This window comes from Lagenorhynchus albirostris, chromosome 4 (assembly GCF_949774975.1).
Source record: "Lagenorhynchus albirostris chromosome 4, mLagAlb1.1, whole genome shotgun sequence".
Taxonomy (NCBI): Eukaryota; Metazoa; Chordata; class Mammalia; order Artiodactyla; family Delphinidae; genus Lagenorhynchus; species Lagenorhynchus albirostris.
In genome coordinates, this window is record NC_083098.1 from 34,378,795 (window position 1) to 34,450,883 (window position 72,089).

Sequence of the window (72,089 nt, forward strand, 5' to 3'; positions counted from 1 at the left end):
TGCTACAGAAAACTACTAGAACTCATCAACAAATTCAGTAAATTTGCAGAATACAAAATTAATACTGAGAAATCTGTTGCATTCCTATACACTAACAATGAAGTATCAAAAAGAGAAATTAAGGAAACAATCTCATTTACCATCATAACAAAAATAATAAAATAACTAGGAATAAACTACTTAAGGAGGCAAAAAAGCTGTACTCTGAAAACTGTAAGACACTGATGGAAGAAGTCAAAGATGACACAAACAGATAGAAGTGTTCTTGGACTGGAAAAATCAATATTGTCAAAATGACTATACTACCCAAGGCAATTTACAGATTTAATGCAATCCTTATCAAATTACTAATGGCATTTTTCACAGAACCAGAACAAAAACTTTTAAAGTTTGTATTGAAACACAAAAGAATAGCCAAAACAATCTTGAGAAAGATGAACAGAGCTGGAGGAATCAGGTTCCCTGACTTCAGATGATATTACAAAGCTATAGTAATCAAAACAGTATGGTACTAACACAAAAACATACATATAGATCAGTGGAACAGGATAGAGAGCCCAGAGATAAACCCACGTACCCATGGTCAATTAATCTATGGCAAAGGAGGCAAGAATATACAATAGAAAAGACAGCCTCTTCAATAAGTGCTGGGAAAACTGGACAGTTACATGTAAAAGAATGAAATTAGAACATTCTCTAACACCATACACAAAAATAAACTAAAAATGGATTAAAGACCTAAATATAAGACTGGAAACTATAAAACTCCTAGAGGACAACATAGGCAGAACACTCTTTGACATAAATTTCAGCAATATCTTTTTGGATCCATCTCCTAGAGTAATGGAAATAAAAATAAAAATAAACAAGTGGGACCTAGTTAAACTTAAAAGCTTTTATATAGCAAAGAAAACCATCAACAAAATGAAAATGCCACCTACCAAATGGGAGAAAATATTTGCAAATCATATGTTTGATAAGGGGTTAATATCCAAAATATGTAAAGAACTCACACAATTCAGTAGTATAAACAAAACAAAACAAAACAGGCTGATTAAAAAATGGGCAGAGGGCTTCCCTGGTGGCGCAGTGGTTGAGAGTCTGCCTGTCGATACAGGGGACATGGGTTCGTGCCCCGGTCTGGAAAGATCCCACATGCTGTGGAGCGGCTGGGCCCATGAGCCATGGCCGCTGAGCCCGGGCGTCCAGAGCCTGTGCTCCGCAACGGGAGAGGCCACAACAGTGAGAGGCCCGCGTACTGCCAAAAAAAAAAAAAAAAAGGGCAGAGCATCTGAATAGACATTTTTCCAAAGAAGACATACAAATGGCCAACAGGTGCATGAAAAGGTATTTAACATCACTAATGATCAGGGAAATGAAAATCGAAACCATAATAAGGTGTCACCTCTCACCTGTTAGAATGGCTATCATGAAAAGACAAGAGGTAAAAAATGTTGGTGAGGATGTGGAGAAAAGATAACCATTGTGAACTATTGGTGGGAATGTAAATTGGTGCAGCCACTATGGAAAACAGCATGGAGGCTCCTCAAAAAATTAAAAATAGAACTACTATATGATCCAGCCGTTCCACTGCTGGATATTTATCTGAAGGAAGTAAAATCACTATCTGCATACCCATGTTCATTGCAGCATTATTTAAAAAGCCAAGTCATGGAAATAACTTGTGTCCAATAAAGGATGAATGGATGAATAAAATATGTATAAACAATTGAATATTATTTAGCATTAAAAAAGGAGGAAATCTTGCCATTTATGATAACATGGATGGACCTTGAGGGCATTATGCTAAGTGAAATAAGTCAGATGAGAAAGACAAGTACTGTATGATTTTGCTTATATGTTAAATCTAAACTAAAAAACAATGCAAAAAACAAACCAAACTAATCAAAAAAGAACAGATGATTAGTTGTTGCTGGAGGTGGGGATTGGGGTTGGGTAGGTGGGTGAAAGTGGTCAAATGGTACAAACTTCCAGTTATAAGAAAAATAAGTCTTAGAGATGTAATGTACAGCATGGTGACTATAGTTCATAACACTGTACTGAGTATTTTAAAGTTGCTAGGAGATAGATCTTAAAAGTTTTCATCACAGGGAAAAAATTTGTAACTATGAGTGTTGATGGATGTTAGGTAAAATTACTATGGAAAACATTTCACAAAATATATGTAAATTAAATCATTTTGTTGTACATCTAAAACTAATACAATATTATATGTCAATTTAAAAAATTAAAGTTGCCTTTGTGTAGTTGCACATATATAACTTTTGTGATGAAAAAAGCGGATATAAGAACCAAAGGCATGCATATCAGTAGATATTGATGATAATTATTTGCATTTCCCTAATAACATATTATGTGGAGCATCATTTCATATGCTTATTTGTTATTTGTATATCTTCTTTGGTGAGGTGTCTATTAAGGTCTTTTATCCATTTTTAATTGAAATTTTTGTTTTCTTATTGTTGAGTTTTAAGAGTTCTTTGTATAGTTTGGATAATTTCTTTTACAGATGTTTATTTTGCAAATATTTTTGCCCAGCCTGTAACTTGTCTTCTAAGTCTCTTGCAAAGCAAAAGTTTTACATTTTAATAAAGTCTAGCTTATTAATTATTTTTTTCATGAATTTTGCTTTTGGTGTCATTATTGTATTTTAAATGACAGACTATATATTTGCACTATGCTTTATTATGGTTTTTTGCATATCTTCTACTATAAATTTAAAAAAACACAGAATAAAGATTTTCTAATATTCCATTTACCCTTAAGAAAAAGGATATTGATTTTGACTTATTTTTCTGAAAAAAAGTATTCTTGTGGTTTGACAACATGGTCATTTTATTTCATGCATCATTCTAATAAAAACAGAAAAAAAATTGAAAGAGTGCTGAAGTTGTTATGCATTATTTAACTATATTAAAAAATACAGTACAAAAATTATGCTAAAAGTATACAAATAACTCTGGTGATATTCTAGGTTTATGATAATCACCTATATAGAGTCTTTTAAAAAATATAAGTAACCATAAAGATAAAGATATTTGTCATATGTCATATAATCATATAAATCATATAGCTTGTTTTCTAGTGTGCTTTCTTGAAATAGGCAAAAACCTTAATTGAATTGCTTCACACAGTTTTAAAATGTCATTCTGACAAGTCTTTCTGAAAAATTATCTTGTAGTTTAAATATTTATTTCTCTTCTCATTCTCATGGTTGAGATAATACTTTTTGGTAATAAATTAGGAGACAATAGGAAAATAAAATTTGACTGTGCTTTGTAAATTTTTAGCATCTTGTGAGAAGAATTATTACAGAATTCTGGCAACTTGAAACTGGTTACTGGCTGTGATCAAGGCTTGTCTTGTGGAATTTAAATTTTATTTGAAGGCTTTGCCTCCTAAATAAACATTAAATTATATAGTTTAGAATATATCATACTAAACATTACAATTCTCTATAGAGTTTTGGAATTGCAACCAAAGCAAAGATGAGAGTAATACTTGGGACAAAAACACATATTCTGTACCACTCCAGTGAACTGCTTTTGTTAAGATAACTGATGACCTTCACACTGGTAGACCCAGCAGTTAGTCTATAGTCTTCACCTCTCTAGAGAGCTTCACAGTGTTTATATCCTTTATTCTTGAAACACTCTCTTCATGGGAAGCATACTATTCTCCTGGTTTATCTCTGTCACAATCTCCAGATCTTTTCAGTATTTTCATTTTTTTTCTCTTTTACTCTACATCTATCACCTATCTATCTATCATCTATCTATCTATCATCTGCTTTCTTCAAAACCTACTGATTTAAATTTAACCTCATCTGAAAAATACCTTCACAGTGACATTTAGACTGATGTTTGACAAAAATCTGGGTTATTTGGTCTAGCCAAGTTGACATATATGTCACTCTATACCCATGTACCTACCTCAGAATCCCTGTCTCTGTCCCTGATAAGGCTTTCGTTTCATAAATATTGGAGTCTTTCTTGAATCCTCTATTTCTCTCACACTCAACATCCAGATAGTACTTTGACTCTACTTTTACAATATATCCTGCACAAAATGTTATATATGTTGCCATGAGTAGCATCTGGACCACCATCGTCTCTTGCCTGGAGACTGTTAATAGCCTCTTAATTAGTCTCCTTGTTGCCTCTAAAACCTGTTTTGCAAACAGCAGCCACTGTGATTCTAAAGAAATGAAAAGCTTCATCTTCTTTTCAATCCTCTAAAATAAAATTGAAAATTTTGCTATAAGTATATCCTTACTAGTCTGATCTCTAATAGCCACTCTAACTTTTCAAATTCTCCATCCCTGCGGGCCCCATCAATATTCTCTGTAAACACAAAGATATTTCTTGAAGGTGCAAAGGTGCACCCACCAGGGCCTTTGTACCTGTTGCTGCCGGAGACTTGAATTCTTCTCCCCAGATTCTCACATGATCTGCCCCCTCATCCCACTCAGGTCTTTGATGAACTGACCACACCAACTATTTATTTATTTTCTTTTTTAGGGGGTCTGCCTTGGGTCTTATCTGTGGCATGCAGGGGCTCTGTTGAGGCGTGTGGGGTCTTTCATTGTGGCAGGTGCTCTTTGTTGTGGCGCATGGGCTCCAGAGCATGTGGGCTCTGTAGTTTGCAGCACGTGGGCTTTCTTGGTTGTGGTGTGCAAGCTCAGTAGTTGTGGTGCACAGGCTTAGTTGCTCTGCATCATGTGGGATCCCAGTTCCCAGACCAGGGATCAAACCCATGTGCCCTGCATTGGAAGGCGGATTCTTTACCGCTGGACCACCAGGAAACTCCCTGACCAACCCATTTAAAGCAGTTCTCCCTGATGGTCACTATCTCTTGACCTTCCTCACCTTTTTTATTTTTGCATCCCGTCCTTTCATGCCTTTTCCTTAGAGGAATTCTCCTGCTATCACGGACCTGACTGATCTCTCCAGCCTCTGAAATGCCTTTTAAAGTGAATGTTATACATAATGAAGTAGTGTTAATCCTAAAACCATATAAGATTTTAATTTTTTAGCCCCCCGACTCTTATTTCTATCTGATGTTATTTGATGTAATTCTGTATTTATTTATCGTTGTCTTTCTTCCTCACTAGAATGCAAGCTCAGTGAAGTCAGACTTAATCTGCCTTTACTTCCCAGAGCCTAGAATAGTGTCTGCGCATTGTAGGTGTTCAATAGTGAATCAGAGCCATGTCCCAAGTCATGTCTTGTGGCAGTAAATATACATTGATCAGCTGCTGATCAGTCCACAGAGTAATACCATCCTTCAAAAAATCAAAACCAGGCTTCCCTGGTGGCGCAGTGATTGAGAGTCCGCCTGCCGATGCAGGGGACACAGGTTCGTGCCCCGGTCCGGGAAGATCCCACACGCCGCAGAGCAGCTAGGCCCGTGAGCCATGGCCACTGAGCCTGCGCGTGCAGAGCCTGTACTCTGCAACGGGAGAGGCCACAACAGTGAGAGGCCCACGTATAGCAAAAAAAAAAAAAAAAATTATAAAACCAAAACCAAATTTCCCAAGGGAAAGAGACACTCCAAGGGGAAAAAACATCTGTAAATAGTCCTGTTTATTCATTTGTGGAGCACATCTGTTCTGTACACTCCTTATTTGCAAAGCCCTATTGTGGATGTTGCATAAAGAAGGGAGAACAGAGTTAAATAAGGAATTTATTGTAAATAAAATGTCTATGTATATAATTTTGGATAATGGCAAAATTTATAATCCAAAATAGTCTTAAGACTTTTATTTTTGTCTTTACTAAGGCTTTAAACCAAGGATGTTTTCTTTTCTAGCCAAATATACTCTTTCCACAAACTCCAGTTAATATGGTGTCCATCAGCTTATAATTATGGTGGAGGCTCTATTTCATACAGTTTGCTGTCATGGGGAGCTGAGAAAAGTGTCAGTAGATAGAGGAAGATATAGGGTCAAGGCATTAAAAAAATTAGTTTTAGCATATTTAATGCTGGTGGGAATGATAGAGAGGAAGTCTACCTTCCGAGCACCCCAAGCTGTCATTTCCTGTTTTGGGGATATGTCCTGGACTATAAGATAGCCTTCTCCAATCACAGCATCTCCTTTTGTGTCTGCTCTTAAGCTGAAAGGGTCCTTAGGGATTGTTCTGTCCCACTCCCAGTGTTTTACAGATAAGAAAGGCAAGATGCAACGATGCCTATACCGTCATCTCTTTCCTTAGACTGACACTGTCGCTTCCTAGCTGGGCTCCACATCTCTGCCCCTCCAAGTCATCCTCCACACTGAAGCCAGCAATCTTCACAAACCACAGATCTTGTACTGTTCTACTCCTACCACTATGTAGGGGCCCAGGATTTTAGACTCCAAGTTCCAATGACCATATATTCCATTACACTTAATTAACATGTGATTTGTGGGATTTTTGCTTATAAAAATAAAGTTATAGATTAAGTTGATACATGCTAACTTGGTTGAAAAGAAAAAAAGTATGGTCTAATATGGTATGGCTCTCACTGGTTCTAGAAATGTGCTGTGCATTAGAATAACCCAGGAATCTCTTAAAAGTCCCAATGTCTGGGCTTCCCTGGTGGTGCAGTGATTGAGAATCTGCCTGCTAATGCAAGGGACACGGGTTCGAGCCCTGGTCTGGGAAGATCCCACATGCCGCAGAGCAACTAGGCCTGTGAGCCACAACTACTGAGCCTGCGCGTCTGGAGCCTGTGCTCCACAACGAGAGGCCACGGCAGTGAGAGGCCCATGCACCGCGATGAAGGGTGGCCCCCGCTTGCCACAACTAGAGAAAGCCCTTGCACAGAAACGAAGACCCAACACAGCAAAAAATAAAAATAAATTAATTAAAAGAAGGCTCAACATTTAAAAAAAAAAAAAAAGTCCCAATGCCTGATCAAAGTTCCCATCTAATCTGGCCTCTGCCTAATCTCTTCCTGGCTCCCTGCTCTGGAGCACGCCAGGTTTCCTCCTGCCTCAGGGCCTTTGCATTGGCTGCTTACCTCTGCCAGGATTTTTTCACTCCTGGATTGTATACTTAGACCTGAGTTTCTCTTCAAAGAGATCTCATCACTCTTTAGTTATCTTTCTTTGACCCAAGAGATTACATAAGGATGGTTTGTTATATGCTGTCCTAGGACTGTCTTACCGACTTTCACTGCAGTTACGTCAGTGTGTAATTATGTGCTCACTCTTTTGGGTGATTAATGTTCCTCCTCCTTACCAGACTGAGAGGTGCATGAGTGTCATTGTTTGCACTTGTAACCTCAGTACTTACTTAACAGAATTGCTTTTTAGGCACTCCATAAATTTTTGTCAGGTCAATGAATGAATAATGAATTGCCATGAAGAGGTCTGAGTAGTTTCTGTGAGACAGATTAGACATAAGGGAAATAATGCATTTACCTGATGATTATTTCCCAGTGTACCCTTTATTTTTCTGTACCCTCCTATAAGTTTCACCAGTTCCCTACAAGATTCACAAGGAATTGACTATTTATTATTAGGCAGAAATGTTTAATGATGTTGGTAGTTACTTAAAATGAGATTCAGCATGAAAAGTATATCTAGTTTTTACTTTGCTTTGTTAAAAACCTTTTATACTCAGATCTTAGACCAAATATTTTGGTTTGTGTTTCCTTTGAGAAAAATGATCTATCCAATATGTATAATGAAAATATTACAACTGTTTATTATGATGCTCAGATAATTCCCATGGTCTTCTATTTTCTAGTCATCTTTCTAATATATTTTTCTTATATTAATTAAATATAATTAATTAATTATAATTAATTAGGTTCTTTTATATTAATTAAATTTCTCTAAGAGAATTTTTTCTCTTATATTAATTAGTTTTATATCAGTATTTCAGAAAATATAAAATTACAAAATTTTCATTGAAGATAAGTTTTGCACATTAGTGGATCTCACTAGCTTTTTATCTTAGGCATCTTTCAGGATTGTTATCTCTTCTTATTTCTTTTGACCTGGATTTTGTTATTATTTGTTTGGTGGCTTTTCTTGCTGAGTCACATTGTGCAGTTGGGTTTCATGCATTTTTTAAGCCCTTGGGAGAGGTTAAATCCCGTTAAGAAGAAGAATTTTTTTGGTAGTGTTTAACACTTGGTAGTGTTTAACACTTATCCTTCTTGAAAAACAATAAAATGCGCCACTGCTTTCTATCCTTTACCCCAGTATGATACATTCCTTGAGCAACTGGTAGTGTTGATCATATTTGTAGCTGATAGTCCTACAGAATTTTAAGGCTCTTGGGGCCTCTTGAGAGCATCAAGTTGTTAGTGGGATGAATCTGACTGTCCCACCTGGGGGCAGCAAGGCCAGGTTTCAAGCCCTCATTTTCACACTTAGTAGTTATGTGAGCTGGAATATTCTGAGTTTGTCTTCTCATCTGTAATAAACAGTAAACAGTCACAAAACTGAGTGTAGTTTAAATGAGACAATACTTCACAGTGTTAGGAGGACAAATCTGTTGGTCGTGAATCTTCTTTTCATATTATAGCTGATGAAGCCCAGATCCAGACAAATCTGGGAGCTTTAAGCCTGTGTAAATACACTGGCAGAGCTGCGGGCCCAGGTCTTCTACACTGCATGTTCCCATTCCACTATATTTAATTGATACGTGATTGTAATTTTTGCTTTTAATGAAAATATAATTATAGAATAGGTTGGTAAATGCTATATTGGTTGAATAGAAACAAAACCCTGTATGGTCTAAAGAATGATTTCCACTGGTGCTTGAACCTTAGTGCACATTAGAATCATTTGGGAAACTTTTTAAAAATCCTAATGTCCAGGCTATACCCCATTCCAATTACATCACAGTATCTGAGGGTGGGACCCAAGAATGATTTTTTTTTAATGACTTCCTATGCAATTTTGTACACATAATTTGCCAAAACACAGCTGAGAATACTCCAAACCATCTCTAGGACAGTTTTTAAAGGTCTGTTCTTCGTTAACAGATCATATATCTTGGGGACTGTGTTAAGTGCCTCTTTATGGGTTTGTTTTCTGATATATTTTCCCTTCTTCCTATTGAAATACACCACAGACCTCACATCTTTTGGTCACTTCATCCGTGTCACTAACCTGAATGCTGCTGCATCCCAAAGAGGTCAATGCCTTATTTGCGAGCATCTCCAGATGTCTCTTAACAATGCATCCTGCAAAGATAACAGAGAAGGGCTCTTCTTTCAATAGCACCTGGTGTCCACATTTAATTCAGCAGGCATTAATGACTTTTATTTTAATCCTTTAATTAAAATTTTCCCTCTGGTATAAATCTAGGCTTTCTGGAACGAGGGGTGGGAGTCTTTGAGGAGACGGTACTGCCCCTTGCAGATTTAGCCAGAGATTTGTGTGGGGACACGCCTGGGTAGTTTATATATGATAGGGTGATGACATGGAAGAGTCTACTTCAGCCTTCTTCGTTATTTAAAATATGAACTGGACCATTGATTTTTCAGTTGTTTTCTTTCCATACCTCAGAATTTCCTATAAGGGACTGAAAGATGCCAGGGTTGCTTATGTGTTACTGTTTCATTTCTGACAGTTTCTATTTCTCACAGAGGATCAGAGCAGGGCTGGAAACAGCTAATTTTATTATCTACTGTAAAATGAGAATGTGATGTAAATGTGCAGACAGTGTTTACCAGTTGAGGTCCTGAGGGAATGATCCATATATTTTCTTTTTTTTTTTTTTAACACCTTTATTGGAGTATAACACCTTTATTGGAGTATAATTGCTTTACAATAATGGTGTGTTAGTTTCTGCTTTATAACAAAGTGAATCAGTTATACATATACATATGTCACCATATCTCTTCCCTCTTGCATCTCCCTCCCTCCCACCCTCCTTATCCCACCCCTCTAGGTGGTCACAGAGCACCAAGCTGATCTCCCTGTGCTATGCGGCTGCTTTCCACTAGCCATTTTACATTTGGTAGTGTATGTATGTCAATGGCAGTCTGTCACTTCGTCCCAGCTTACCCTTCCCCCTTCCCCATGTTCTCAAGTCCACTCTCTATGTCTACGTCTTTATTCCTGCCCTGCCACTAGGTTCACCAATACCATTTTTTTAATATTCCATATATATGTGTTAGCATGCAGTATTTGTTTTTCTCTTTCTGACTTACTTCACTTTGTATGACAGACTCTAGGTCCATCCATCTCACTACAAATAACTTACTTTTGTTTGTTTTTTATGGCTGAGTAATATTCCATTGTATATATGTGCCACATCTTCTTTATCCATTCATCTGTCGATGGACACTTAGGTTGCTTCCATGTCCTGTCTATTATAAATAGTGCTGCAATGAACATTGTGGTACATGACTCTTTTTGAATTATGGTTTTCTCAGGGTATATGCCCAGTAGTGGGATTGCTGGGTAGTTCTATTTTTAGTTTTTTAAGGAACCTCCATACTGTTCTCCATAGTGATTGTATCAATTTACATTCCCACAATTTATTTTTAATGAATGGAAAAGCTTTCCATATAGAAAAGCAAAGTAGATACATGTGATTTTATGTAAGTTTTGTATCATCTGACTCTGGGAAAATCTTTTGCCTGACTGAAAGACTGATGGCTCCAGGTGGTACTGGGTGACCATGTCTATAATCCTCGTGGCAGACAAGAGAGAGCAAGGAGAAAGGAGGTCAGGGAATGAGGAAAGGAAGCCTTGCGAGGCAGAAACTATGAGAGTGAGAGTGCAAGCTCCCACCTGCACCTAAACAGGCAGAGTGCCTAGGGCCAAGGGCAGAATTCTTTTTTTCTTCTTTTTTTTTTTTTTTTTGCGGTACGCGGGCCTCTCACTGTTGTGGCCTCTCCCGTTGCGGAGCACAGGCTCCGGACGCGCAGGCTCAGCGGCCATGGCTCACGGGCCCAGCCGCTCCACGGCATGTGGGATCTTCCCGGACCGGGGCACGAACCCGTGTCCCCTGTATCGGCAGGCGGACTCTCAACCACTGCGTCACCAGGGAAGCCCCAGAGGCAGAATTCTTTAACAGCAGAAACTCTCCCACCCACCCTACAAACATACTCAATAACATTCTGTGTGTTACTTCTTCCCTTCCTTGAAATCCCTTCAATGGAATGTCTGTTTGCATTCTCATGCAGGGGGTTGCAGATGGACAGACAAGCAGGCCGTGGAGAGTAAGCACATAAAAGAGGAGCCACCTTAGATTATCTTTTTTACCAGTTTCTTGGTTTCATTTTAAAACTGCTTTCTCTGGTAAAAGAAACAAAAAAAACTTACATGCTATCTAATATATATGTATATATATATTCAGATCAGCCAAATCACCCCTGGCCATTAAAGGAGAGACAGCTGTTGTGGTCAGATCGCCCTCACATCCTCAGTGCCTGTTTTCTGTAGGAATCTTCCATGAATTCTCTGCTCTTCATTTATGACCATGTTTTCCAAATGTATAGTGTCTACAAAAGGTATGAAAAGTTTAGGACTTATGATAATAATACTCAGTATTGACAGTACCCACACTGAGCCCTTCATTGCTCATTGCTTTTCTCACTGACCGTGGAGTTTGAGGGTGACAGGGGAGGACCTTCAAGAGACAGAGGAGGGCTTCCCTGGTGGCATAGTGGTTGAGAGTCCGCCTGCTGATGCAGGGGACGCGGGTTCATGCCCCGGTCCGGGAGGATCCCACATGCCGCGAAGTGGCTAGGCCTGTGAGCCAAGACCGCTGAGCCTGCGCGTCTGGAGCCTGTGCTCTGCAATGGGAGAGGCCACAACAGTGAGAGGCCCGCGTACCACAAAAAAAAAAAAAAAAAAGATGACAGAGGAGTGAGACATGGAGATCACCTTTCTCCCCAAAAATACATCAAAGATACATCTACATGTGGAACAACTCCTACAGAACACTGACTTAACACTTGTAGAAGACCTCAGACTTCCCAAAAGGCAAGAAACTCCCTATGTCCGTGGCCATGTGGCTGACAGGGTCTTGGTGCTCCGGCCGGGTGTCAGGCCTGAACTTCTGAGGTGGGAGAGCCAAATTCAGGACATTAAGCCACCAGAGCCAACCTGGCCCTATGTAATTTCAATTGGCGAGAGGTCTCCCAGAGATCTCCGTCTCAATGCTAAGACCCAGCTCCACTCAATGACCAGCAAGCTCCCATGCTGGACACCCCATGCCAAACAACTAGCAAGACAGGAACACATTCTCGCCCATTAGCAGAGTGGCTGCCTAAAATCATAAGGTCACAGACATCCCAAAATACACCACCGGACATGGTCCTGCCCACCAGAAAGACAAGATCCAGCCTCATCCACCAAAACACAGGCACCAGTCCCCTCCACCAGGAAGCCTACACAACCCATTGAACCAACCTTACCCACTGGGGGGCAGACACCAAAAACAATGGGAACTACGAACCTGCAGCCAGCAAAAAGGAGACCCCAAACACAGTAAGTTAAGCAAAATGAGAAGACGGGTGTCCGAGTGCCAGTGGAAGCTGAAGGGGCTGGAGGTGACCAAGGGCGAGGGCAGCTGTAACGGTTGCAGGCTAAGGCACAGCAGCTGCACAAGAAGGAGCAGAGCTGGGAGCAGAAGCTAGAGAAGATGTGCAAGAAGGAGAAGAGCATGCCCTGGAATGTGGACACGCTCAGCAAGGATGGCTTCAGCAAGAGCATGGTCAATACCAAGCCTGAGCAGGCGGAGGTGGAGTTGGAGGAGGTGAGGGAGCAGAAACACAAAACCTTCATGGAAAAGTATGAGAAACAGATCAGGCACTTCAACATGCTCCACTGCTGGGATGACAGCCAGAAGTACCTGTTGGACAACGTCCACCTGGTGTGCGAGGAGACCGCCAGCTACCTGGTTATTTGGTGCTTTGACCTAAAGATGGAGGAGAAATGTGCACTGATGGAGCAGGTGGCCCACCAGACCATTGTCATGCAGTTCATCCTGGAGCTGGCCAAGAGCCTGAAGGTGGACCCTCGTGCCTGCTTCTGGCAGTTCTTCACCAAGATCAAGACTGCCGACTGTCAGTACATGGAGGGCTTCAATGACGAGCTGGAGGCCTTCAAAGACTGCGTGCAGGGCCGGGCCAAGCTGCACATCAAGAAGGTCATGAAGGAGTACAAAGAGGAGGAGTGCAAGCAGCAGCTTGGCCGAGCAGCCTGGACCCCATCGAGGTATACGTGTCCCTCCCTGAGGAACTCCAGAAATGCTTTGAGGTGAATGATGTGCAGATTCTACAAGATGCTGTCAGCAAGATGGATCCCACCAACATGAAGTACCACATGCATCATTGCATCAACTCCAGCCTCTGGGTCCCCGACTCCAAGTCCAACGAGGCCAAGGAGGAAGAGGAGACGAGTCCCAGGGACCCTTTGCTGGAAGCCTCCAAGCCAGGTGATGAGAAAATATCAGTGCATGACCCACTTCAGCTGCTGCCTGACTGCCTGCAGGTCCCTGTGTGCCCCTTTTCAGAAAACAAAAATAGACACCATCTCCCTAGCTCCTGGCTTCCTCCACTTTTGCTGCTCCTCCACCTAGCCTGTAGGGGCCTGCCCAACCTCTCCACCGCCGCCATACCCCCAGTGCTCACCCAAGTCTTTACTTTGAGTCAAGGGACTTCACTGCCTGCAGCTCGCCCCACTTCAGCATTATGCAAAAGTCTCGGGGATTCAGGGACGGGTAGAGGTTGCCAGCCTGGTCCACAGGGTAGGGATGGGGTCCCCAGCAGAGGGGCTTGCTCCAGTCACTGTGGGCTGTGTTTTCACTGTTCATCCACACTGAGTATTCTATATAGTAAACAGCAATTATCTTCGAATATACAACAGATGAAGGAGCAAAGTAAAAACTCACAAGACCAAAAAAATGAAGAGGAAATAGGCAGTCTACCTGAAAAAGAACTCAAAGTACTGTTATTAAAGATATGCAAAATCATGGAAATGGAATGGAGAAAATACAATAAACATTTAACAAGGACCTAGAAGAAGTAAAGAGCAAACAATAAAGAACAACAGAAATATGAAATTAAAAATTCTCTAGAAGGAATCAATAGAAGAATAACTGAAGCAGAAGAACAGATAAGTGACCTGGAAGATAAAATAGTGGAAATAATTCCCACAGAGCAGAATAAAGAAAAAAGAATGAAAAGAATTGAGGACAGTCTCAGAGACCTCTGTGACAGCATTAAACACACCAACATTCAAATTATAGGGGGCCCAGAATAAGAAGAGAAAAAGAAAGGGACTGAAAAAATATTTGAAGAGATTATAGTTGAAAATTTCTCTAATATGGGAAAGGAAATAGTCAATCAAGTCCAGGAAGTGCAGAGAGTCCCATACAGGATAAATCCAAGGAGAAACACACCAAGACACATACTAATCAAACTAACAAAAATTAAATTCAAAGAAAAAAATTAAAATCAGTAAGGGAAAAACAACAAATAACACACAAGGGAATCCCAATAAGGTTACAGCTGATCTTTCAGCAGAAACTCTGCAAGCCAGAAGGGAGTGGCAGGACATATTTAAAGTGATGAAAGGGAAATACCTACAACTAAAGTTACTCTACCCAGCAAGGATCTCATTCAGATTCGAGGGAGAAATTAAAACCTTTACAGACAAGCAAAAGCTAAGAGAATTCAGCACCACCAAACCAACTTTACAACAAATGTAAAGGAACTTCTCTGGGCAGGAAACACAAGAGAAGGAAAAGACCTACAATAAAAAACCCAAAACAATTAAGAAAATGGTAATAGGAACATACATATCGATAATTACCTTAAATGTAAATGGGTTAAATGCTCCAACCAAAAGACATAGACTGGCTGAATGGATACAAAAACAAGACCCATATATATGCTGCATATAAGAGACTCACTTCAGACCCAGGGACACATACAGACTGAAAGTGAGGGAATAGAACAAGATAGTCCATGCAACTGGAAATCAAAAGAAAGCTAGAGTAGCAATTCTCATATCAGACAAAATAGACTTAAAAATAAAGACTCTTACAAGAGGCAAAGAAGGACACTACATAAAATGATCAAGGGATCAGTCCAAGAAGAAGATACAACAATTGTAAATATTTATGCACCCAACATAGGTGCACCTCAATACATAAGGCAAATGCTAGCAGGCATAAAAGGGGAAATTGACAGTAACATAATCATAGGGGACTTTAACACCCCACTTTAACCTATGGACAGATCATCCAAAATGAATATAAATAAGGAAACACAAGCTTTAAATGATACATTTAACAAGATGGACTTAATTGATATTTATAGGAAATTCCATCCAAAAACAACAGAATACATATTTTTCTCAAGTGCTCATGGAACATTCTCCAGGATAGATCATATCTTGGGTCACAAATCAAGCCTTGGTAAATTTAAGAAAAATAAAATCATATCAAGTATCTTTTCTGACCACAGCACTATGAGACTAGATATCAATTACAGGAAAAAATCTGTAAAAAATATAAACACATGGAGGTTAAACAATACACTACATAATAACCAAGGGAACATGGAAGAAATCAAAGAGGAAATCAAAAAATACCTAGAAACAAATGACAATGAAAACATGATGAACTAAAACTTATGGGATGCAGCAAAAGCAGTTTTAAGAGGGAAATTTATAGCAATACAATCCTACGTCATGAAACAAGAAACATCTCAAATAAACAATCTAAGCTTACACCTAAAGCAATTAGATAAAGAAAAACAAAAAATACCACAATGTTAGCAGAAGGAAAGAAATCATAAAGCTCAGATCAGAAATAAATGAAAAAGAAATGAAGTGAACAATAGCAAAGATCAATAAAACTAAAAGCTAGTTCTTTGAGAAGATAAACAAAATTGATAAACCATTAGCCAGACTCATCAAGAAAAAAAGAGAGAAGATTCAAATCAATAGAATTGGAAATGAAAAAGAAGAAGCAACAACTGACACCGCAGAATTACAAAGGATCATGACAAACTACTACAAGCAACAACATGCCAATAAAATGGACAATCTGGAAGAAATGGACAAATTCTTAGAAAAGCACAACCTTCCACAACTGAACCAGGAAGAAACAGAAAATATAAACATACCAATCACAAGCACTGAACCTGAGACTGTGATTAAATATCTTCTAACAAATGAAAGCCCAGGACCAAATGGCTTCACAGGCGAATTCTATCAAACATTTAGAGAAGAGCTAACACCTATCCTTCTCAAACTCTTCCAAAATATAGTAGAGGGAGGAACACTCTGAAACTCATTCTACGAGGCCACCATCACCCTGATACCAAAACCAGACAAAGATGTCGCAAAAAAAGAAAACTACAGGCCAATATCACTGATGAACATAGATGCAAAAGTCCTCAGCAAAATACTAGCAAACAGAATCCAACAGCACATTAAAAGGATCATACACCATGATCAAGTGGGGTTTTCCCCAGGAATGCAAGGATTCTTCAATACATGCAAATCAATCAATGTGATACACCATATTAACAAACTGAAGGATAAAAACCATATGATCATCTCAATAGATGCAGAGAAAGCTTTCGACAATATTCAACACAGATTTATGATAAAAACCGTCCAGAAAGTAGGCATAGAGTGAACTTACCTCAACATAATAAAGGCCATATATGACAAACTCACAGCCAACCTCATGCTTAATTGTGAAAAATTGAAAGCCTTTCCACTAAGATCAGGAAGAAGACAAGGTTGTCTACTCTCACCACTATTATTCAACATAGCCTTGGAGGTTTTAGCCACAGCTAAATCAGAGAAGAAAAAGAAATAAAAGGAATCCAAATCAGAAAATAAGAAGTAAAGGTGTCACTGTTGGCAGATGACATGATACTATACATAGGGAATCCTAAAGACTGTATGAGAAACCAGAGCTAATCAATGAATTTGGTAAAGTTGCAGGATACAAAGTTAATGCACAGAAATCTCTTGAATTCCTATACACTAATGATGAAAAATCTGACAGAGAAATTAAGGAAACACTCCCATTTACCATTGCAACAAAAAGAATAAAATATCTAGGAATAAACCTACCTAAGGAGACAAAAGACCTGTATGCAGCAAACTATAAGATACTTATGAAAGAAATTAAAGATGATACAAACAGAAGGAGAGATATACCATGTTCTTGGATAGGAAGAATCAACATTGTGAAAATGACTGTACTACCCAAAGCCATCTACAGATTCAATGCAATCCCTCTCAAACATCCACTGGCATTTTTCACAGAACTAGAACAAAACATTTCACAATTTGTATGGGAACACAAAAGACCCTGAATAGCAAAAGCAATGTTGAGAAAGAAAAATGGAGTCAGAGGAATCAAGCTTCCAGACTTCAGACTCTATGATAAAGCAACAGTAATCAAGACAGTATGGTACTGGCACAAAAACAGAAATATAGATCAATGGAACAGGATAGAAAGCCCAGAGATAAACCCACACACATATGGTCACCTTATTTTTCATAAAGGAGGCAAGAATATACAATGGAGAAAAGACAGCCTCTTCAATAAGTGGTGCTAGGAAAACTGTACATTTACAAGTAAAAGAATGAAGTTAGAACACTCCCTAACACCATAAACAAAAATAAACTCAAAATGGATTAAAGACCTAAATGTAAGGCCAGACACTATCAAACTCTTAAAGGAAAATGTAGAACACTCTATGACATAATCACAGCAAGATCCTTTTTGACACACCTCCTAGAGAAATGGAAATAAAAACAAAAATAAACAAATGGGACCTAATGAAGCTTAAAAGCTTTTGCACTGCAAAGGAAACCATAAACAATACAAAAAGACAACCATCGGAATGGGAGAATATATTTGCTAATGAAGCAACTGACAAAGTATTAATCTCCAAAATATACAAGCAGCTCATGCAGCTCAATATCAAAAAAACAAACAACCCAATCCAAAAATGGGCCACAGATCTAAATAGAGATTTCTCCAAAGAAGATATACAGATTGCCAACAAACACATGAAAGGTTGCTCAACATCATTAATCATTAGAGAAATGCAAATCAAAACTACAATGAGGTATCACCTCACACTGGTCAGAATGACCATGATCAAAAAATCTACAAACTATAAATGTGGGAGAGGGTGTGGAGAAAAGGGAACCTTCTTGCACTGTTGGTGGGAATGTTAGTTGATACAGCCACTATAGAGAACAGTATGGAGATTCCTTAAAAATCTAAAAATAGAACTACCGTATGACCCAGCAATCGCACTGCTGAGCATATACCCTGAGAAAACCATAATTTAAAAAGAGTCATGTACCACAATGTTCATTGCAGCTGTATTTACAATAGCCAGGACATGGAAACAACCTAAGTGTTCATCAACAGATGAATTGATAAAGAAGATGTGGCACATATATACAATAGAATATTACTCAGCCATGAAAAGGAATGAAACTTAGTTTTTTGTAGTGAAGTGGATGCACCTAGCGTTTGTCATACAGAGTGAAGTAAGTCAGAAAGAGAAAAACAAACACTGTATGCTAACAGACATATATGGAATCTAAAAAAAAAATAGGTTCTGAAAAACCTAGGGGCAGGAGAGGAATAAAGAAACAGACGTAGAGAATGGACTTGAGGACACGGGGAAGGGGAAGGGTAAGCTGAGACAAAGTGAGCGAGTGGCATGGACATATGTACACTACCAAATATAAAACAGATAGCTAGTGGGAAGCAGCCGCGTAGCACAGGGAGATCAGCTCGGTGCTTTGTGTCCACCTAGAGCTGTGGGATAGGGAGGGTGGGAGGGAGACCCAAGAGGGAGGGGATATGGGGATATATGTGTGTGTATATATATATATATATACACACATATATATATATATGTGAATCACTTTGTTATACAGCAATGTAAAGCAATTATACTCCACTAAAGATGTTTTAAAAAAATACTCAGTATTTATTGATCAGTGTAATCAACCCAAGTCCTGACAGGAAACAGATGGCACGCTTAGCTAGGATTTTTGAAGGCATTTTTTATTAAAGAATTATTTACAGATGGGTGGGCAGGATAAAGGGAACCAAGAAGGATGAATCTTGTGGGTTCATCCTGGGACTAGCACCGTAGAAAGTCATCAGCCCCTGACATAAAGGGGCACAGAAGGCACAGTATTCCTGGGTGACCCAGAGCCAGAGGAAGGTTGTTCAGCCTGAGCTGTAGTCAGGGAAGTTCCCTGCAAAGTCAGGGGGCAGGAGGGAGACTTCCCCTGAATTCTCACTCCTCCTTCCTTCCCATCTCCTGACAGTGCTTCTCCTTGTCCAGAATACAGGCCTGGGAGCCAAGCTGATGTGGTCTTTACAGGTCAGCAGAGAAATGGGACACAGAAGTACAGAGAAAGAGTTGAGGCCAATGGAAAGTATGTCAGACATTCTGTGAAGTAGGTATTATCACAAATTTACAGAGGAGGAAAGTGAGACACAGAGAAGTGAGACACATACAGATGGTAGGTCACTGACATGGGTCTATAAGCCCCTAAAGGCCAAGCTCTTCCAGCTCAGTCAGCTGCTTCATGTGGCACATAGCCCCTGCTCTTAACCAGACTGTGTTTTCCTGAGGGTGGCACTTACTGACAAACATGACCAATACAGATTTTATGATTTGATTTTATGTCATAATTCCACAGAACAGTCTTCTTATTTTTAGTGCTTAAGTTATTATCTTAAAAAATTTATTGAGGTATAATTGACATAAAACATAATATTAATTTCAGGTATACAAAACAATGATATAATATCTGTATATATTTCAAAATGATTGCCATAATAAGTCTAGTCAATATCTGTCACCACACAGTTACAATTTTTTTCTTGAGATGAGAAATATTAAGGTGTACTCTCTTAGCAGCCTTCAAATATGCTACACAGGATTATTATTATTTTTCTATATTGTAGGGATCTGTGGTCTTTTATAACATTATGGTTTATTTAATTTTGTTTTTTTAATTGAAGTATATTTGATTTACAATGTTGTGTTAGTTTCAGATGTACAGCACAAGTGATTCAGTCATATATATATACTCTTTTTCAGATTATTTTCGATTATATGTTGTTACAAGATATTGTATATCATTCTCTGTGCTATATAGTAGGTCCTTGTTGTTTATTTCATATATAGTAGTGTGTATATGCTATCCCAAATCCTAATTTGTCTCCCCACCCACCCCACCACTAACTGCTTTGGTAACCTTAAGTCTGTTTTCTATGTCTGTGAGTCTATTTCTGTTTTTTAATTTGTATCATTGGTCAGTAATCAAGACAGTTTTTTGTTTGTTTGTTTGTTTTTTTATTAAAGATGGTAGACTGGACACATATTTATAGGCATCTTCTACTGAAAGCTCATTAAAATATCAAAAAGCAGTACTTTTATTTTGTTTTGGTAAATATATAAGGACAAGGAGAGCAGGAGAGGATTATAGAAAGAACATTTTGGAATCTGGAAAGTGAAAAGAAGCATGTGTGGTATAACTTTCTGGATTAGATTTAGCTCAAAAGGCAGAACACCCAACTCAATAATGATTTAAACACATGAGGTCCATTTCTTCCACATAAGTATGGAATTTGGGGAGTAAAGAGTAAACATGAGAGTTCCATAAAGTTGGCAGGGACCTAGCCTCTTTGTAGCTTTGTTTTTCACTTCCCTGAGCATGACCCTTGTCTCATGGTCCAATGAGGCTGCTTGAGCTCCATGCATCACGTCATTTTTCCAGCTGGCAGTAAGGAGGAAAGGTGGGTGGAACAGTTATGTGCCTCAATTTAAAGATACTTCTTTTAGGTTGTTATCATGTCTTTCACTCAATACCAATACTGTTTTTTTAGGTTTTTTTACTGTTTTTTTAGGTTTTTTAGGTTGTTATCATGTCTTTCACTCAATACCAATACCACTCAATACCAATCTCTGTTAGAGATATATTTTATCTAGGTTTAGAAAGCTATTTTAATATCTATCATTATGATTAACCAAAGTCTAATGAACTGACATTTATTAAACAAATACTGTGATTGAGTACAACTTTGGAGTATGAAACACCCTGTGCTGAGGAGTTGTTAGGAATGAAGGATCCAGGAGTAGCTGTGGGCAGAACCAAGTGATTTTATTTCCTTAGTCTTGGTCACTAATTTTATGCTCCTTAATCAGCATAATAGAGGAGGGAGAGCCTTCGCTTCTCAGTGGCTTCTGGTCGTCAATCTCTTTTCATTCTATCACCCTCTGAAGGGGTCCCTAGGAGTACAGCATGTTGGTCTGTGTCATTTGTATCATTTTTTAAGATTCCACGTATAAGTATTATCAGGTGACATTTGTCTTTCCATCTGACTTACTTCACTTAATATGACAGTCTCTAGGTCCATTCATGGTGCTGCACACGACACTATATCATTCTTTTTGATAGCTGAGTAATATTCCACTATATATATCTATATATCTATATATATATCTCACATCTTATTTATCCATTCATCTTTCTATGAGCATTTAAGTTGCTTCCATGTCTTGGCTATTGTAAGTACTGTGGCTATGAACATTGGAGTGCATCTATCTTTTCAAGTTAGAGTTTTCTCCAGATATATGCCCAGGAGTGGGATTGCTGGATCATACAGCAATGTTAAAAAAAAATACTCAGTATTTATTGATCAGTGTAATCAATCCAAGTCCTGACAGGAAACAGATAGCACGCTTAGCTAGAATTTTTGAAGACATTTTTTATGAAGGAAATATTTACAGAGGGGCGGGCAGGATAAAGGAAACCAAGAAGGATGAATCTTGTGGAACCTCCATACTGTTCTCCATAGTGGCTGTACCAATCTACATTCCCATTAACAGTGTAGGAGGGTACCTTTTCCTCCACATCCTCTCCAATATTTATTATTTGTAGACTTTTTGATGATGACCATTCTGATCGGAGTGAGGAGATACCTCATTGTGGTTTTGATTTGCATTTCTCTAAAAATTAGCAATGTTGAACAATTTTTCATGTGCCTGTTGGCCATCTGCATGCTTTTTTGGTATACAGTATTATTATTTTTTTAATAAATTTATTTATTCATTTATTTATTTATTTTTGGCTGTGTTGGGTCTTTGTTGCTGCTTGCAGGCTGTCTCTAGTTGTGGCAAACAAGGGCTACTCTTCATTGAGGTGTGCGGGTTTCTCATTGTGGCTCGTGGGCTCCAGAGCACAGGCCCAGCAGCCGTGGCACACAGGCTTAGTTGCTCCGTGGCACATGGGATCTTCCCAGACCAGGGCTCGAACCCATGTCCCCTGCATTGGCAGGTGGATTCCAAACCACTGCACCACCAGAGAAGTCCCAGGATTATTAACCATAGTCACTATGCTGTACATTACATCCCCAGGACTTATTTATTTTATAAGTGGAAATTTGTAACTTTTGACCTCCTTCACCCAAAGAAGAGTCTTTAATCCAAATCTTTCTAAATCTAAAAAAAAATGTTTAATTTTCAGTTTCAACATTTTCCGTCACATTTTGTTGCTGTATTCCTATAATCATTTGCTGTTGGATTTTGGAACAAGATAGAACAAAGCCTTCCTTTAAAGGAGAGTACAGAGTTATTTTCTGCAGGTATATACAAGTGTAATGTTTAAGGAAAATAATAATGACTATTTACAATGATGATGAATACCTAACCACTTAATGGGATAAAGCTCTAGCTTTCTAGAAAATTCGTTTAGCTAAATAACAAATTCCTTAGTAGGCGTCAGTTAGTGGAGTGACAGCATGATATTTTAGAAGAAGCACTGAGCTGTGATTTGGAGGTCAGGTCCCACTTTTTAACTCTGAGATCTAGAAAAGTATGTAAAAGTCTCTGGGCTCAGTCTCAACCATAAAGAGGGAGTAACACTTGGATATATACTTCATAGAATTGCTGTGAGAATCAGAGGAAATTATGGGATTGTTTTAGTAATTTTAAGATTCCCTTCTAGCTCTCAGAGTACATAACATGGATCTAAAGGTGCTTTATAATCTGTAAAGAACTATTCAAATGTAAAGGTTTATGGGATAAAATGAGACGCTGCAGTATTTAAACCATTACAATGTTCTGTGTGGGATTTTAATGAACAAAACTTTATTTTAATTTTAAGATAGGGAGATTAATTGTATGAGAACAAGTATTTAGATGGGTGTTAGAATTTATTCAACAGGAATTTTTGTCATAGCATGTTTTCCATCTCTCCTATATTAACTTAATATGAAGTTATTCTTTCGATTTTGTACACTTGACACATTGAAGAATCTGAGAAAGGCAGGAAGGATGCCTTGTACCTTTCAGGCAGGCAATGACAAACTAGCACACGATGTCCTGGGGAAGACAATCATAATGCTGCAGTCAGTCTACACTCCACTCAGGGGGTATAAAAGTGGTTCTTCAGTTGCCAGAGGAAGCAAAAATGATGGTGATACTGCTGTATTAGGTAGTAAAATAAAGGAAGAAGAGGGATTTCAAAAGACTGATTTCTAATGTTATATTCTTATTTTAAAAAATGGTTTATTTTTGGCCATAGCTTTACCTAGAGTATGAGACACTGAAGAGTCTGGAAGATGACAAGGGAGAGGACCCAGTCTCCTGCTCTGTGTTGTCTGGTGATTTTGTCATCAGGGAGAAAGCTGGAGATGGAAGACAAACAATGGTAATGTGGGACCTTTCAGAAATCTCCCAAGTAAAGAGGATCCTAAAGACTAAACTCTTATAGATTGGAGGCTTGACCTATGAATGTGTTCACTATTTGACTTCATTCAATATGTCAAGTGTACTTTGTTCAAAATCCTTTACAGTGGGAATCCGTTTCAGCAGACATGGACAGTTTGTCAGGTATGGAGGAGACAATAAGATTAAAGGAACCACAGTGTGTGCAAAGAAATGAGAAGTAGTGGGAACTGTGAAGGGAAGAGGTTAAAGACCAATTGGGGAAGAGAAAATCACAATTTCAACTATTTGTGAGGCTTTAATCAGGAAGAAGAGACCCACCCTAGAGAGAGGAGCAGGGGCACCAGTGTTGGACTCGGACTTACAGTAGTTTATATCCAGCACCAAGTGGCTGTGCAGTCCTGGCAAAGTTACCTCCTTTCTGATGTTCAACATCCCTGTGTGTAAATGGGAATCATTATGAGATGAGGTGATTTAATGAAATAACATATGTAAAGCTTTCATAGATCACCCTCAATAAAATGTAAAATAGTTGCACTTATTGCTTTTTTTCACAATGGAGGGCATAATTAGGTCAACAGAATTTACAAGGAGTTTTGGTTCAATATAAAAACCACTGTAATGATTATTAGCTCTATATAAATAAGAATTTCTAACTGCATCTGCAACTTTCTCAAATGAAATAAAAAAGCAAAAAACATGTGCATATTTGCTTCTCTCTATATTTGCAAATGTCAGTCAAAATATTTATCAATGTCCTACTATGTCAAAGAACTATAGAATATATAATACTAAACATTAAAATTTATGGTTCATCCTCTCAAAATTTTGCTAGTCTCAAAACATCCTGAAAATATTAGTTGGTAAAACAGTATTTCAGTAGGATCATAGTAGCATCTATCCAAAGATTCAGCAAGTTAAAATGCTATTATGAACATGTATTATCTAGGAGACTGAGGCTGGGGTTGAGCCACCAGGATCAATAATATTTTAATTTATACAAGAAAAATCACAAGAGTTCAGATTTCAACCACAAAATCCTAAAACCACCTTTCTGTATTTTGTATATTCCAGGGTTCTCACCAGCTGGGATTCTAAAGCTTAATTCTCTATTCCATCTGATCAATCATTAAAAAATAAAAAGAAATCTATAAAAAAAATTTTTGCAATCAAAATTATTTTGAATAATGTATACCAGAGTTTATTTATTTTCTCTTTTCTTAGATATATTACATTTAGGATAGACTTAAATGTCAATAACACTCTCAAAAGAGAAATTTATACTTTTTCTAAATTATTTATCCATTAGTCTTTGGCTATCACATCAAAACTCTATATCATCTCTCTTTTTTTTTTTTCCATCTTTTTCAAGTGTTTTCTCAAATGTCTACATATCAATGAGGATTACTTTGGCCAGGCTATTTAAAGTTCCTGGCCCTCCTGATCACTCTTACTTAGCTTTCCTTTTTCTTTCCATTGTTATTAATTTCCAACATGTGGTATATTTTTCTTATTTATTATATTTATTGATGCTTGTTCATCTCCCTCTGGAGAATTTAAACATCTTGGCATTGGTCTGGGCAATGATTTTTTTGAATACAACAAAAGCACAGGCAACAAAAGCAAAAATAAACAAATGGGATTGCATCAAACTAATAAGCTTCTTCACTGCAAAGGGAACAATCAACAAGCAACAGAGTGAAAAGGCAACCTATGGAATGGAAGAAAATATTTGCAAACCATATATCTGAAAAGAAGTTAATATCCAAAAAATATAAGGAGTTCATACAACTCAATAGAAAACAACCACCAAAACCAAAACCAAAAAAAACCCAAAACCACCCTAAATAAACTGATTGAAAAATGGACAAAGAACTTGAATATACATTTTCAAAAGGAGATATACAAATGGCCAACAGGTATATGAAAAAGTGCTCAGCATCACTAATCACCAGGGAAACATAAATTAAAACCACAATATCACCTCATATCTGTTAGACTGGCTACTGTCAAAAAGACAAGAGATTACAAGTATTTGTGAGAATGTGGAAAATAGGAAATCCTGTGTACTGTTGGTGAGAATGTAAATTGGTAAAACTATTATGGAAAACAGTATGGAGATCTTCAAAAAATAACTAAAACTCCCACCTGATCTAGCAATCTCACTTCCAGTTATATATCAAAAGGAAATGAAATCAGGAACTTGGAGAGATATCTGTACCCCCATGTTTATTGCAGCATTATTCACAATAGCCAAGATATGAAAACAATCTAACTGTCCATGAATGAATGGAAACATACATATACAGAATGGAATATTATTCAGCCTTAAAAACAATGAAATCCTGACATTTGAGACAACTTGGATGAACCTGGAAAACATTATGCTAAGTGAAATAAGCCAGACCCAGAAAGATAAATGCTGCATGATCTCACTTATGTGTGGAATCTAAAATAGCCAAACTCATAAAAGCAGAGACTAGAATGGAGGTTGTCAGGGGCTGGAAGGAGGGGGAACTGGGGAGATGTTGATCAAAGGGTACCAAGTTTCAGTTATGCAAGATGAATAAGTTCTGGAGCTCTAATATATCAATATGACTGTGATTAACAATACTATATTGTATATAGTCATCCCTTGGTATTCATGGGGAATTGGTTTCAGGATCCCCAGCAGATACCAAAATCTGTGGATGCTCGAGTCCCTTTTATAAAATGGCATAGTACAGCTGACCTCTGGACAACATGGGTCTGAACTATGCAGGCCCACATATGTGTGGATTTTTTTCAATAAATATGTACAATGGTACTACGTAATCTGCAGTTGGTTGAGTCTGCAGAACATTGGAATCATGGATATGGATTGGAATCATGGATATGGAGAACCAATTATAAAGTTATACACAGATTTTTGACTGTATACGTGTGGGGGTATTCAGTATCCCCTAACCCCCTCATTGTTCAAGGATCAACTGTATTTGTGTATAACCTAGGCACCTCCTCTTGGATACTTTAAATCATCTCTAGAGTACTTATAATAACTAATACAATGTAAATGCTATGTAAATAGTTGTAAATAAAATGTAAATACTGTGTGAATAGTTGCTGGTGCACAGCAAATTGAGGTTTCGCATTTTGGAAATTTCTAGTTTCTTTTTTTTTTAGTATTTTTGATCTGTAGTTGGTTGAGTCACAGATATGAAACCCTCAGATTTGGAGGGCTGACTGTACTTGAAATTTCTTAAGAGGGTAGATCTTAAGTGTTCTCATCACAGAAAAAGCAAAGAAGAAAGAAAATAGTAACCATGTGAGGAGATAGATCTGTTAATTAGTTTGTGATAATTATTTCACAATGTATAAATATATCAAAATATCAAGTTTACACCTAAATATATATATACAACTTTTACTTGTCAAAAAAATAGAATTAAAAACCTGGTTGAAAATCTAGTTAGTCCAGCTGAGTTTCCACTGTGTAGCCTGACATGATGCTAATCACATAGAATGTTGGCTGAATACCTTTCTCCAGAGGTATCCTCTTGGCTAAAATTCTGACCCTTTTAGAGATCAGAATTTTCTAAAGGTTTAGGGCAATGAAAAACCCATTCCTGGGAGACAGAGTTAGGAATACTTTCTTTGTGCTCTCATGCTTTCTGATTTTATGTCCTAATGTACTGAATTAACATTTCTGCTTTACTTGTTTTCTCTACTACTTTTTAGGCTCCTTGAAGAAAAGAATTGTTTTTCTTTCTTGTATCTGCAGTGGTTAGCACAAATAAGTATTGATAACTATTTCTACATATGTTAATATTTTATAGACTGTTCTGATGAAGGTATTAAAATTTTATATTGAGTAATGATTTTTCTTTAAAGCTACCAACAAATACTTGCTGGCTAATAACTATTTGAGCAGTACTGGCTTAAATCAGTGGCTTTTAAATTTTTCTAACTGTAACCCACAGTAAGAATTACTTTGTATGTTGTGATCCAGTTCACACAATCATACACAGACGTATAAAAATAAAAAATTTCTATAAAAGGCTATAGTTAGTAACACTGTATTGTATATGTGAAAGTAGCTAAAAGAGTAGATATTAAAAATTCTCATCATGAGAAACAAAAATTTTTATCTGTATGTGGTGATGGATATTAACTAGATTTATAGTGATCATTTTGAAATATATACAGATATGGAATCGTTATGTTGTACACCTGAAACTATGTCAATAAAAAAAAGTTCCATGAAATAATTTATATACTTACTACTTGTTTTGCACTCTGGTATTTCCTATTTTATTTAATTAAAAAAAAAATCTTGGCTGGATCCACTATATCAGTATCATTCTTCACAATGGGCACCATGACCAGCAGTTTGAAAAATACCACACCCTGGTGGTGTATGTACATTACTATACTGCAGAACCTGATGACTAGAAAACAAAGCATGCACTCAGAAAGCAGGAACATATAAAGTCACAGGCCAATGAAATTCAGAGCAAAAGAGTGCAAGGAGACGTCTGTGAAAACACTTGAGAAAGTGAGTTTTAGACTGAGTTTTGAGAAAGCAGATGATACTGAATTGGCAGAAATAGAAGAGAACTGGGCCTGGGCAAAAATTTAGGACCCTGTTATCTCCCAGTCTTCAACTGCATTCAAATAGATATCACTGAAAAAAAAACTGCAATACGTTTAGGAGAAAAAATATTTGAAAAAATGTATTCTGTCCTCAGATTGTTTCATCTCCATCTTTAAGTTTTCACTACTATTTTTTTTTTTTAATGAAGCTTGACATGGTAGACTATGTGTTACTGGTGTGAAAACAATAAGCTTGGCCTAATGTCAAAAGACTGGTGAGTGTATATTTATATGTATACAGTGATTTTTATAAAGAATTTCCACTTTAACAGACTTATTGTTTTGAATGAAAGGCTATCTCTCTAATGGTTAAGAGTCCCAAGAGAGATGAAATAAAGAGCACCTTTAAATATGAACTTTAATGAAAACCTCATGGACAGATTTTTGGATTGTGGACATGTTTTTTGCAACTGAGTTTCTTTTCACACAGGCAATTCTGTGTAGTAGGGTCCTGGTTGTGTACCATGGAAGGTGGATTCATTGATGTAAAGATGGTTAATGATTCTCTCAAGGTCTATTGGGGATGGTGGAGAGTGAGAACACCCTCAAGGATGCCTCTGAACTGGGGAATGGAGGAAAGACAGTATAAGGTCCTCAGTCTGAGTATATTAAGAAATAGAAGCAGACAAAAGGAGCTTTGCTAAGGCAGTATTTTGTAGAGTGTTGCTTGCCTTCATTTACTCTGGAGAACACACCTTTACAATTGTCAATTAGTTTCATCAATGCCCAGAAAGACTCCTGATTTGTATTTTATAAAGAAAGCCTGAAGATTAATTTGAAAATTAATCATTTTTGAGTCATAATTTTGAACAGTTAATGGGATGGCTAAATGGACTATGATGATTACATCAATCTTTTATGATTCTGATATTCATTTATACTTTCATTTTACTGGGAAATTGATGTCTTTACCAGGTGAAATTGATAAGAATCTCTCTTTCCTGGTCGGTTCTCTATACTATTCTGCTTTTGTTTTCTATTTCTCTGATGATTTTCTTCTTTGTGCTGCACGGTCCTTGTTCCACGACTGTTTGCACTGGGAATGGTTACTGCCTGGCATTAGGGCTTGTAATACCTATTTCAGAGAATTTGAGTTCTCAGTATCTATCCACAACAGTTTAAAGCATAGGGTTTGGAGTAGAGTTCTTGTAGCTACTTGTTCTTATTGAGCAGTTTTGGAGGTGGTTTCAGGGCTGTTTTATCCATTTGGTTAAATTATTTGAAACCTTAAAAAATATTTGACTTAGAAAGAAAATCAGTTAAAAATATGAAACAAAAATTGCAATATTAAAATAGTACTTTAAAAAACAAAATTATAAAAATCTCTTCCCATTTTAAGGCACACAGTACCATTTTATGTGGGATATGGGTATATTATAACATGTTTGATGTAATCAAATTAGTCAAGATTCCTGTTCCTCTGCCTCAGAGCTTTCTCCAAACTAAGGGAGGCAGGTTAGCTCTTGCCTGCAAGTGGGACTTCGAATAGTAGGGAAGTCAGGGCAACTCTGGGCCAATGGGGAGTGAGCACCAATGAACAGATGCTTGGCCTCCTGTCCTCAGGTAGAGAATGTGGGAAGCATTCTGTGTGCTTCTCTGAGGTCTTGTGGAAGCAAGCCCTTTGCCACAGCACACCTTGATCACACACCTTTATATTGGCTTTTCCTCCTTCTCTGTCACTCTCCCGACTCCCTCAGCGCTACTTCCTCAGGCCACTTCCCAACTAAATGCCTGAGGCTAAGTTCTTGTCTCAAGCTCCACTTCTAGAGAAACCCAAATGATGATACCTAGGACTCCATCTTTCTATTTATTCAAAGAGTTATTGCCCTTTTCTTCTTCTCTTCCTGAAGTTTCAAATATCTGTGCAGGTAGAGGTTTTGGAATCTGTTTTGACTTCCTCTTTCCTGTAAAGAGAGATCAGTTTTCATGTTGATATCCAAATGGAGACCTAAATGTGCATCTGGGCCGAGGTCCTTGGATTCCAAGATCTTTCCTGGGTGTCATTCCCTTGCATTCCCTTGTGCTGTCTGCATCTTCCTGAGGTTTTATTGAATGACCAATCACCTCCACTGTAGGGGAATTTCAAATAACTTGGGAATATAAGGCATGAAAAGATACCAGAGTGGTAATACTACTGACTAATGGACTTTGACGAAATAGGAAAATAGGTAGTGTATATTCTTTAGTCACATTTAAAATAATACACAGCCCGGGGAAGCCTGGTTTGCTGCATGAAGACTGGAGGTAAAAGGAGCTGTTCAGACATTGCTTTCAGAATCCATGTCATAAGTGAGGGAGGCTCATCCCAGAGTGCTGATGGAGGGCGAGCACTGAGTCTGGGAGGCATAGCAGGTCAAAATACTTCAGTATTTAATATATGATGAAATATGTAATGCAAGTAAGAAAGAAAGCATGCGAAGTAACTTAAGGAAAATGGTGATAATACTAATGGCAGTGGAGAAGCTGGTGGCAGGGATGGTAATTTTCACTTCTAATGTGATGATTTTTCATGGCTTTGAGACAGTCTAATGTGCTGTTAAGAGCGTAGGTTTGTGTTTTATTTCCAGTTCAATTCTACTGTAAGTGATGACTTTCAATTAAGTCATTAACCTCTCTGACCCTCAGTTAAAAGAGTGAGTAACAATTACTCCAGAACAGCTTTAAGGATTAAAGGAGCTAATTCTTGCTAGATAAAAGCTCCAAAATTATAGCCATTGCTAGCATCCAGATGGAAACATTGGGAGGCAGTTGGGGGATGAGGCATTGGTAAGGGAGAGATGCCATATCTGGATAGGTAGATTTTATATTTTCCTGCTTGTAGGTGCAGGAGAGAAGCATTAACTGAAACTCAGGAGAAAACTACAGCACAGTTTTGACACACTTTAAGTAAATAAAAAAATGGGAGATTAAGTGAGATGGGTGGTGGGTGGAAGAAGAAGAAGAGCCATAAAAGTGAGAGAAAAACTTTCTTTAGAGAGAACTAGGAAAGATCTTTCTCTGAAAGTTAAATATTTGGTGTAAAATAATAATAGTGGCTAAGGCTCACTGCACACCAGACTTCACAAATGTTAACTTATCTATACCCTATGACATAAGTATTACCTTACATAGGAGGAAACTGAAGTACAGAAAATTTATGCAGCTGGTAAGTTTGCTCTTAACCACCATACTGTCTAGTCTAGCTAGCAAATATAATTGATAAATATTTAGATGATTTCCCTGCTATTTTATATCCTTTAGGACAAAAACAGTATCTGTCCATTTGAGATAGAAAACAGAATATTAATATTATTAATATTTTTCCATATAGTGATTACTCTATCATCATTCATTTTATCTTAAGTGGCTGTTGAAATAATGTGAGGGAGAAGAGCATGGAGTGTCTGTTTCAAAATCAAATTTGACTATTGACTTGATTCTTAATGCAACACCACTGTTTGTTAAACGCTGTTAGGCATACTATACAGACCAGCCACACACAAGCACAAGGCTTTGTGTCTGCTTTTGTAAAAGACACTTCAACTAATTTGGATGGAGGTACAACTTACACGCACATGGACCAAGAAGCTACAATATTAGGTTGTACGATTAAGATGTAGATTCTGGATAGACCTAGAGTCTGTCATCCAGAGTGAAGTAAGTCAGAAAGAGAAAGACAAATACCATATGCTAGCACATATATATGGAATTTAAGAAAAAAAAATGTCATGAAGAACCTAGGGGTAAGACAGGAATAAAGACACAGACCTACTAGAGAATGGACTTGAGGATATGGGGCGGGGGAAGGGTAAGCTGTAACAAAGCGAGAGAGAGGCATGGACATATATACACTACCAAGCATAAGATAGATAGCTAGTGGGAAGCAGCCACAGAGCATAGGGAGATCAGCTCAGTGCTTTGTGACCACCTAGAGGGGTGGGATAGGGAGGGTGGGAGGGAGGGAGACGCAAGAGGGAAGAAATATGGGAACATATGTATATGTATAACTGATTCACTTTGTTATAAAGCAGAAACTAACACACCATTGTAAAGCAATTATACTCCAATAAAGATGTAAAAAAAAAAAAACAAAATGTAGATTCTGATCCAGGAGGGGTCTGGGGTGGGACCCAGATTCTGCCTTTCTAACAAGTACCAGGTGACACCAATGTTCCTGGTCAATGGACCACATTTTGAAGCTCCAGGTCATGAGGCAACATTTACAGTGTGAACTGGTTTTTGCTAGGGTGCAAATTGTAAAAGGTCTTTGAAACTTTTATTGTAGTTTCCCTGAAAGGTATAAGAATGGATTGGCAGAACCATAAATCATCATTGTGTTAGACAAGGTTGTGCTCAATCAATTAAGACAAAGCATTTTCCTTTTTTCCCCCCATTACAGATTATTTGTTGTGCATTCATTTGTTACATTCACTAGATAAATTTATAGAACCTGGGCAAAAGTTTGGTGGTAGGTGTCACTAATACTGACAGATAATATGGTTTTGGAAAAAAGCAATGATAAGTAGAAGAGCATACATTTTTTAATTGAATTATATTCTGACTTTGGAAAGTATTAATATTAACGTGGAACTCATGATGGTGATTTTTGTTTAGGAGGAGATGTTTATCAAAATTTAAATATGTAAATTACTCTTTATATGGAGGTAGGCAGAATTTTTATGGAGTTAGAGAAAATGAGGATTATAGTATGATAAGAGAATGGAAACTCTATGGAAATAGTACAAAACCATTTTGTTTCTGAGTAACTTGAAGGAATATGGGACTAACATCTAAGCAAGACTATTTAGACAGTAATTTTCTTGATTTCAGTTTAATATTTTATTCTTAGACTATTTAAATTTTAGCTTGACCTGTTGAAAGTAGGGAATTTATTGTTTTTCCCTCTCATAGATTTAGGTAGTGAATTCAATTCAATTTGACTAAAGAATTTTCAGAGTTACTATGAGTAAGACGTGAGGGTACAATTAAGTATAAGACATAAGAGAACATGTCACTTATTGTGACAAGTGTATGCATGTGTGGCAAAAATCTAAAACATACAAGAGAAGCAGACATTGACTTCAGACCTGTCCTTATTCTTAGAAAGAGGAGGGAAACGAAATGAGGAAAGTGGACTAACTATAACCATATTTGTAATATTAAGTATTTTAAAAAGATCTGAAATAAAGGTTGTAGTTATATATCATTAAATGTTAATATCATTAATGTAATATTTTAAAAACATAAGTTGTGGGTACACAGGTGATTATTATTGTCTGTATGTTTGAAATATTTCATATTGAAAGAAAAATGATCCCTACTTTTCAAGGAATTTACCATTATGGAGTAATAATCCACAAAAAGTGATTACAGTCAAGTAGCTCTTTGCTTTCTGAAGTGGAGGCAAATCCAGAGTTAAGATCCCTGTGTTTCAGGTTTGGGGATTCACTTTTTAAGCAGATATAAGTACTTTTTATAAGGCCTAATACTTTCTATATGAGACAAGTTAGGTTTGGTGTTGGGAGATAAAGCATAGAAAATTTGTTATGGATTTTAGATTATTCCAAGCTTATGACAAAGTCATGGATCCAAGAAAACACTATTAAGTAGACATTTTCTCATGTCACGTTGTTACCAAGTTTAGAACATCTATTCTTTTGTGTTGCAGGTTGCCCTGGACTGAAGGATTAATCAGAACAAGGACATTTCAGTGCTAAAATTGGGACAGTTACAGGCAAATTGGGAAGGTTGGTCACTCTACTAATAAGTACCATTTTAGAGTGGTGAAAGGAAACCTGATATTTTGCTTTTGAGAACTATTTATTGATGTTAATTAATCCCATTTGTGTCTCCCAGGTTTGGGTAGGGGTAGTTTGTCCAGTTATGCAACTACATAAGAAAGAGAGCATAGGTGAGGAAATGGTGTGCCATGATTCATTAAAAAAAAGTCAGGAAAGCATCAAAGATGAGTCGGATTTTGAGATATGTCTACATAACCTCCCAGTAGGCAAGGTGCGATGAACTGGCTAGCCTTCACCAGCAAAGTTGTTGTAACTAGCCTTTGGTGCATCTTCTACTAACAATTAAATTCTTGGTGTGAACCAAGAAAACTAACAGCCTGAAGAAAAGCAGAAAAACTGATGAGAAAGTGGAATAAAAAGTATTTTTTGTTGAGAAATATACCTAAGAGCATTGAAGTCAGAAGGGAGGACTGTCAAGTACTAAAAAACCAGATACTTTTTTGTCTTTAAAAGCAAATAAATGTCAAGCAATTTAATTAGACTTGTTTGAACGTATACTCATGAGTATTTTGCCAGGGTGGAGAAGAAATCAGGAAAAGGCTTCATGATATAAAGTGTGCTAAAGTAGGGCTTAAATTTAGTTTGCTTTGTTTTATCAGCTTGCAAAATAAGGAAATGTAAGCTCTAAGTTTTTAATATTATGTTTTGACTTATTAGAATACATTCTTGTGTATTCTACACAAGGTGCCAAGAACAAAATAAACTTTGATACATGCATTCAAAATGCTGTCAGTTTTCCCAGCCAGTGATTTTGGTAAGGTAGTGTTTATAACTAAACTGGGGACCTGCTAAATTCTTGTGATTAATTGCACTCAAGCTTATTTTTCCTCAAGGATAGAGAAACAAAGAGAGAGGGAGTACATTTTAAAGAGAATGACTATTTTCCCAGGAAATGATATAGTATAAACCTTTGGAAATATAGAAATTTGAGGAACAACTGCTCCACATTCTTATTATTAGTATAGTATTTTGTTTAAATAAATAATTTGGTTTATTATAGAGAATATTTTTGGCTAAAATAATGAACCATTGCTCATCATAAAAAGAAATGACATCTGGATTCCTGTTGGAACTAGTTATTAATTTGGCTCTATTTAGGTAAAACAAAGATTCTAGGGTCTAACCTTTGAAGTTTGAAGACAGCTTCCTTCCCCCAACACACCTTCCATCTCAGCAGCCAATCATCACCTGGAGGTGGTGTCAGGAAGCCCTAAGTCATTTAGTTATGCCTATCTTGTGGTAATGAGCTTAAACCAAAGAATACATGGGCTGCCAGCCAGCAGCTGGAGGTTAGGAATTTGCCCCTTGAGCTGGAATGAAACTTGGGCCATGATTCTTCAGCTCATCCTCATTTTGGGGGGGCTCAGGGGGGAGAGCCACGACAGAGGAAAGCCTCAGCAAGCAGTAAAGGAGACCCCATCTTCCATGGGCTTCTGTCAATCATGTGCAGCTCAACCTTAAACAGCTAAGTTGTCCTAAAGAGGGTGGCATTTCTGACCTTATCATGCCTATTGGAAAGGGCAGAGGTTATTACTGAAAGAGCAGAGGAAGTGGGAGATTCCTGGTCCTGTCAACATAGAATAATGGCTGGACCCAAACCCCGGCAAGCTGAGTGGTGACCTGATCTGCAGAGGGTAGTGCAGCAGACATTTTGGTTGTGAGGGACTTGGGTCCAGAGGATACAGTTTTGAAGAAAATTCCTCATCAAGGGACATTTGGTAATATTTGAACAATTGAAGGGCTGTGACACCTTGTGAGACTATAGGTTGCTGCTACTTTACTCTGTTGTATGGCAGGATAAGGTACTCTGTTCCCTTTCAACTTTTTGTTTCTTCTCTTCCTCATTTTTGATGGAAAGGGGGTACTTTTAGCATAATTATGTATTGGAGTTATAAAAGGTATTGGTAAGAAAAGCTTTTTACTTGTTAATTGAGACTGTGGAGCATGATTCTCTGTGGACTGGACTGTGACATTGTAAAAATGGCAAAAATAGTATTTTGCATCAGGTGTATTGATGATTAACTACCATTTTCATCTGATAATGTGGTGCACCTGTCTGCCTCTCAGATATTGCAGTTCATTAAGGAAAGTTACAGAAAGTTTTCCCCTTTCCGTCCCCTCCCATGAAGCTCTCCTCTGCTACTCTGTGCTTTGCGTTCCAAGGAAAGAGTATCTGTGTCCTGTGATGTTTAATAAGGAATTTTCATGTGTTTTGGAATGGAAGTGGTAATAAAAAGAATCATGATGTCCATGAATAACTCAGGCCTTTTGTGAGATAAGTATTTCTGGCACAAGGGCTACAGAAATTCTAGTCAAGATTTGTTCTAACACTAGTGTTTGAACATAGAAGGAAAGGAGTTACAGCACATAAAAGGCAGCACAAATATAGTGCATTTCAATTTAATAAACCATCACATCTTCAATGTCATATTTTCACAAGTCCTTTGGTCAGTTGAATTTTTACCCAATCCCTAATTAGGACTGGTCTGACACACATTTTTCAAATAGAATCACTTTATCTTCCTAGATAAATCCATTCCCTCCTACTGAGCCTAAAGAATCACTTGAGTGTCTTCCTCAGGTATCTGCTTGTAATGAATTATTATGTTGCTTACTGTCCATTCAGTGGTAAGAGGGCTCGAGAGAAGCAGCAGAGCGCTCTCCACAGGCACACAGTGTCTTCAGAGAGAAGGCTCTGAAATCACGTCTGCTGAGGGTTGGCTGGTATTTATTGCTACTCAGGTCCATCCACTTGCAGTGATTCCCTGGAAACAGAGACACTGGAAGCGTCCTGTTGTACATTAGTCTTACGGCACCAGAGGTCATTCCATATTCTAGGGTTTTTAAAAAATGTCCTTGACAAATGGCAGCAGATCTGCACTGCCACTTGCCAGACTGAGATTTGGAAGAGGGGCTCATTAGGGGGTCTGATACTCCCGTTTCCAAGATTTTTGAAGATACCCCAGCCCCAGTCCTTCTGCTTCTGCATGCTTCATGGGAAACATGGTGACTCTCTTTGTTCCTCCAGCTCACATCAAACACAAAATGTCCTGTTTTGTGGAGCTAGAGCTTTGTGGTTAAGCATGTGAATTCAGACTGCCTGGGTCTGTTTTCTAGTTTTACAACTCAAATAGCTGTTTAACTCTGTGATGTATTGAATATCTCTTGCCCCAGAATTTAATCAGGTGGATGATAATAGGTGACCTCTTTATTGTTGTGAGGATTAAATAGAATATATTTGCAAAGTACCTGATCCACATGATAAAAAATGTTTCTATTTTTCTGTTTGTTTGTTGTTTTTTTTTTTTCGGTACGCGGGCCTCTCACTGTTGTGGCCTCTCCCGTTGTGGAGCACAGGCTCCGGACACGCAGGCTCAGCGGCCATGGCTCACGGGCCCAGCCACTCTGTGGCACGTGGGATCCTCCCAGACCGAGGCATGAACCCGTGTCCCCTGCATCAGCAGGCAGACTCTCAACCACTGCGCCACCAGGGAAGCCCTTCTGTTTGTTTTTGATACTCCTTGTGGATGTATGTTCTGTTGTTCCTGCATCCTCCTTCCTACAATCTGTTCAGGCAGTTGTGGGATCATTATAATAAAGTCTCAGGCAGCCCTAAGCAAAGCGGACATAGGCAGGATGAAGAAGAACGGGTACAGTATGTGTTGAGAGTAGAAGTTCTATCTAAATGAGATCTGGAATCTCTTGATGGTCCTCCATTATACTTGTGTGGACACCTGGAAGGTGCTCCTGGAGGGAAAGTTGCCACAGTGTGTGACATGTGGTTCCCAAATCTGTGTGAGGCTCAGAATCACCTGGGAAAATTTAAAAACTATTCCCTGAGACTGATTCAGTAGTACTGAAACTGAGAGGACCAGCAGAGTCTTCCCAGGGACAGACACCCTCCCCCCTCACCAAGCCATATCCCTCGCCTCTTCTTTGCAGAAAACCTTTAGCCTCCTAGGCCTTCCCCAAGTTCCAAAGAACAAATTTAATCAGAGAAGTGAGAAAATGCAGAAACAAAGAAAAGCAGTCAAACAAGACAAAATAATAATAGTTCAGCCATAAAACAAAGTCAAGGACTTTTATTTCCTCCTCAAGGGCCATAGATAATATTCTGAGCCATGTCCTTGAGCTGTTTTGCAGATACTAAAACCCCCACCAGGTGGAGGAAGTTAACTGCATCCTGACCACCAGCAAGTAGACCTCAGGCTGGTTGGAACCATAAGGTTGATGATTGAGATTTCTGTAACATCACCCTGTTACCTCACCATCAACAAATCAGAGAATTGTGCACAAGCTGATCATGTACCCTGTAACCCTCTCCCTCACACTTTCTTTAAAAATCCTTCCCTGAAAGCCACGGGGGATTTCAGTGTTTTGAGCACAAGCTGCCCATTCTTCTTGCTTGGTACCTGTAATAAATGCTGTACTTTTTTCACCACAACCAGGTGTCAGTAGGTTGGCTTTGCTGTGCATCAGGTGAGGGGACCCAAGTTCAGTTTGGTAACAGATATGGGATGGTTATGGGAATTTCTATTTCTAAAATATTTCCCACTTGTTCTTGTATAGAAATCTTTGCGTGGCAGTATTAATAGCAGAAATGGGGAATGGATATAAGAGTGAAGGTGAAAACTGCATGGTATTTATGCACAAAAAAGATGCTGAATGATGTTTCCTATTACCATTCTTTTACAGAGAACAGTCTAATTACGGTCTTAAATAAACTTGATTTTGGCATCAGTTTGTAGAACCATGTCTAAGAATAGTCCCTTATACTGGGGACCAAAGAGTGGGAGGTGAATATAGCATCTATTAGCATTATCTATTTTAGATATATAGCATTATCTATTTTATTTCTGAAACTTGAGTGTCAAATTTACATTACTTGATTGGCATGATGCAATTTGGGGAGGAAGTACAAATCGGAATGAACACTGAAAGGTTTGTGTTCTTGAAACATGCTCAAATACAATTGAGGCCATTATCATCCACCAGCAGCTTACTGCCCTGCAAATATTGTTTCCACCTGCCTGCCTTCTGGGTAAAAGAGTGGAAGCAGAGGCTTTGAACACCAGCTAACCCAGAATTATAGTTGTTTTCATTGATAAGTTTCCCAAACAATTGCTCCAGTCTTTATCAATTCTGCCAACCCAGATAATAATGAAAGCAGCAGTATATGACCTAAATAATTCTTGACTACCTTGAAGGCTATTTCTGCCTGTCCACTCATCACCAAATCATCAGTTTGGTTAGTTTAGTGACAGTGGGACCTCTTGCCACTCCTTTCCCTGGAGGAGTGGCACAGCAGAGAGTATGGCTCAGCCTCCTCCAAGTTCTCTTAGGCATTTGTCTCCACAAAGCCCCAGGGTAATTGTTAGAATCTCTCTTCTCTTCCTCTGCAAGTCTTTCATTGCCACATTGCTCTTTGCTCACCTCTCCTTTCTCTTTCTTCCAAACTCTGGATCCCCTACATGTGAGAGTTGTTGTTACACAGCCCCCAGTAAAGGGTCTTTGATCTTCAACTTTACTTTTTTCCTTTATCTCAGCAAATGAATAAAAGTGTCTATCCCATCTTTAATAAACTACTATAACTATTATTACCATTGCCACTTGTTTACTATTCTGCTATTATCATTCTCAGCATTGATGTTGAGGATAGGAAAATAATTCTAACTAGCTTTCGTTGAGCATTTACTACTAGAAAAGCACTTTCCATGCAGGTAGAAAAACAAACTCAGCGATTCACTGACAGTAGCCTGTTACTAAGCGGAGGCAAATTTTAGTGCATGTGACTTTGTAGCTTATACAGTAAGTTCCCTACATAGGAACCTTCAAGTTTCAAACTTTCAAAGATGTGAATGTGTGTTCTATCAACATCAGGTGTGAGTGAAATTGCAGCTTGCCCTCCATCTCCTATTGCTGACAATCCTTCAGCTCTACCATCTCCCACCTCCTCTCCCTCCTCCAGCCAGTAACTCTTCTTGGCTGTTCACTCGATGCCAGCCCCTGTATGCCAGCTAGTGTACTGTACTACTGTACTTTTCAAGGTACTGTATTGTAAAGTTAAAAACGTTTTCTTTATTTTTTGTGTTTGTGTTTTATGTATTATTTGTGTGAAAAGTATTATAAACCTATTACAGTACAGTACTATATAGCCAATTGTGTTAGTTGGGTACCTAGGCTAACTTTGTTGGCCTTACGAAAAACTTGGACTTACAAACGTGCTCTCAGTACGGAACTCATTTGTATGTAGCGGGCTTACTGTACTTTTTATATTATAATGTCATTTAAATTCATCAGTAGGGTGCATTTGTTTGAGTTTTATGAAAATGCCAGCTTTCTTTTAATGTACTAATTAGAGTAAAATTGTAGTCGATTATATTGACTTTTTCTGGGTGACTTTGACATAAGGGGGTACACAGCATACCTCCTTTCATTGTCTCTGGCAGAAAGAAATGAAATGAAATGAAAGCAAGTAAAAAATTAGAGGGGAATTGAAAAAAATGCATCTGTATCCATGGCCAACAGCATAGTGAAACCAGGCTTGTACCAGCTCAGGGTGACCAACTGTGTGCATCCCTTCCCAACTTTGATCAGTGACTACATGTTGGTAGCTGAAAATCAGACACAATGGGATTATTTATGACACACAAATTAGCAAATGTTACTGTGTTAGTTTTCTCTAGTTGCTGTGACAGTGTTCGATAATCAAGGTGTTAGCAGGGCTGTGCTCCCTCTGAAGGCTCTAGGTGAGAATCCATTCCTTGCCTCATCCAGCTTCTAGTGGCTTCTGGTATTCCTTGTCCTGTGTCCACATGACTCCAGTCTCTCTGCCTCTGTGGTCACATTATGTTCATGTCTTCTCTCTCAAAACTCCTACTGTCTCTCTTATAAGGATACATGCAATTACATTTAGGGCCCATCTGGCTAATCCAGGATAAGCCTCTCCAGATCCTTAATGTATTCACATCACTTGCCATATAAAGTAACATTCATTCTTTTGCAAGATAAGGTAAAATTCACAGGTTCTGGAGATGAGGACATGGACTTTTGGGGGTCATCATTTAACCCACTACAGATATAAAGCAATTTTTGCTTTGTTTTATTTTGTGGAGTGCTGTTTTTCCTGCATAACGCTGATCCCATGTTGAATAAAAATGTTTGACTGATGTGACACAGAAAAAAATCCTTCAGAGTCAATGCCACCAGATTACTGGTGCCATAAGTGCAATGTGTACTAGTTGAATGTCAGTCTTGTCTAGAAATTAACTTTATCATTTCATAAGGTAAATACAATTGATTAAATTATTAATACATTAAACTAGAAGTTTTTCTCACTGTTCATTATGATGCATGACACTGATACCTTTAAAATTGTAAGATGATGTAACTGGATATCATAAGAAGAGCTTCATTTAACAATGTCCCTAATTAATGACTGGATTGCTTTTGTAGCCTCCTTAGACTTTCTTTATTTCCAAGTTTCCCTTTACATCACACATCTGGTCTTTTGTCTTTTAAAAGTATCCCAAGGATAAGTTTTCATGACAGTAATTTTATTCTTAGATGTAAAATTCATTTTTAGAATGGGGATCAAAAATGTTTATTGACACTTGGGGTAGGTAATTAAAGAAATGAAATTCAGGGGATGACACCCAATCACTTAGTTAGATACATTAAAATGATAGCAAAGGATTTGTGACAACTGATCTTGGGCTGCCAAGAGAGTCTGGAACTGAAATTTGTTTTTGTTCATTATTTTTGTAGTTTTTAGTGAATTTAAAAAAAGTATGACTGCATTTATCCATGTTATTATCATCTGTAATTTCCAGTAGAACTGGAATGCCACCAAGTTCCATCAATTTTGTGGCTGTTTTCAATTAGATAGTTATTTGGAGAACACAAGTTGTTGCCTTGAAGATAGATTGACTGTTGAAAGCAGATTTCCTCGGCATGGAGTCTATACTGATTCAGGAAAGTGACCAAGCTCTAAATTGCTTTTCAGACATAGCTGGTCATAGGGCATGCCGTTAAACATCTGTTTCCTCTAGGAGAGTGGTTCTCAATCTTGGCTGTACATTAGGATCACCTGAGAGCTGATAAAAATACTTATGTGAGGGCAAAGTACAAAAGAATCTCTAAAGATGGTGCTTAGTCTTCAGTATATTTAAAACTGTCCAAGAGATTGCATTAGATCCCTAGAACTTAGTAATCTTATAAGTAAATGTTTGGATGCTTTGACAAACATCACCCATTTTCCTAATCCCCCAGCCCCTGGGAACCACCGTTCTACTGTCTGCTTCTATGAATTCAACATTTTAGATTCCATGTATAAGTGAGATCATGCAGTATCTGTTTTTCTGTGTCTGGCTTATTTCACGTAGCAAAACGTTCTCCAGATTTAATCATGTTGTCACAAATGACAGGCTTTCCTTTTTTTTTACATCTGAATAATGTTTCATTATGCATTATGTCTTCTTTATCTGTTCATTGGTGGATAGGGGTCCTGTTACCAGCTGCTCAGGTATGTGTGGATTCTGCCTCTAGGACCCTTGTTGGTAGGGCTGGTGCTGGGACAGGGGACTGCTTCAAGGTCCATGGTTGGATCCGTACATAGCAGGCCTGTTACCGGTTATGCAGACAGTTGTGACTCCAGCCAGGTTCCTGGGAGGGTACCCACCAGGCCACTGGGTGGGCTCCTGTGTAGGCAAGACTGACCTCAGATGGCAGCTGAGAGGGGCTGGAACTGAGTCATAGGACTGTTTCAGGGTCCACGGCCAGGACTGAGGTCTGCAGTCCTGCCTCTGGGAGCATGGACAGACATGTCTCTTACCAGGCCTCTTGCTGGGCAGGACGGCTCCTGAAGTCAAGCTACAGGGATGTTTCAAGAACTGCAGTTGGACTGAGGTTGGCGGGCCTGTTACCCAAGGCATGGGTGGGTGTAACTTCTCCTGGGCCACTGGGCAGATGGTGCTGGTGGTGGGATGAAGGTCAAACAGGGCCATAGCCAAGTTCACAGGAAGGTGGGACTATGGGATAGTCTGTTGTTGGGACCATGGTTGGCAAGCCTGCCACCTGGGCAGGGACCTGCCTTCTCAAATTGGCTCTCCCTAGTCTTGGGCTCCACTGGGACTTTGCAGCTGCCTACTTGGATCCCCAGACTCCCACGAGTTCACTTTTGTCTGTGGATGGCTGCTGAATGATGGTTGCTGCTGGGCAATATGAGTCAGGGGCCTCCTATTCTATCATCTCGTTGACATTAGTCTCAGGTATACAATCATTAAGTACAGACAGCCCTCCATATCTGCAGGTTCCACATCTGTGGATTCAACCAACCATGGATCAAAAATATTTTTTAAAATTCCATAAAGTTCCAAAAAGCAAAACTTGAATTTGCTGCACACTGACAACTATATACATAGCATTTACATTGTATTTACAACTATTTACATAGCATTTACATTGTGTTAGGTATTATAAGTTATCTAGAGATGATTTAAAGTATACAGGAGGATGTGTGTAGGTTATATACAAATACTAGCCATAGTATTAGGACTTGAGCATCCACGGATTTTGTTATCTGTCGGGGGTTCTGGAATCAGTCCCCTGTAGATACCAAGGGACGACTGTATAACTTTTCAGAACTTTGTTCATATATGTTTGTGTGTGTGTGTATATATATATATATATATATACACATATATATATATCTCCTGATGTATGTGTGTATGTACATATATACTGTGTGAAAGTGTGTGTGTGTGTGTATATACATATAAACAAAAACATAAATATGCTCATCTTCTGTGTACTATTCAACTAAGTTCAGAATGGAGTCTCATGGAAAAGGGAGAGTTTTAGACCTCATTTTAGCTTAAACGGGTCATGGAGAAGGTGGTGTGCTAATGGAATTGGCGGCTGTAGCATGGCTTCCAAGTCATAGCTTCTTGCTCATTGAAGGGGCAGCAGTACATTGGCAGTCTGGCTCTACAGTGTGGCTTCCTGGGCATCCCCTAGCATTCTTTCATCAGCCCTAATGATGATTCTATAAACTTATTGTCCTGTAACTACTCTTCCTCATTAAACTAGCTAGATTGTTTTCTATTTTTCTGCTGTTGAATTAAGACTTACACACTCCACTTCTTGCAGACCTCCCCAATGTGAGAGATTTTCTTGGACCCACCATTGCTTTACTTTGGAGCGTGGGGGAAAAGGAGTCCTCTTCTCTTCTCTGATAGAGAGAGGAGGGACAAGCCATGCTGCTTCCCTAGAGGTTCACCATCTATTGAATGATTCTCTTCTCTCCTGCTTCCCTAGTCTTTTCCTTAAAAGGATGAGGGCAATGTTTATGTGTAGCAGAATCAGTTTAGTTATCACTTAATAACTGGAGGGGTTCTCTGGCCTTCAGTTATTTGTTACTGTTTCTACCATAAGGAGTACTTTACATGTTGAAGTCCTCGTGTTTGGGGCCCAGCTGCCAATGACAAAGCCACGAAGAAGTTCCACGCAACATCTGTTCCACAATATGTTGAAAAAATACTGATCGGGCGATATCAGTAGCTTGGGCTCCATTTTTAGCAGTAGAGATGGAGAGAGTGAACTGATTGGAGCTATATTTAGAAGGTAGAATGCACAACAGTGGGTGAGTGTCTGAAGGTGGAAGGGTGAAAAGAGAAGGCTGCCTCAAAAATACTTTTCAGGCTTCTGACTTGAATAAATAGGTGGCATCATTTTCTGAGATAGTGAACATGGGAGGGATGATAGTGGAACAAAGATTACAAGTTCAATTTTGAACAAGCTTGAGATATTTTGTGGGACGTGCAAGCAGACATGACAATAGGATAGTCAAGGTGGGAAGAGAGGCTGTGCTGGAGCTATAATCTTGTAAGCTGTAGGTATTTCAACTGTGTGGATGAGACTGTCTTGAGAAAGAATGAAGAGAGTGAAAGGGGAAGGAGGCTGCTTTTATTGTTGTTTTTATTTTAAATAGAGCAAATTTATTATGTCAGTATATTGATGGGGAGCAATTGGTATGCGGAAGAGGTTGAAGATACAGCGGCCAAAGTGAGATGTCTGGGAAGGAAGAAGAAATAACATTTGGAATATGTGAGGAAGGACTGGCTTTTGGTTGGCTGACAGCTTTTCTTTTTTTTAATTATAAGAGGAAGGAAAGAGGAAAGTTTGGCTATAGATACAGATATACTTGTAGCCACAGTTGTAGGAAGTTGAAGGAGTTCCCATCTTATGGCTGAAAGTCAGTAAGGACTCAGGAGCCAAATGTCTCTTTGGTGCCTGTGAATCATCTGTGTCACAGTTTTCTGAAGCTGTGAAACAAGTGTGGTTTATATTTACAGGATTTTTTTGAGCAGAAACATTATCAATAGTTCTCCTTTCTAAATTATCCCTTAGAAATTTGTGTTTCTTGCAGTGGATGGTAGGGCTAATATAAACCTTTACATATACCAAGAATCAAAGGGAAAAAAAAATCAAAGGTTGAAAAGCTTCATAGTATACAACACTTTGAAACTAAACTTTAAGGATCAAAAAGCATCCATTTAAAAAAAAATCCATTTTCTGAAGACAAAATGATATACCTAATAATAATTACCAGCAGATTTTATTTTAAATCAGAGCTAATATTCACTGAAAAAAGGCTCAAACTTTCATACCTCCTTAATAATTTTTTTTCAGAAACCACCCACTCTGAGAATACTGACAAATAACTAATGAACTTCTCATGCTTAAGATTGAGATATGAAAGACACACTACTATGAAATTGTTAGAAACACACAGCAAAAGAATTGGGACATTGACCAAAGAAGATGAGTCAGCTGAAGGAAAGCATTTTTCTCAGTGATGCAGGGTCCAGATGTAGAAGGCACACAGGCAAGACTGGTGATGCGCTTGGAAAATAACAGCATGAAAACCTCGGCCACTGTCCTCATTCCCAGCACGTTCAGAGCCACCCAGCGGAGCAGCATTTCACCACTGATGAAGGATTTGCTACCATTTGGGCCACCTAGCATTAGCATTAAAAGGATAAGGCATTTACTATTAACAGTAAAGAGAAGGGGATGGTTGGGGGAGGAAAGAAGGACGATTACTTCACATTTCAGCCCTTGTTTCCAAAGCGCATTTCCTCTGAAAAGATTCTTGATCATTTTCTTATCTAGTTCACAGCCAAGTGCTGGGCCTGCTGGGCCTGATCAAAACACTTGGGATTGTCTGGCTGTGGGGATCTAACCCTGTTGAGTTTATGATGCTTTGGGGAAAAGACTTATATAAATGAAAGAACTAAAGGAAAGTTGAAGGCCATAGCTGAGTAAATATTAAGTTGTGAGGAACTGAATAAATGCTTTAAGAATTCAGTAAAAAGACTAAGCAGGGTGGCTTTGGATACAAAGGAGATTTTGTGGAAAGAATAAGTTGAAGAAAGGGGCAGGGGTGAGATGATTACAAAGGAGGAGAGAAGCATTCCAAACAGGAGGAATGTTGTGAGTAGGGTTCCCTAGAATAGGCATAAGGAAGCACCTGGAGATCAGCTCCCTGCTGGGAGCTGAGGCAGCAGGGTGTGGGGAAAGACAAGATTAGAAGGATCTAAGGCAACTCACTATCACTTGACCGCCAGCCCAGGCAAGCCCAATTCCTGCTTCTCTCCTGCCCTTTATGATGGATTCATTCAGAAATTAACAAGTCTAGAATCAGTTTCTTCTTACTGATTCATTGTTCATTCATTCCCTTTATTAATAAAAAATAACGGGATTCTAGAATACTGTTTGCTCAATTTGCCTGAGTTTTAAGGCAGGCCGTTGATCAGAGCCTCTCTCTAAAAGATCAAGCAGAGAGGAAAACAGGTGAACCAATAAACCAAAAGGTGGGCACTATGACCACACTGGGTGGCCACTCATGGCCTGGGTTGACTGTGCTGGGAAGTGACAGTCATGTCAGGCCCTGGGAATGTCTGGGTTTATTTATTAGTTCTTACATCAAACAGGACAACTGTGTCTAGACATCTTGATAAGTCATGTTCTTTTGGAGCACTGTAGTTCTGAGTATTTAATCCGTGACAGGTGGGCAGTGAGGAATTGCTCTCAAGAGTACTGCAGACCGTTTGCCAAAGTCCACTAATTTCTCAGGCACACTCCACTGCAATGAGCTTACCACCACAAACTGACCAGCTACATCTGTTGGCACAATCTACTCTCCTAACAGAACAAAGGCCAACCGGTCTATTTCCTTACTTTTTTATTGTTTTAACTTTATCTTACAATGCTGCTTGACTATTCCTTTTGCCATAGTTTCTTTGTATTCTTATAGTTTTCCTATAAGCCACTGCAGAAGGAAGTAAAATATAAATACTTTTTATTTTGGTTTAAATAAGGAATTATGAGGGAAAAAACCTAGGAGAAACCATCTAGGATATTTATCTGTTAAAGGTAGAATTAAACTAACCCCTGTAGTCTGTTTTAAAGACTTTCCAAGACCAGTAATTTGCATCTTTGTGAGGCACTTTAGTGTTTGTGCTGTGTCAGGAATTTCTTTATGTTTAGCCTAAGTTCACAGGTTACCTTTACACAGGAGTTCCTCTTTCACTCTGTCTCAGGGGTGTTCTCTTCCCCTTGTTTCCAGGTCTCAGTGTCCTAGTCCAACTTCAAAGACACATATGGGAGATGCTCCCACCCCATCTGGTAAGTCCCTCAGGGCCATTGCCCTGGGGTGTGGTGGGCACGAGACCTCAAGGGGAGGCTAAATTCTTGCTGTGTGAGGACTCAAACCTGATGACCACCATTCCCACTCACCTGATGGTTAGCAGCTTGCCAGGAGGGATCCTGAGTTTTGGGCAAGTAGTCAGTTCCAGGAATGTGGGGCTCTGCTGAACTGTCACCATGCCACCACAGTGCTAGACTTAGTTGTGTGGGGATTCTGGACATTTCCAGGGTGTCCCTTTCAGGCTCATGCATTCCAGTCCTGGGATCTGCTGTGAGATTGGTTGGGGATGGTATCAGGTATGCTCCCATCTCCTAATCTCTCCTCCAGCCCCTTCATGTTTTCACACTATTCCGCTTCAGATTTCTATCCTCAAGGGCGCAAAGCACACAAAACACAGTCACCCTCTCTCTGTAGTAAAGCAGGACTACTTAGAAACACAGGACCAATTTCTTAGAAACTCTCCAGTAGGTGAGATGAGAAGCTTTCATTACATCTTGGTGAGTCACTCTTTCCCAAGGAAGGAGAGAATAGTTTTCCTGAGGAAGCAAATCAACAACAGACCTACACTACAAGTGATGCTGTTATGAAGTTCTGACTCCCAAGGAAAAGAAGCAGGATTGAATATCATTCTGATTTTATTATAATTGCATATCATAAACTTAGAGATGATTGTTAAAATCATACCATGGCCTTCCTCTTTTCTCTAGGCACAATAGACACAACTCTTTTATCCTTTTAAAAATTTAGATATTCTATAATCCTGGTCATCTTTATTGTTTTTCCTGTATCTGCCTCCAAACCCTTATATCTTTCTTTAAGATTAGGCCCACTGCTTGGTGCTCCGTGAAGGCTCTGTTTGATGCAAGGTCATATCAGGGTTTTAAATACCATTTTGGTAAACACTTATCCTTTGCAGAAATTTAGTTTCATAATTTTATAATGGTACTGCTTTGCTAAGTCATGATTGGCTTTACTCCATGGCATCTAGATAGCCAGCCCTTCTTCAAGTCACCAGCAATTCAGATTGTTTTATTCCTTTCCTATAATAAGTACTCCCCGGGGTACACTTGCCTGACCATATGTTTGGGGACAAGTTGTTGAAAGGATATATCACAGGCTGATCCTATCACTTATCCTTAATCCACTCTTCCCTTCCAGATCAGCCTGGAGTGACTGCCAAGGCATTTTGCAAGCTCTCTCCGTCTCTTAGCTTTTTACAGGTCACACACAGTGCTTTCAGTGATGCTGCACTTCCAGCACCGACACAGCCCCCAGGACTGCTGGGTGTGGATCCCTTTGTTTTTTTTTTCTGGGTCACAAGGGCTATTGTTCTTTGGGCAGCAGCTTTGAGCTGAAGGCTGATATGGAGGTGGTGGACAAGGTCACAACCCAAGGAAACCACCTCTCAGGGTGCTTCACCCTTGTGCTGCTGCCTTGGGTCAGTTTGATGGTTTTTTAGTTTCTATATGGGGACTCCACCTGTTTTAGTTGTAGTACCTGTTTGTTTGTAAGTTACCTTAACTCTGCCTTAAAGATGGCTTAGTTGAATAGGGTTTCGTTTGCCTCTCATAACAAGAAGTCTTAGGGTGATTGGTTTGTTGGTAACGTTGGTTCAACTACTCATCGGTACCACCAGGGACATAGCTTTGCCCTTCTTACTTCTGCTGCCCTTAAGTCACACATTTTTCTTTCTCATGGTGCCAAAATGGGATCTGTAGCTCCAGATGGAATGTCAGCGATGCATGTGGACAAGATAGAAGAAGAGCTGAAGGTCAGAAGCTCCCTCTCCTCTCTTTCCTAGAAACCTGAAGCTATGCTTCATTGGCTACACCTTTGGCCACAATTGCCTACATGAGAAACTAGGAAAGAGATGAATTTTTCCAGTCTCAATTGTGGAGAGGAGCACAAGAGAAAACGGTTGGAAGTGGATGTTTGATCACCCAACCAACAGTGCTGCAAAAGGGAGGCATTCCAAATGCATTATTTATGGTAGCCCCTATACACCAACTTATGCTGACTTGTCCTTGTTGTTGAGGAGTCTCTCAGTTATGAGGCAGGTCTGTCTCCACTACTGAAGATGAAAATGCTGGATACCCACTGTCCCAGGTTTCCTTGTAGCTAAGGTGGGGAAATCTCTGAGAGAGAGAGAAGAGAAATTGAACCTGTATCCAGCTGTACTTGAAGCCAGCATTGTGCCCTACCACTCACCAAAACTGTTCAGTTACATGGGTCAGTATACATAAGTCACCCCACTTTTTTCCTTAAGACCATTTGGATTGAATTTTCTTATACTTGTAACCAAAATCACCCTAATTAATACATACTTACAGTACAATTTTTTCTGGTATAAAATAACAAAATTACTTTCAATGGTATTCTTTTTTTTTTTTTGCGGTATGCGTGCCTCTCACTGCTGTGGCCTCTCCCGTTGCGGAGCACAGGCTCTGGATGCACAGGCTCAGCGGCCACGGCTCACGGGCCCATCCGCTCCGTGGCATGTGGGATCCTCCCGGACCGGGGCACAAACCTGTGTCCCCTGCATCGGCAGGCAGACTCTCAACCACTGTGCCACCAGGGAAGCCCCCAAAAGGTAGTCTTTTCATTACCCCCCCACTTCACCTATGTATAATGTCTCTGTTGCCTTAAAGACCTTTAGTCTATAAGATAAATCATGAAGGGACATAAAATTACATTTAAAATAAAGTTATCCAAAGTTTCTCTCTCCTCCAACCCCCATATTTGATACTTTCATATGTTTACATTGTTTCAGAGAATATTTAAAGAATAAGGTACCCGCTTCCTGATGTTCATATCTCTCTGTACTTCTTTCTCACACTGATCTGGTACAGTACACATAGAAGATCACATGTCATTTCCAAGACAGGGTTATAAAAGACTGGAACTTCTGTCTTAGGCATTTCCTCCCTCCCTTCCTCTTCCTCTGGGGAAATCCAACTGCCATTTTGTAAGCAGCCCAGGAAGATGTCCATGTGGTGAGGAGCTGAGGCCTCCAGCCAACAGTGAGCTTGGATGTGGAACCTCCAGCCCCAGCTGAATCTCAGCTCTTTGCAGTCTTAGTTGACACGTGGACACTGAGCCAGAATCATCAGCAGGTCCCAGATTCTTGACCCACAGGAACTGTAAGAAAATAGTTTGTTTGCTCTGAGCTACTAAGTTTTGTGGTGATTTGCTGCATAATGGCAGATAACTAATATAGGTGGCTTAACTTTGCTGACAATCCAAAATCAAAAAATTAAATAACTGCCTGAAGGAAAAGAGAGGGACAGAGGAAAATCAGAATAGAGAAGACATAATGGAGACAGGAGTGAAGTATGAATACAAACTGCATGCTGCAAGTTCCTATTACTTAGCTAGAAGCGGACCACTGATTTATCCCAAAGATTTTGGCAGTCAGTGCAAAAAGAGAGAGATATAATTAGTACAATCCAGAAAGAAATTTCTCCAATAGGTCTTTATACAGAGAACATTGTGCAGTATCACAAACAAATATTTCAAAACAATTTTGCCAAGAAGCAAAATTATTTACTCATGTTTATGTAGTATCTAATAATCCTCTAATTTGTAAGAAATAAAAATGTTCCCTTCAAAAATGGTATAGGCTTAATTCTAGGCCTAGCAAAGATGAGTCTGAGTATACAAAGCTCACAATATAAAGACATTGGTGGGAGTCAGAGCTTATAATTCAGATTGTTCTTCCAAAGGCACTTTTTAAAAAATTGAATTTTAAAATAATTGTTTAATGTGGGAATGCATTTGTAAGACCCAGTGAGAAGTGGGATCTGTGATTATGGAACAGTTGGATTTGGTTTATAAAGTCCTGGAAAATAAACTTCCCAAATGTTCCAGAAAATGTTTCAGATCTGCCTCCATTTATACATAAGACAGCTAAAATAATACAAGACAAAAACCAACTAACTAATCATTTCCCATATGGATTTGTGAGATCTGAGCTTTTTTGAGGATAATATACATTGGCACATAAAATTAAATACGGTAAAATTCAGAGCATTGTAATCATGAGAATGAACTTGCAGCAATATGGACCAGTTCAGTGTTGTGCTGAAGTTGCCTGGTGCCAGCAAATTTCCCAACTCTGTGATCAGTGACTTCAAGCTGATAGCTTGAAATCATTCAGTTGTTAAAACTCTACTAGCACACCACTGGATGAGTTTCTCAAATAGAATGTTGAGCAAATAAAGCAAAGGACTATGATTCCATTTATATATAAACCACAAAAGAAGGCCAAAGTGACCTATATTTGTAGAGGTGAGTATAAATGGTTACCCTTGGGGGGAAGGATGGCGAATGGGAGGAGCATGAGGTGGGCTTTGAGGGTGTTGGTAAGATTCTATTTTTTGATCTGAGTGCCGGCATGATGGATGTGTCTACTTTTTGAAAATTCATAAATATGTACCTTTCTGTAATACACACAGAACATGTACATGCTTCAATAAAAAGTTAAAAATAACAAAAAGTAACAAGCAAACTTTTAAATTAAAAATGAGTCAACAGGACAGATGAAAGGTTACAAAACAAAAACAAAGAAGAAAGAAGTATAATAGAGGGCAATGAAATCCATTAAAAGCAAAAGTTTTTGCAGGAATTGGGTGTCACAGTGTTTGACGTATTATAGGGGTCATTAAATATTTGTGTAAACAATGAACAAGTGAACATTTCTTTTAAAATCTTCCTTCAGTCACTCTTCAAATAAATTATTTCAAACACTTCTATACGCGCTCTTTTTAATTGTTTTAGCAACATAAAACATTTTCTAGTTTAGTATTAAAAGTTGATCAATTCTCTTGTTATACATATTTTCTGCAATCACACTTACCTTTCTAGCATACAATATGAGACAGACACCTGGAATAATGGGAAATAATTTGACACATAATGTTTCAAAGAATTAGATAGCAATTCCCCTATTTACAAATAAAAAAAGTTCAGAGAGCCTCTTTATATTTACTTAGTCCACTGTGATACATACACAAATTGGTTATGGGCAGATTTGACTATTTTTTATCCCCATGACCCCTCTAGAATTCATCAGTTAATGTGGGTAGAAGCTTTTATTTTATTAGGCAAACAAAATAAAATTATTTATTCATATATAAATATGGTATAATGTAACACAAGACAATAAGATCTTACCTTACTGAGGAAGATGTAGTTAATAAGGAATGGGTTGCACTCTATTATATATCTTTTAGGAAACCCTCCCTAAATATCATTTCTCTCAACTAAACTTCTGAGAAATACTCAGTGACTGTGAGTTTGGGGTTATCCTCTCCGATAAATCTCTGGAGTGTAGCTCATTTCTGTTGCTGTTTCTGTTAGAAAACATATGATTTAACAGCCAGAAACCCTGGAGGTCAGATAGACATCTCAGTAGGAATGTTAAGGAGAATGACAAAGCTCTTAAAATCTAATCTTAATATGAAAAGTGGCCCCGTAAATGCTGTGGTAATGTAGCTAAGTACATATTCTCCCCATTTGAGAGTTCTAATATTTTTTCTCTATTGCTTGACTGATTTAAATTATACCTGAAGAATCTACAATATGAAAAATATCCTTTATCAGGGAAGATTTAATTTCTTTCTTGGTTCAGTATCCATAAAGTGGAGCTAATAATGATAGGGAAAATTATGAGCTTGAATTAATATATTAGTAAAGTGTCTCTGTATTTTGCAAGGGAGAAATTCTCACCTCAGGGAGATGTAGTTGTATTTCCATTGTTCATGACTGGAATTTGTTTGAATTTGATTCAATTAAAAATAGTTTGGAGTCTACTGTAGTAAGTCCTCACATAGTGAGGAGGGTACAAGAATAGTTCAGGATGGTCAATAAGCTTCTAACAATCTTGGGGGAGACAATACACACATGTGAAATTGACATATATACCATGTAATGGATCTCCTGAGTGCCATTGGAATGTAACATGCTATAAAGAAGGAATGAGGGGAGGTTTCTGGTCAGATATATGTAGGAAACACATTGGGTTAATTAAATTCAAGTTAACTAGGGTTGTTTGCATCAAGAATTTTCATAACACATAATATGCTACTGTTAATCATGAATTTCCAGGAGGAGGAGAGAGAATATTGTATTTTAGAGACTTTTTTATCTTAAAAATCCTTAGAGAACATCTTGGTGCAGAAACTACACTGATAACAGTTGCAACTCAGAATGTAGCAGCAAACTGCAGAGGAGTTAAAAATTTGATTCAGAGGACCTGGGTTTGAATTTTGGCTTTTCTACTTCTAACTACCAGAATTTGAGAAACATTATGGTTGTGCTTTAGTAAAAGGATAAAGGAAAATATTCAGGTTTTACCTTTTTCAGTGGTACATTGGAGCTGGGCTCCAGAATTTTCAAGAATTTTTTCATCTAGTTGTTAAACACAGACATTATTAAAAGTATATATATTTACTCACCACTTCCTGATTACTTGATTATATTTCACTATTATTTATGCTCCTGAGGCTATTTACTTTATTATTGTATTACTAGGATAGAAATCCTATAAATTGCCTGCTACCACACATCTGTTCCCAACTCTATGTTCACTGATGTCATAGCTTGAAATTGGCCATTATGGGATATTTATATCATGGAAAGTGACAAATGCTACAGATCAGTACCCCTCCTCACCCCTTTCCAGCCCTCCTGTCCTCTCCAGTTGTTGACCATTTACCAGCTCATCACTGGTTTTAGTGCCAGTTAAATGTGATGATGTGTCTTAACCATTTTGAACAACGCTTAGTTGTGGAATAAGTGGAAATAGTGTAACAAGATGCTGTGAGGTACCTGTTGAGATTTTTCTTGCTTGCTCCCAGAGGTAACAAGATGAAAAGGGAATACTGAAGAAGTAGGGCCCTGTTGAGAACAAAGTTATGAACTTTCCAAGCTCAGCTTGGAAAAGAGCCAGATCTTGACTAAGATGCCAGTCCTGCACCAGATGCTAAGGAGGCTCTGACCGAGAAATAAGAAGGCACCTGGGAATTAACGGAGATCTTTTTTGTGTGAAGAGGGAAGTGTTCTTAAAGAGAAATTATCTGCCCCTCTCACCACCCCTTGGGACAAGAGGGTACTTGGTTGGTAGACATCTTAAATTGACTTGTAAACTTTGTGGATGCCAGAGGAAGGGGCTGTTGATGTCTGTATTAGCTTCCTGTCGCTGCTGTAGCAGAGACCACAAGCTCTGTGGCTTAAGACAACACACATTATATGTGTTTTTATTTAACTAATTATTTATTATCTGACACTCCTGGAGATCACAAGTCCAAAATGGGTCTTTGGGACTAAAAGCAAGGTGTTAGTAGAACTACATTCCTTCTGGAGAATCTAGAGGAGAATGCATTTCCTTCCCTTTCCTTCCTGCTCCAGAATGTAGAGGCCATCTGCATTTTTTGGCCCCTGGCCCCTTCTTCCATCCTTAAAGTGCATAACTCCGCTCTGCTGTCATCATCTGTCACATCTCCTCTCACGACTTTGACCCTCTTGTCTCCATTTTATAAGGGTCCTTGTGATCTTACTGGACTTTTTCAGATAATCCAAGATAATCTTCTCATCTCAAAATCTTTAAATTAATCACATGGGCTAAATCCCTTTTGCCTTGTAAAGTACCATATTCACAGGTTCAGGAATAAGGATGTGAATATCTTTGGGGAGCCGTTATTCTCACTACCCAATGTTATATTATCCAACTGGATGTCCACTTAGCTGTCAGCCTTGTTGACTTGATCACGGACTCCCAGAACTGCAGGAAGAGCAGTGTGGTCAGGCAGAGACTACCCTCTCGAATTTCACAAATAGTACAGACTATGGAACTCCTCCCACAGCCTGAGAATTAGGATAATAAGGAATGCATGAGATCAAGATATAGGTTCACTGGGACCAACACAGTGTGGGGCAGTGGGTTCAAATGCTGGAGGAATAGGGCATAGGGAGTCTGGTTGGGCCAGCTTGAAAATGTAGCTGAATCTTGCAAGGGACCACTGATTCTATGGGAACAGTTTCTGTGGGATTCAGTACCATGTCAACAAAATCTTCTGGGGCGTCCACTCATCCATGTGGGCCTGGAAACCATAATCCAGGTCAGTGTGATTATCAACAGAACAAGAGCCACCACCATTAACATAAGATTGTTTATGACTAACAACAAAAAAATAGTCAATCCAAAGAATTAAACTTACCATGAGAGAAAATGGCTTTTTCCCCTCCTCTCCCCAACACCAGAGCAATACACATGAGAAAGAAAGGAGCTCTTTCATAAGAGCAAGTATTTCTACGCCTCCCCCTCTCTACTCCAATTCAATCCTCCAAAGGTGAGGTGAAGGGGGAGGGGATTTTGGAGGCTAATTGATCCAGGTATGTGGTTGAAGTTTAAAAATGATCAGGACTAAGTCTTAGTAACTAAAATGCAATAGTTAGTAATAAAAAGAAAGTGAAGAGTTTAAGAAACAGTCTCCTATGTGGCAGGAGGCTGAGGGGTGGGCAGAGCACAGCTGTTCTTTGAAAAAAAAATTTCGTGCCTATCCCCCGATAGGCAGGATATTGAGACTCCTCAATAAAACTGGTCACAGAAGAATCACTGTGATCAAGTGCCAATGGGGAGAGGTAGTCAGTAAGTGCTGCTGGAGTGGAGGGCGATAGGCTGATGGGGCGGGGGGACTTGGGGAAACAACACTGAAAGGGGAGACCAGCTGGCCCAAAGCAATGGGCAGGATTTGGTTGAGCAGAAAGTTTGTTTTACTCTCCTGAAATGTGAAACATTTGAAAGGAGAGAGGGAAAATAGAAGAAAATATAAAATTTTTTGAACTTAAATGGATTCATTTTCAAAACAGACTCATTATCCCACAGCATAGGAAGAAAACAAAGAACAGCCTTCCAAACATTCCGTGACTGATGACAGCTGGGCTTTTCATCCTTTTGCTAACTTAGGCATGTAGGGTTGTTGATAGCAGGCAGGCTGAGCTCCGGGCATCTCTCATCCCTCACATCAAAACCTGTCGCAGTTGCAGTTCTATTTACAATAGCCTGGAGATGGAAACAACCTAAGTGCCCATCATCGGATGAATGGCTAAAGAAGATGTGGCAATATATACAATGGAATATTACTCAGCCATAAAAAGAAATGAAATTGAGCTATTTGTAATAAGGTGGATAGACATAGAGTCTGTCATACAGAGTGAAGTAAGTCAGAAAGAGAAAGACAAATACCATATGCTAACACATATATATGGAATTTAAGAAAAAAAAAATGTCATGAGAACCTAGGGGTAAGACAGGAATAAAGACACAGACCTACTAGAGAATGGAGTTGAGGATATGGAGAGGGGGAAGGGTAAGCTGTGACAAAGCAAGAGAGAGGCATGGACATATATACACTACCAAACGTAAGGTAGATAGCTAGTGGGAAGCAGCCGCATAGCACAGGGAGATCAGCTCAGTGCTTTGTGACCTCCTGGAAGGGTGGGCTAGGGAGGGTGGGAGGGAGGGAGACGCAAGAGGGAAGAGATATGGGAACATATGTATATGTATAACTGATTCACTTTGTTATAAAGCAGAAACTAACACACCATTGTAAAGCAATTATACCCCAATAAAGATGTTAAAAAAAAAAAAAAGAAACCCGTTGCAGTGAGGGGACAAGCAGACAGAGAGTCCACAAGGAAAGACGCATATTACAGCTATAAAGGCCCAAGCTAAGAGCAAGGAATAGCTAGGGTTCACAAAGATAAATAAAGAAATGAGTCCTACAAAGTCATACGTCAATATTTCATCGTAGTAGTCATAGTAGTCTACTTTTCTAAGTCTGTTCTCCTGCACAATGTAACTCACTTCAACTCAGGTGCTTTCCTTTCAGAGTAGGCTGGAGTGGCAAGAGAACATGGCCGCCGCCACAGAAATGAGAAGTTTCCTCCTTCTGAGTCCCTGCAGGAATGTGGAGAGGAGAGGAGGCTTGCCCTCTATAAATAGGACAAGGTATTTGGAAGTATTTAGAGTGCTGACAGACATGGTTTATGTAATGGAAGTTTTTATTAATAAGTTTTGTACAGCAGTTCTTCACAGAATATGGACAGTATAGATTTGACATTTTTAATTCAAATGTGGGTTATTAAGAAATGGTTGGGATGTAAAAGCAAAAGTAATACCAAATTATTATCTATTAGTATCTAATACCAAATTATTATTTGAAATTAAGCTTTGCATTTTATTTTTGCTTTTTAGTCTTCATTCTTTCAATAATATGCCAAAAGTTTCTTTTGCTCTTTTACACATACTTTAGGGCAAGCATCGTATTTTGGGAACTAATTAAGAGAAATGTTATTAGAAATCAAGATCCAATGAGAGCTGTTGTGCCAAGTAGTGAGGGTCTGTAAGGAAAGGCTGTGGGGTTCTTGTGTTCGACAGACCTTGGTTAAGGTGTAGTCAGGAAAATATGAGAGGTCAAATAGCTCTGGGAGAGATAGAGTGGAGACATGAATGTCCATTTCTGTAAGCTTGGGCTACCTTAACATTATGTTACCTTGGATTGGGTGAAATCTGGCCAACTACTCAACAAAACACCCTCAGTTATGCTCTGCCTGCTTATCAAGCTTTTGACTTTAGCTTTCCCCTTCCTAATCAATAATCTATTTCCATAGAAACACTAATAGGAAGAGCATCACAAAAGCAATTTGTTTGCTTCTGCTTCCATGTAAATGGAAAGGGAATTTACAGCAGGCAAAGAAAAACAGCTTTAATAAGTAATATTTTCAAATGCATCCCTCAAATTTATCCCTCTCAACTTATAAATTAGTTACTAGTAGCTAAAAATTTGAATCATAAGAAGGCAATTTCATACCTGGAGCAAATTATAAGGCCTGCACTTAAGCTAAAATAGGCTCGTGACCTTGAAACGCAGGCTCATCTCAGCTACTGTTCCAAAATATAATGTGTACCTTCTCCATCTCAGGGACAGCTCCCATCTCTTCCATCCTAGAGAGACCACCATTGTGGTGTGAGGGAGTGACTTGAGGTTCTGAGGTATATTTTTTGTCTGTTTCCAAGTATCCTATGGGACTTTTCTACTCTTTCTGCTTTGGGCACACTCTGCTATATACTTTAAATATTAACTGAGCATAAATCATAGGCAAGACACATGGTGAAAATATAAGGATTTCACATTTTATGAGGAAGTTTTCACATCCTGGCATGCACAGTGCTGAATAAACAAAATGTTTGTTACTTAACAATAAAGTAAAAAATTGATTTGCAATATGAACTAAAATTAAAACTCAGTTCATTTCTCATTCTGAAAAAGATACTTTGCTGAGTATTTAAAAATTATCTTCCAGGTGTTTATTTCAAAAGCACTTCTTGAATGTTTTTAAGTTACAGAAATAAAAGAATCTAATATATCAAAACATTAGGCAAAAATCAATATTAAACATGACATATCAGCAGTTCTTTTACTTTCGTTGGAGAAATCAAATAGTCATTTGAAGTGTTAGCGTTTCTAAGAAGCTGGAATCATGTTTTATGGATGATGAGTGTGATGGGGGAGAAATGACAGTTTGGGGGGAAAAAGTAGAATTTATACATTTCTAATGTAAGGGAGAAATCTGTTTGAGGAATAGTCAGTTAAGAAAGACATTTTTTTTTTCAAAAGGCAAAGTGAAACCCTTTTGCCTCCCTCTTTCCTGCACAATACTCAAGGCTCACCTCTGAGGCAGAGGAGAGGGCATGTGAAGGGAAGTGGTCACCAGGCATTTTGCAGAGCGCAGGCGCAGAAGGGTGAGGGAGAGCGGCCTCGCCTCTGCACCCCACGCTGCCCTCAGCTGGGCTGTGGCTGGAAATGAGACCCGAGTTCCATGCCCTGTGTGTGGTTGTAAAGTTGCCACCTTAAGTTATTATAGCCCGCAACTGAGGGGGTTTCGAGATTTGGATTTCTGTCCTAACCCAAATGAAGTGTCAGATCGCATGTGCCTCGGAAATAGATCGTTAAAGGATGTAGAAGAAAAGAAGAGGCTTAGACAAGAAAAGGATATTTCTGTTTGCTAATGCCACATTTTAATAAAACCTTAGAAATTAAAATGATTATTTAACGTATGACCATACTATATGTGCAGCTGTGTTTTATTTGTAGTTTGCTATATTTATTTATGCTTACATTAGCATTTTTATCTTGGCATGACAAAATTTAAATGTATGTAATTGCTCATGGTACATTATGAAATGTGCCAACAAATTGTTTCCAAAATTTCCCCCAGCATTCATTTATTCCACGTGAGAATGTCGTGTACTTTCTCCTCTTCCCCCGAGGTGGGCAGAAGCACAGCACTGGTCAGGGGTCTGCCCTAGAGCCGACAGCAGTGCCTGGTACAGAGCAAGAAGTTCCAATTATGCTGGTGTCCAGAGTGGGCATAATGGATGAGTGTGAATCCCTTTTCTGTAGTCTGGACAAGGATTATTCAAGTTTAGCTCTGTTGCGCCTAGAGGTATGGATGTTTAGAGACATGGAAGGGATCTTATTGCTGGTGCAGGTGACAAGGGAAATGGTATGTAAAAAGGAAGAAATGTTACTGTTGGGTTGCTTCTGACAGGATTTGGCAATCTATACTCTTCTTAATTCTGAGACTTTTCTTCTACATTCTATGTCTATCCCTGTTAAGACCCAAGTCTATAAACTTAACTATACCAACTGTTATTTATAAACTGATAAGTTTTGCATTGCAATTCCTGTTTTATGGATAAGTTTTAAAATGAAACAACGGGATCTCTGTCTGAATATGTGTATGTCTTATGTATTTTTTTCTTTAGATAGTATTGCTGAGGTTAATTTGTTTATGAGCTCAATTTCATTGGCTTAAAAAAATAGTAAGTGCTTACAAATTAAACATTTCTAAATATAAGAGAAGCTAAGCTAAATGGATTTCAGGTTCATGTGATTTGAGAAATATTTAATATTAAATTAATAGCTGGAATTAAAGTTGAAGTTTGTTGTTTGTTAATTAATACAGACATGTCTTTAGAGTCATCAGCATTAAGTATAATACTCTATTGTACCTGAGTTTACTAAAAGTCAGTAAGTTCATATTATATTTGTTGTAAAATTTGTCAGCAAGAAAATTAACCCCTCATTTTCAGACTTTTGCCATCCTGATGTCCTTGTAACATGGCAACAGCCTGCCCTAAATGAGAGAAATTAAAATGGGTAAACAGTAGCTGTAAATTAAACAGTCAGGGCTATGGGAAATCCAGGATGGCCACTTGGCTCTTCCCAGCTCCCTGGCAAACCCCATTTTTTATTTCACGGGTTAAAGCTTTCCTTGGCTGCAAAGCTGATGCCATACAATGAAAGAAGAATGGTTAAAAAACGTGTTTTTTCACTTGGGGTATACTTTCTATAATTTTTAGTAATCAAGGCACCAACTTTATTAGACAAATTATACATGTCTATGGGATCAATTAAACAGACATTTTATAAACAAATAAATCTGAATTTGGCTATATTTGGTAAAAACAAGGGTGATTTTAGAAAAAATATCATGTTTCAATAGATATGAAATTTTAGTTTTGCTACTTGAGGTCCATACCTACTGTCTAAAACTCACTTTTCAAATAGCTCTTTGTTCTATGTTATGTAATTGTAAAGCTTAATTGAGTTATTAAGAAGGCATTCTAAGCTTCTTTCTGAAGCTGATGACTGTAATCTATCTTTGGATGAAGATTAGATGCCCATAATCTATAACCAGGGGATTATACATACTAGACAAAAATCGTTTAAAGGACTGTGTCCAACCTAGATAAAAGGCCTCTTATCAGGTATTCTTTTTTTTTTTGCGGTATGCGGGCCTCTCACTGTTGTGGCCTCTCCCATTGCGGAGCACAGGGTCCAGACGTGTAGGCTCAGTGGCCATGGCTCACGGGCCTAGCAGCTCCGTGGCATGTGAGATCTTCCCGGACTGGGGCACGAACCTGTGTCCCCTGCATCGGCAGGCGGACTCTCAACCACTGCGCCACCAGGGAAGCCCCAAGTATTCTTAAGTACATAATGCCCAAGAAAACTGAAGGGAATCAACTTCCAAGACTTAAGGTCTAGAAGTGCCAGTGGAGGACTTCCTGAGCCCTAATGTCAGTCTTCCCCTCCCTCTGACTCTTACAAGTGCTGACCCTTTATTTCAATTTGCAGCCAGACCAGTTCTTGCTCATTGTCAACAGCACTGGGGACCCCTTCTGTACTATTCCTTTGTGGCAGTTTCTTGGGCATTAACACCTGATTGGGAGACTACTTTGGAACGGATAACATCTAAAGTTGTAAGTACAAATCTTGATTAAATTGCATGGTGGATTTTGGCATGGGAACAAAACTTTTGGACAGCTAACTATTGCTCCAGTGGAAGCCACTGTATCCATGGAAATGGCTGCTCCAACAAGGGCTATCTCACAGGCAGGAGCCATTTCTCCAGCCAAGACTATTATCCCAGGGGGAAACATACCCAAGGGTTAGGAGAGACTCCACTATATTCAGGAGCTCCTTTGTATCCCAAGCTACCCATGGGGCCCATTTTCAGCCTAGCTAGCACCCACAGTGGCATAAGTTACCAACCAACTGTCCCTATGGTTCTGCCTCCAAGAAAAATTTCTGATAGAAATCAAGGAACAATAAGAGTTCATGTGTTTTTTTCAATGTCAGACCTAAGTCTGGCAGAGGATAAGTTGGGAAGTTTTTCTGCGGACCTGGAACTTTTCACAAAGGAGTTTACCCAATTGATGAGATCTTTAGATCTCACCTTGGCGGATTTACAGATCTTATCCCACTGTTGTCCCCCTGAGAAAAAACAGCACGTAATATTGGCAGTCAGAGTCCATGCTGACCAAGTGGCAGCCCAAGCCCAAGAGGGCCATGCAGTACACCGGGTGGGGAACAATGCTGTCCCCAAGGCAGATCCACAATGGAATCACCAGATAAATTTTATTAATAGGGATAGATGGGACCATATGATTAGTTGTTTTATAAAGAATATGAAAAAGCTCACAGTGAAACCCATCAATTATAAAAACATGAAAAAAGTCCAACAGGACCAGATGAAAATCCTGCAGTTTTTAAAGAGATTAGTGGAAGCTTTTAAAAGTACACAAATATGGATCCCTCCTCCCCTGAAGGACAGGCCCTTTTGGCTATACGTTTCATAGCTCAGTTTGTCCCAGACATCAGGCTCAAAATTCAAAAAGCAACTGCCGGTCCTCAAACTCCTATGAATGATTTACTCCAATTGGCTTATTTGGTTTTCAATAATAAGGATATGGCCGAAAAGGCTGAACACCCCCAGAGAGATAAACAAAAGACTCAAATGATTTCAGTGGCAATGTCTGCTCAAAAATCACCAAAAGCAAGGTCGGCCTTTCCGGGCCAATTCGGTCCTGGCAGACTACTGAGCCCACAGGTCACCAGGCAAAACGAGTGTACCCTATGTGGACAAAAGAGACACTGGAGGAAAGATTGTGATCAACGTGCCCTTTGCAAACAGCGAAGGCATTGGAAGGGGGAATGCCCCAGATGCCAGAAAGCAATGGGGACCCCTCAGCCATTGATGGTTTTACAATCAGAAGACTGAGGGGGCCGGAGGCCAAAAGTGGCTCTGCCTAGAGATGCCATCTACATAACTAGTTCCGAGCCTCAGGTGGTCACTGAAGTGGTGGACCACTTAATAGAATTTTTTATAGACACTGGTGCAACCTTGTCAGTCCTAACCCAAGGGGTTGGAAGACTTAACAACCATAAAAAAAAATATTTAATGGGAGTATCAGGAAAGAGACAGGGGCACACTTTCCTGGGACCAGTTTTGTGCAACATCAATGGCCAGTTGTTTACATTGCTTTCTGTTTGTGCCTGATTGGCCTAGTTTTCTAATGGAAGGGACTTGTTAACTAAATTAGGGGTCACTCTGTCTCTCGAGGGACAAAGAAGCCAACCTTATCACCAAAAGATATTAACAAAAATTAAAGAAAAACAGATTAATTCTATAAACTGAGATAAAAGACTCAGTAGACCTCAAAGTATGAAACATTGAGATTCTGGGCCTAGCAAAAAACAAATATATTAAGGTCATATTTGGAAATTGTTTTGGAGAAATGGTTTGGATCTCCAAAATCATAGTTATAATCTCTTTTAATGACTTTTTCTAATGCTTATTGCTGTATTTCTTTTAATTTATATCTTTTTATAGACTCATCCTCTGATGCTTGACATCCAAGAGTGCTGAAAGGATGATGCTAAGGAAAGTGACATTAGTTTATGGTTCTCCCAACAGAGAAGGGACAGTCAGCCAGGTGTTTTATTCCTCCCCCAGGCAGGCCTACATCCCATCTCAGCAGGAAGCAGTTAATGATCAGTCATCACCCCCTAGCTCCCTTTTAAGCATAAAAAGGTAAACACCTGGAAGGGAGAGTGATAGGGACAGAGTAAAGGGACAAAGTAGATAATTAAATATTTAATCCCACTAGAGGATTATAAGTAAAAAAAAAAAAGTATGGGAGACCCTTGTAAGGTAATGATCACTCAAGAAAGCAGATTTGCTTAACTACAAAACCAAGCAGGCTTGCTTAGCAACAAAACCATGCAATAGAAGCATGAGACTGCCCCAAAACAATAAAACAATGGTGACATGAGACCTACATCCTGCCCAATGAGCTCAGTAAGTTAATGACCCCTAGGACATGCTCTCTGCACACATAGAAAAACAATCATTTATGGAAAGGTGATGTGTCAAAAGGAAAGACCGTCACTGTAGTGAGACCTGAAATAATTTTTCCATAGTGCCATGACAGTCCTGGTTTGACTATGTAGGGACAAGTAAACTCCCCCACCTGATGTGGAGGAGGAACTGATGATGGAAACGTGACATATACTCAAGAATGAGTATATTTTCCTTTGATTATAAAACTGTAGCCCAGTTGTCGGGGTGCAGCATCCTCTCGCCCGCCCACTTGTAAGCCTCACAAGCATCCTATACTAATAAATCACTGCTTATCTATCACTTTGCCTCTGGCTGAATTCTTTCTGTGCTGAGACGTAAAGAACTGGAGCTCCTCAGAGACCCCCTGAAATGCCACTTAGCAGTTTCACTTTTATATACATAATATATATAATAATTATATATTTATTAAATTTATATATATATATATATATATATATATATATATATAAGTCAGGATTTCCCAGAGAATATATATGTGTGTGTGTGTGTGTGTGTGTATGTGTGTGTGTATCTCCTACTGGTTTTGGTCTATGCAGAACCCTGATTAATACACTATCTTTAATATCCACCTCATCCATGAAACGTCTCTAGCTACGTGTTTCACGTGGATCTCTTCTGACTCTGACTTCCTATGTAGCCTTTCCCTTTTCCTGGTCCTTAGACTTCTGCTCTTTTTTATTGTTCTCTAATTATTTACTCTTTGGGTGCAAGAACAATGACTAACATTTAGCACAGTGTCTGGCATATAGTAGGTGCTTAATAGATGAATATCTGAATTGAATGCCTTGAATATATTAGGGATTTCCTCTCTCAGTATTAAGAATTGTTCAGGTCCCTCAGCAGGTATTCAGTTGGCTAAGAACAGACAAGAACCTGACCCAAGTTGGCCCAATTGTACCAGTTTCCTGGAGCAAGTCATATGTTTGTGACCTCTCAGACAAATACTCCGTTTTCCTTTATACTGGAATTGAATTGCAATGTGATTTTCCTCTACCATTTCCAGCAGATTTAGGAGGGCCTTATTTCAGCAAATAGATGAATTGCTCCACTTCCAAAGAGAGCTGAAGCCCCCATAGTAGTCATTTTTCTTCCACAGCATTTTTCTGCTTTTGGTGATCATGGGATTAGCAGAACATATTGAAAAGATTATCTTTTTTTAACACCCCATTGTGTCTCTGATGAGACTACCACATAGAGTTTGAGATATGACAATGGAAACTGAAATGCTGGCTCTTCAGGGCAGTCTTTTTACCAAAAAGACGTTGTGAGGATTTGAAAACAGTGACAGCTCAATGAAAGCTGCTGGTTTCCCCCAAGTGAGAGTGCACCAAAACAGGGAGGCAGCCATCCAGACAGGCTAAAGCCATCATCTTCGAAAAAAAGTTTCTTTTCCTATGGGTAGTTTTTATCTGGAGACAGATTGTAGCACTGCAGTTTGATCCCATCACATTCCACTGTGCTCTGTGCCACCTGTTTTTTAATTTCTTGTCTTCATCTAGACCAGTTTCTCTAGTTTTTAACTTAGATTCATTAGTGTTAAGTTGCAATTCGAAGAGGGCTGTCAATACATTTAATTATTCAATCAGAAGATGGTGTCAAGGTTTCATATCACAGGTGAACTCCCGCTCAGTTCATGAGAACTGCCTGGTATGCTGGGTTGAAAAAGACTTATAGGTAAGCTCTGGACCCAGCAGGAAAGAATGTCATGATTAATTAGAAGTATCTACCTTGGAAGAGTGGGGGCTGTGGTGACCCTCTGGAGAAGCATTTCCCTCTCACATTGCAGACCTTATTCATTAACTTTTCTGACTGAAACCCTCAAAACCTATTATTTTTTCTTTGCATCTTACAACACAGATAGAGTGTACCAAGTGAATAAAACTGAAAGTGAGCAACTTGTTATAAAAACATTGATATATCCATGTGGCAAAAATTCTGACAGTGTATAAAGTATAAGATGAAAAGTAAAATTCTCTCTTCTTTCTTCCTCCGTATACGACTCCTGGAACCTCTCTTCAAAGCGAATGTTAACCAGTTTTTGAATACCCTTCCAGAAAAGTGTTGAAATAGGAATCAACTAAAAAATTACTCTTTGAGCATCTTACAAGCTTCTAGGAGCTATGGGAATGAATAATATTTCTCCTGTCCTCAGGAAGCACACAATCTAGTTGATCAAAATAACATGGTGAGGGGTGTGGAGGGCAGCTAAGAGGGAGCAGGGAAGCAGCATTTGAGCTGGGATGAGTCTGAAATCACTCCAGTGACCATGTTGCTATGGCAACTCTGTCTTCACCCTCAGATGTATTGACTTCAATGCAGAAAGCTAAATCCTTCTCCCCTCTGCTTTCTGCCAGAGATGAACTGAGGACAGCCAAGGCCATCTGGCACAGGAGGCTCCAAGCTTGAGAACACAGGACAGCTGGACTGTGGTGGGTGGGAGGGAGGGCAGAAGCCATCTTGCTGTGCTCCTGGGCTGGAGTGGAAGACACCCTTGATCCCTCAGAGGCTATTTAGCCCTCTGTTTGGAAAGAACTGCCTGAGATATGAGGCCTTCAGATTTGAGATATACTTGTGGAGTCTCTGGAATATTCCTGGAAAGCATTCCTCTACAGAAACCCCTCCTCCCATCATGTGGAGTTGGCCTCCTGTTTCCAGACCCCAACTGCCAAGATTTCTGCCAGCTCCTGTTGGTGACAGTTTTGCTTAGATTCTGGGTTTTCTGAGAGGACTTTAGGCCTTGGCACACCCAACTTTGTTCCTCTTCTAGATCAAGGAGTTTCCAATCTTCACTTCCTCAGAGCAGCTGAGAGGAGGAGAGTTAGCTGTAAGCCAGTTCACACACTGTCACTATGAGGATGTTTATGGCTTTGTAAAGCTCGGAGGGATCATCACACATGAGTACTAGAAATTACAGATTACTGATTTCAGCCCACTTTGGGGGATTTTTCCTCTTTCTTCTTCTTTCTGTTTAACCACTTGGCATGTCTGAAGCTCTACCATCTAAGAACAGTCTCTTTAGACTTAAGGAAGAGAAGACCCCCTCTGTAAGTACTTGTACAAGGCTGGTGTTGGCACATCCTGTGGTTCTGAAAAGGCCCACCTTTAATGCCATCTCAGTAAAGCTCAGGAGAGGAGTTTAACCTGTAGCTGGACTGGAAGAAATGTTTCTCTGTAGAGCGTTTGGCTCGTTGATTCATTAGGAAGAAGTACCACACAGGTTCAAAGTTTCTCCACCTCTTTTCTATCAAAACAAGCAAAATCCTCAGTAGATTCTCAATAGTGGTTTAGTATAAATAAAATTTACAGTGTCCTCATGTTAAGTTCTGTTTGCTTAGGAATTTTGTTAGTTCACATATGTTGAAGTCCTACTATGAGAATTAGTCAATATTGAGACAGAGATATTTGTCTTACAGATATTCCACTCTGAAACATTCTCCTAAAGCCCCCATCATAAGGGAGATCCAGCTCTGCTCATCTTTTTTCCTAGATGGATGCTTCCAACATGGAATACCTACTGTCCCTCCAGAGTGGAGCTGGGATCCTATGAAGGTGAAGAAGAGGGAAGTTTGCAAAATCAGAGTCCTGGGTACCCGTTAGAGGACACTTTATGCACAAAAAAGGTGACTATAGGGATAAAACTTAGAAGATGTTTCATGCTCTCTTCTGGCTCTCTGTTTTCACACTCATCTAAGAGGAAGATTGTGTTGCTTATGTTAGTGAGGTATTCCAGAGGGACTGGGCATAAATAAGGTTATAGGATCATGAGCCAAACTTGTATTCAACTGCCTTCTTATCTTATAGGCATCTGTATTTCAAATATTCAAAACTGAACTAAGGATCTTTTCCTACACCCTCAAATATGCTGTTCCCTCCTACCTTAGGGCCTTTGCACATAAAGGTTTTAACCTCCCTGTTTCTCCCTTAGTTCTGAGAAGCCTCTTCGATCTCAGATCAAAGGTCAGTTGCTAAGTGGGGTTCTCTGATGGTGCTAAGTCAGATCATCTTGCTGAAGTTCTCAGAGCTCCATGTACATTTCCTATATACTCCTTATCACAGTTTTTAATATATATTGTGATATTATTTAATTAATGTCTGTTTGCCTAAAAAAATTGACAGTAAATGCTTTGAAGGCAGGAGCACATCTGCTTAATTCAACGAGTAATATTGGTTATACAACTCATTAATTGCTACAGTTCTTTCAGATTGTGGCTTCTCTATATGGTTGACCCTATGATATGCCTCTTTCTGCTGACCCCTAGGTGGGAGTTGCTGCAGAGGATGATATATGAAGTTGAATGAAATGAATTGCTATGCAAATAAATAGATCTTAATTATTTCTTGCAAATTTATAAAAACTAAACTAACTAAACTATAGTGTGTGTGGATGGATTGAAAACTGTTGACTTTTCTATAATCTTCCCCATGAGCTCCATATGCTCATAGTCACTTCCTCTGATCTAGTCACATGTATGCATCTTATCCCATGATGAACCAAATAGTTCTGTATCACATTATCATCCACTGCCTCATTTAGCCATCCTGCAAGCATGAAACACTGTTCAAAACTGCAGCAGGGGGAAAATACATCTGTGGATCCATGAAAATCTACAACCATGACTACAACATGATTCAAACTGAGTATATTACTATCAGAAGATCACTGTATTATTTTGTTCAATGTCATTTCTATGACATTCTGTCTTTTCCAGCATTACAAATTTCATAAGGGAATAAACTGCTTAGTCTTTTTGTAGGTGAAGAGCAAGAAGAAATAATCCTGAGCCTTCAGCTTACTTGAGACAGTATTACTTTTGAGTCTACCAAAAAAGACTGTCAATTCTTATATACTTCATCTTGATTATATTGCTGGAGATTGCTTACCTAGGTCCATGCCATTTTTTAAAAAAATTACACTTTAGCCACCTATGTAATGAGGAAGATAAACACTTAGCATTTTTCAGGCTTGTCTGATTATTATTTGTTGAATATATGCACTTGCTCCCTTTCTTTGAGGTAGTAGGACTTCTGGTAGGATTGTTCATCTAATTTATGACATGCACTCCCTAATGCTGATAATAGGTTGATTATCAAGTCAGAGTATAATGCTTGGGTTATCTGTGAAGTAATTTTAGAAGCCATTTCAGTGGAACAATTCTACAGATAAAGAAGGATCCTGACAGAGGCATAAGTTGTCAGAAGCAGACATGGAACAGCCCTAGTGATTATTCATGTGCAACTTCTGAGCAGCATTTATTAAATTAGTTTTTATGTGGTTCAAAGCAGCTTGGCATTTTGACCTCTCATTCTTGTTTTGGTTTATATTCCCAGAGTATATCTGTGTGCAGGGAAGTCATAATGCTGGGTTATCTGTGAGGGTAATTGCATGCACCAGAAGAACAAAACACTGGATTGATAGGACTCCTGATAATGCTAATTATCACTCCATCCCCTCCCCAGAGTTAGGCAACTCTTTTGATAATGTACCAGGCAAAGTACATAATCTTTTTCAGGCCCCTTGGAGATGGCTTCATAGTGTGAAGCTGTAATGAACTAAGAAGTAATGAAACAATTGGATTCCGTGACTTTAAAAATCTGACATTGGGAAGAAGTAAGTAAAATAAAGGGCAGTTTACTTAATCTTCCAGACCTGATTTTAGCCTCACCTGGAAATACAGGGTCCATTTGGAGAAAATTATTTAAAGGGCTCCTTGGTGGAGAATAGTTCTTGAATACTTGACCCACAACATCTGCTTTGGTGATGAATGATATGAATTGTTCCTGAGACCTAGCCAGTCCAAAGGGCCACAGAGTCCTAGGCAGGTTGATTTTATGGAGGGCTAGCTGCAGAGGGATGATTGTATTTCAGACTTGACTCTGAACTTGGCCTCTTCAGTCCGGAGACAGCAAACCCGAGCATACCACTATCATACCAGCACCCTGAATGGGCTGAGGAGCAAGGCTCAGTGGGAAACTTCGAGAGGCCTTCCAGAGCCAGTGTTGTGACTCCAAGGCAACTTCCCCTCTCACCAACACCCCCACCCCCCACCACCCCCAAGCTCCTGCAGGCACCACAGGCCTCCCCCAGGCAAGCCCTCCTGGGTTGGCACTGCTCTGAGAAAACTGCCCGCATTTGGTGTGGTCATTTCTTAACCCTCAGGCCACAGACAAAGACAAAGGTGTCAGGCTCATCTCTGGCAAATAATCAAACTCATTTTTTATTTTAGTTGATAGGAGTGAAGAATTTTGTCTATTAGTTTAAAGAGAAAAATCAAAGCCTTAGACACTTGGGTGTAAAGCTGATGACGATGCCAGTTGGAAGTTATGTCTGGTGAAATTACACTGAGAAACATTATATACCACCTTTAGCTTCTGAAATTTGGAATATTAGCCCAACCACATGTAAATGATGGCAAATCAGAGTTTTCTCACTTAGGTTCCTTTTGCTTTAATTTAATTATGCAAAGAAGTAACACAAAATTTTAAAGTAAAAGTTTTGCCATATTTACTTCTGATTTTGTTAAACAATAAGAAAATACACATTAAAGATAAAGTTGAAATCCTGTTTTCCTTCCTCAAATTCCCCATTATAATCATTTTCTTCTCTGAGTTAATCACTATCAGGAATTTATAGTGTGTTTTTCCACTCCAATTTAAAGTGTCTTAAATACTTGTATGTAGTATTGTTTTAAATGGATTTAAAGTTTTACTTAAGCTGTATCATATTATTCATTCTATTTTTCAACTTGCTTTTTACATTCTGCATTATTCATTCATCCAACAAATAAGTATTTTGTGTCTACAATGTTCTGTGTACTATTTTAGGTGCTAAGGTTAGAGATTAATAAAAATTAACCTGCTCTTATGGAGCTTTATATTAATTGGAGTCAAACAAATAAAGAAGTAAAATATGTATTATGCCAGATGGTGATAATATTACAGAAAAAATAGGAAAGGAGAATGCGGAGGGATAGGGCTAGGAGTCTGGATAAATGAGACGAGTCCTGGGGATGTCAAGGGTGATAGGAGTGGCCAGGTTGAGTGTCGCTTGGAAGTGAAAGGCAGGGAAGGAGACTCAGCCAGAGCACACGAGGTTCTGGGGCTTCCTTCTGACTAAACCAGGTGGAGGTGTTATTAAGATCTATCTGTTGATATGTATGAACCTTGTTCATAGATGTAGACTACTGTAGAGCATTCCATCTTATAGGTAAACTACATTTTATTTATTTATTTCTTAATGGGTAACCATTTGGCTGCTTCCATGTCTTTGTTTCTATTACAGCACTGCTCTGAAAATTCTTGTTCACTTATCCTTGTACTCATGTGCAAAACTTTCCTTGGGCCTAGAAGTGGCATGCCTGGCATTTTTGTCATGCTCACTTTCAATTTGATCTTCACTGCTAAATCGTTCCCTAGGGTGCTTGTTCACATTCTCGCAGCAATGCACGAGTTAACATATACAATCACAAGCC

The 72,089-nt window shown here is 38.9% G+C and overlaps 1 protein-coding gene across 1 annotated transcript; it reads left to right on the plus strand.

Moving 5' to 3' along the window:
• Positions 1-11,821: 11,821 nt before the first annotated feature.
• LOC132519055 (hsp90 co-chaperone Cdc37-like) lies at positions 11,822-34,029 on the plus strand (the record flags this gene model as incomplete). The annotated part of the gene is given in 5 exon segments (XM_060147026.1): positions 11,822-11,845; positions 12,475-12,553; positions 12,556-13,170; positions 13,173-13,730; positions 34,007-34,029. Coding segments are annotated over 5 exon segments (1,299 nt in total), but the record flags the coding sequence as incomplete, so codon positions are not given.
• Positions 34,030-72,089: the final 38,060 nt, after the last annotated feature.